At 33.6% G+C, this 54658-nt stretch overlaps 2 protein-coding genes across 2 annotated transcripts; one reads left to right on the top strand and one right to left on the bottom strand.

The window, feature by feature from the left end:
* Positions 1–3541: 3541 nt before the first annotated feature.
* On the top strand, positions 3542–33045 carry LOC143251693 (epithelial sodium channel subunit alpha-like). Its single transcript, XM_076502941.1, has 11 exons — positions 3542–3550; positions 3905–4038; positions 11584–11702; positions 15563–15723; positions 17105–17203; positions 22435–22570; positions 23331–23442; positions 27726–27780; positions 29867–29901; positions 31475–31550; positions 32292–33045. Exons 1-11 carry the CDS (start codon positions 3542–3544, stop codon positions 32442–32444), a joined length of 1089 nt encoding a protein of 362 aa, XP_076359056.1. The 3' UTR covers positions 32445–33045.
* Positions 33046–40653: 7608 nt separating this feature from the next.
* PQBP1 (poly-glutamine tract binding protein 1) lies at positions 40654–53948 on the bottom strand. Its single transcript, XM_076507145.1, has 7 exons — positions 53705–53948; positions 48756–49029; positions 46794–46894; positions 45411–45475; positions 43811–43916; positions 41549–41615; positions 40654–40933 (listed from the first exon to the last, which is right to left on the bottom strand). Exons 1-7 carry the CDS (start codon positions 53826–53828, stop codon positions 40780–40782), a joined length of 891 nt encoding a protein of 296 aa, XP_076363260.1. The 5' UTR covers positions 53829–53948; the 3' UTR covers positions 40654–40779.
* Between the last annotated feature and the right edge of the window lie 710 nt (positions 53949–54658).

Raw genomic sequence — 54658 nt, 5'->3', positions numbered from 1 at the left:
TAATGGCTTTAAACAAACATTTCAATAAAATCCTTTTTTTCACGTGAGGTATGAATACATTGTTGTAACACAGTCAGACAATTCTAGAAAAGGTCGCAAACCCTGTATCCTTCTGCAGGAACTAGCAGTTATAACTTCTCGGAGAGAAACAAACCAATTAACACAGTCATTTTTATAACCATCCAACAGTTGAAAGAGTGAATCAGATTGAGTTGTTATTTTTTACTTTTTTTAAATACCTTTCTGTTTGTTTGCTTGTAGTTTATGTCTGTTTTCTTATAGTTATCTGCTGAATCGAACCACTGATTTTAACACTGTAAATCCGAGGACTTACCGCTGTCCTACCGAGGGACTTGTTTGAAGTCAAACACAAAGCTACACCATGAGTAATCGGTGCTATTTCTGTCAAGGGTATCGAAACCCGGGTTTTGGGGGGTTACAAGCGTTCGGGCTTACCGCTGAGAGTTGTCCGGTGAGACTCTGGTAAGTTTACGAACTTACACAACTAAAATCAGTGATATGATTCTCCGTTGTAAACATAGCAGATAGCCCAATGTGACTCTTCTCTAAAGCAAAGAAACAAACAAACAAGTTTTCTCTTATAAACCAGCGGTAAGTTTACGGATTTACAACGCTAAAATCAGGGGATCGATTTTCCTCTGTGGACTCAGCAGATAGCGCGATGTGGCTTTGCTATAAGAACACATACACTCTTATAAACAAAAGTTATAGCATTTGCGAAACAAGTCAATCTAACGTAACCATTGTCAAATATAACTCGAATAGGAATGACTAAATGTCGATTATACTTATTACACTTATTCAATTTGCAAAATTATATTTTAATGTTTTTCTTTTATATCAGTCTTGATATGTGAAAACAAAACAAAATCCTATTAGATGCCCGTAGATTTTAAATTCTGATTATACTTAAATATATATATATATATATATGAATTTGAAATAAAGTAGTTTATTATGAACAGAATTAAGATAATAACTAAATATTCATAAAAACATACTTAGAGTTTAGTAAAACAAGTTTTTATACAATAAAATCTTTATTTATTTATTTTAACAATTATTTTAAAGTAATTATACAGGTGGAAACATTTTAGCGATCACAATGGTATGAATGGAATACCGCCTGTAATACTATCTCCTGTTTTCTGATTTGATATTAAAGTATAATAACTGAAATAGTGCTATATATAGTTTTATTACAATAGTGTTAAAGTATCACAGTCTAAAGAGTGCTACTTGTTGTTAGATTGTAATGATTTTAAATGTTCAAGATCTCCAGAATGTTATATATCAACATTATAAAAAGTGTCTTTTACTCAGATTATCACAGGTTTTTAAGTAAGCTTTATTTTGTCCAATGGTTTATACACGAACTCTTGGTTATCAATAATTTTTTACATGTCATATTAAACGTAAAACATCAAAAGTCCCCATAAAAAACGCTGTATAATTAAAAATTCTTCTGTAGTTAATGTTTTTTTTTTCTTTCCAGTTTTAACAAGTCCGAAGCTTGCTTGTATAGCAGCCTTGTTTGTCCACCTCTGTCTGCTGACGACCTGGTAAACCACTTCTTTTATTACAATTTCCTTGAATAAAAAGTTGAGAATGAAATCGAACGATGTCCAGTTACTTAAATCAACAGTATGTTGGTCTCCTTGGTTATCATGAATACTCAATAAATTGTTTAAAAAACTAGTACGGTCTGAGAAACTTTAAAATTTCGACTTTTGGAACAAAATGTTTAGTTTAAAAGCAGAATACTTTATTTAACTGTTCTTAAGTTTATCTACTGGATATTTACCTTTTGTAATAATTTTCTTTTAATGAAAACTGTTGTGGAATTTTCGCATCTCGAGGCCTCAGCAGTCTATATATGTAACAGTCAAACGTGTTTATTTTTTAAAGAAATTTCTCATTTCTTATAGTTTTCGTGTACAAGTGGAAAATGAGTTATTTTAATAATCTGTAAAGTGAACCGAAGTAGAAGTTTGGTTCAGAATGTTTGGTCAAAACTACACAAGGGCTAATTGCTCATAGCCGCTCCTTATTTGAACTGGGACTAGTGAAAAGAAACAACCACCAGCCCTTGGACGACTCCGATCAGTTACTGAGACTTGAATGTTACGGTTATAATGCACCCACGCCCCAAAGTGCGAAGGCGCGATTTCCCGACAATAGAGTGAGAATCATAAATCCTAGAACTTTAGAGTCTGGATACGTTAACCACTAGGCTGTTCTCAAGTGATTCTTCTTCTTCTTCATGCGTCAAATCTGCGGCAGACATCACGACCATGGCATGCCAGACTTCTCTGTTGTCAATCCTCCTTATCAACTCGATGTTGCTCATTGAGTTCTTGGTGACATAGTTATTGAAGCTGTCGATATATTTAGTTCTTTGACACCCTCTGCTTTTCCTCCCTTCAAGTGATTATCCGTGAGAAACGTAACGACGCGTATTTACTCATAGCATTACAAGAAAGGTAGAATATTATAAAGTATTTGTTGTTCTAGTGGACGTTTCTCCACCTGTTTCAAACATTTAAAGTTTTTGTGTTTGTTTTTATTATATACGGCACGGCATTGCTTGGTGGATAAGGCACTCGACTCGTAATCTGAGGGTCTCGGGTTCGGATCCCCGTCACACGAAGTATGCTCACCCTTTCAGTGAAAAACCCTTAGACGTTACGGCTGAGCTTACTTGCTGAAAGTTGTATAATAAATTGTTAAGCCTGAATGGATTTCGTTTAATTTTTAGAAGTAATCTATGAATTCTAAAAGAAACTCATGTACTTAACAAAAGTTAAACAGTTTCTCTTGTTTATTGGGGTTACAGATTTACAGGTAAAAACGATTTTATGATCACAAAACAGCGAGTATATTTATATATATTTATATTATCCTCATCCAACAAAAAAAGTGTTTATAGGTTTTAACATCGCGAAATCTCAGCATGGCTTGGTGGTTATGGCGCTCGACTCGTAATCCAAGAGTCACGAGCACGAATACCCGTCACACTATACATGCTCGCCCTTTCAACCGTGAGGGCGTTATAATCCCACTATTCGTTGATAAAAGAGTAGCCTAAGAGTTGGCGTTAGTTAGTAGTGACTAGCTGTCTTCCCTGTAGTCTTACACTGCTAAATTAGGAACGGCTAGCGTCTTTCAAAATCAAATAAATAAACAATAAACATCAAGAGAATTCGTTTAAGGTTTACGTTTAACTTACGAATATGACAGTCGTGCAGAATACTATTTCAACATGCAGTAGAAACGCTTAATAAGTGTAAATATCTCAAATAAAATAACTGCTATGCACTCAAAACCTTTTATTATTATTCTGTGAGTTAGTTAGAATAACTGATTAACATAAATTGTTTGAATTTTGCCCAAGGCTACTTGAGGGCTATCAACAGTGGTGGTCTAGAGAGAAGGCAGCTACTCAACACCACCAACCGCCAACTAGTTCTTCGGTAAAAAAAAAAAAAAGGCAAAACATTGAAATCTATAAAAGCTGCAAATGCGAAAGGTTGGTTAAAATTTAATATATTTATATATCTGGACTGTAAAAGTCGTTTGCTTTTCTAAACTTTTTATCAAAATGTATAAATCCATAAGTATTTACTGACAATAAGCAAATACCAATTCTTCGCATACCGTTTTAACAACAAATAATGGGATTGGTCGTCACCTTATAATGCCCTCACGGCTGAAGAAGCGAGCATGCTCAGTGGGACCCGTAACCATTTAGAACAAAAATAATTATATAATCAGTTTCACTCATCAATTCATACTGTTCTCTATTCTTGTAACATAAGGACATTATTAACATATTTTGTTTTTCAGAAAAAGACATCAGCTCACATTGTTTTATTATCGATAGGGAACTGTGTACAAAATTGAAGTCCTGAGACGACAAGGTACAATATTCGCTAGCCAATACGAACTAGAGAAATTTGGATTTATGTTCAAAGACATGATAAAATTTTGTAGACTGGGCGTTGAAAGCACGTGCAGGTGAGCCAGAAAACAAATAATGATATGTTCTTAATTTTCTCACCTTATAAGAAACTCAGTTGATATTGACCTAAATACAAACATGTGATAAAATAATATCTACACCTATTCAACTCACTATTAGCCACCTCAAGAATGTGAAGTACACACTTACCATACGAATTCACTGTTAGCCATCTCAAGAATGTGAATTACATACCATACGAATTCACTGTTAGCTATCTCAAGAATGTGAAGTACATACTTACCATGCGAATTCACTGTTAGCTATCTCAAGAATATGAAGTACATACCATACGAATTCACTGTCAGCCATCTCAAGAATGTGAAGTACATACTTACCATAAGAAGTTACTGTTAGCCATCTTAAGAATGTGAAGTATACATTTATCATGCGAATTCATTATTAGTCATCTCAAAAATGTGAAGTACACACATATCATACGAATTCACTGTTAGCTATCTGAAGAATGTGAAATACACACTTAACATGCAAATTCGCTCAAGATTAAATATCTCAAGATATTTAAAGTAGAGAAACACTTTTATTTTGGCATATTTTGCACTGTCCTGTGAAAATTAAATATTAGGTAAAAAATAACAACAACCGTTTAGTTGAATATTACAGTAAGAACACAGAGAGTCTCTAATAGTAATTGTTGATGAAAATGTATAATATATCCTCTTGTATATTTTCTACTTTCGATGATAATTAAGATTTATACCAAAAACAACATAACAAAATAATATAGTAATTAACAAACTGTTAATCTATATGAAAGTGCACATTTTGTTAAGCGATAAAATGTTACACTTGGTGACATTTGACTGAATTTTGATAAGACGCCTGGCTATAAGATCTTTCAATCATCCGACACACAATAACATCCTTAATCAACCCACGCATAGAAACATGCAATACCATCTTTAAAAAACCTACACACAAAAACAAGCAAACAATTTCGTCAAAGTAAATAAAAATAAAACGACCAAAACCCATATTCGGAAAATGCAATTTATATTATATTATATTATTAACTTTTTGAAGCTTTATTTACATAAAAATTTACCGAAAATTTCACATTATTATGTTATGATTAAAGTGTTAAAAATTTTACAGTAATTATATTCCGATTAAAGTGTGTTAAAATTTTACAATAATTATATTGTAATTAAAGTGTGTTAAAAGTTTACAATAATTATATTACGATTAAAGTGTATTAAAATTTTACAGTAATTATATTACGGGCTCAGCATGGCCAGGCGAGTTAAGGTGTTCGACTCGTAATCTGAGAGTCGCGGGTTCGAATTCCCGTCACTCCAAACATGCTTGCCGTTTCAGCCGTGGGGGCGTTATAATGTGACGGTCAATCCCACTATTCGTTGGTAAAAGAGTACACCAAGAGTTGGCGGTGGATGGTGATGACTAGCTGCCTTCCCTAGCCTTACACTGCTAAATTAGGAACGGTTAGCACAGATAGCTCTCGTGTAGATTTGTGTGAGATTTAAAACAAAACCAATTATATTACAATTAAACTGTGTTAAAAATTCTATAGTAATTATATTATAATTGAACATATTAAAATATTACAATAATTAAGTTACGATTAAAGTGTGTTAAAATTCTGTAGTAGTTATTTTACGATTAAAGTGTTTTAAAATTTTACAGTAATTATGTTATGATTAAAGTTTATAAAATTTTACACTAATTATATTCCGATTAAAGAGTGTTAAAAAGTTTAGAGTAATTATGTTACGATTAAAGTGTGTTAAAAATTTTACAGTAACTATATTAAGATTAAAGTGTGTTAAAATTTTACAGTAATTATACCATGATTAAAGTGTATTAAAATTTTACAGTAATTATGTTGCCATTAAAGTGTATAAAAATTTTACGATAATTATATTACGATTAAAGTGTGTTAACATTTTACAGTAATGATATTACGATTAAAGTGTATTAAAATTTTACAGTAATTATATTACGATTAAAATGTGTTAAAATTTTACAGCAATTATGTTACGATTAAAGTGTGTTAAAATGTTCCAGTAATTATATAACGATTAAAGTGTATTAAAATTTTATAGTATTTATGCTACGATTAAAGTGTGCTGAAAATTATGAAGTAATTATGTTATGATTAAAGTGTGTTAAATTTACAAAGTAATAATGTTACGATTGCCAACAATTGGTGCCTCTTCCTCCAGTGGGACAGTAGTATGTCTGAGAACTTATAACACTATAAACAAGGTTCAATACCCGTGGTAGACATAGCCCATTGTTTGGCTTTTTGTTTAATTATGATGTAAACCAACAATTATGTAGGTTGAGTATCAATTAGTCTTCTTTTAAGTTTTTTTTTTTAAGATATTCTAAATATGTTTCACCAGCTCTTTGTATGACTTATCATCAATATCTTTTTGTAAAAGTCCTTCGAGTTTATACACGATTTAGTTTATGTGTCAAGCGTAACTTGAGCTACGGATATCAAAATCCACCTTTGAACGTGCAAGCTCACTGCTGAGCTACTAGAGGGTTTTATACAATTTGCAGCTGCATGCAGTTTATTAGCATGCACAACAAAGTAGTTACTTTCAAATCACTGAAGTATTTACTGTGAAGTATAATACACTGCTGGCCAAAATCTTAAGACCAACGAACATAAAGAAAAATATGCATTTTGCGTTGTTAGACTCAACCACTTATTTGAGTAGAGTTTTGAAGGATGAAAATAAGAAAAGTAAAAATAAAAATATTTTTTAGCATTTAATAGGGAAAATGTGAACACTATGAAATTAGCCTAAATACTAGCTGGTCAAAAGTTTAAGACCATACTGAAACGAAGCGTTAATCGGTAAACACGTAACGAAATTTAGTCATTTGTGTTCAAGAATTAGCGTTGTCAACATCTCCCACTAACATCTCCTGTGTTACATTGGGTAAAAACATGGCAAAGGCTAAAAAGTTGACAGAGTTTGAACGTGGTAGAATTGTCGAGCTGCAAAAGTAAGGTCTCTCTCAACGTGCCATCGCTGGTGAGATTGGGCAAAGTAAAACTGCTGTTGCAAATTTCTTAAAAGACCCTGAAGGATCGAAACGAGAATTCCAAGTGGTCGACTCAAGAAAATTTTGCCGGCGTTGAGCAGGAGGAATCGACGGGTTGTCCATCGTCGAACCAGATTAAGGCCCTTACGGACGCAGAATGCAGCTCAAGAACAATAAGTTGGCATCTACATGAGAAAAGCTTTAAAAACCGTAAACGTCTTTAAAAGCCACGCCCACTTCCACACCACGAAACAGGTCGGTTAAACTTTGCTGAGAAGCACCAAACATGGGACGTAGAAAAGTGGAAGAAGGTTTTATTCTCTGATGAGAAACAATTTAACCTGGATGGTCCAGATGGCTTCCAACGTTACTGGCACGATAAGGATATCCCACCGGAGACATTTTCTACACAACACAGTGGAGGAATTTCCATCATGATCTGGGGTGCTTTCTCCTTCCATGGAACAATGGAGCTTCAACTTATACAGGGGCATCAAACAGCAGCTGGCTACATTGGCATGTTGGAGAGAGCATTCTTATTTACTGAAGGCCCTCGCTTGTGTGGAAATGACTGGATCTTTCACCAGGACAACGCTGCAATCCACAATGCCCGCAGGACAAAGGAATTTTTCATGGCGAATAACGTGATTCTTTTGGACCTTTCAACGTGTTCGCCCAAACTGAACCCCATTGAAAATGTTTGGGGGTGGATGGCAAGGGAAGTCTATAGAAACGTACATCAATTCCAACAGTGCATGATGTTCGTGAAGCCATTTTCACCACTTAGAATAACATTCCAGCCAGCCTTCTGCAAACGCTTATATCGACCATGCTAAAGCAAATGTTTGAAGTTATTCGCAATGACAGCCGTGCAACTCACTACTGAGACCAATTGTTGGGCATTTCCTACCTTGTTTAGGACTTCTTTTTGGCATGGTCTTAAACTTTTGACCAGCTAGTATTTAGGCTAATTTCATAGTGTTCACATTTTCCTTATTAAATGCTAAAAGTTTTTTTATTTTTATTTTTCCTTTTCTTATTTTCATCTTTTGAAGCTCTACTCAAATTAGTGGTTGAGTCAAACAACGCAAAATGCATATTTTTTCTTGCTGTTCATTGGTCTTAAGATTTTGGTCAGCAGTGTATTACTGCCCGTTGTATGTCCGTATAACTACTAATCTATATAAATACACTTGTACTTCCTGTTGTATGCCCATGTAACTACTTATCTATATAAATATACTAGTACTGTCTGTTGTATGTCCATGTAACTACTTATCTATATAAATATACTAGTACTGTCTGTTGTATATTCGTTTAAGTACTTCACAGAGTGTTTATGGATAGACCTTCACCAAATTTGGTATGGAAGTTCATTGAGTGCACGGGAAGATAGATACACCTTTTCATGTCCTAATATAACCTTTCATTAATCATGAATTTACATACCAGGGTACGGGCACTCCAGCGAGTCTTTAATAAATTGTAGAATTCTTGATCTTTTTATAAATATTGTGCCCCTTCGTAACACAGCGGTATGTCTGCTTCTTACAATACTAGAAATTGGGTTTCAGTACCCTCTGCGGGTAGAGTACAGGTATCACGTTTTGTAGCTTTTTTCTTACCTTCAAAAAAAGTAAAGTTAAATTTTGTATATTATCTGTCATAACTCAAAACTGATCAGAATAATAGGGTAAGAATAATAATATGTCTTTTATCATTTTATAAAAGTGTAAATTAGATTATTTTTACACCCCTACCGCGTTACAAATTAACTTCATCAATTATTTTCTATTTACGATACTGATCTTTCCTTATTTATTTCCAATCCAGATTAAATTTCCAAATATATTTTGTGTGCTTCATGTTGTTCTTTTATCGTGTAACCGTTTCTGTTTTACTTCTTCCATTGTTAGAATCAGTTATCCAGTCGTTTTCGGCCCGGCAGGGACAAGCGTGTTAAGGCGTGCGACTCGTAATCTGAGGGTCGCGGGTTCGAATCCCGGTCGCACCAAGCATGCTCGCCCTTTCAGCCGTGGGGGCGTTATAATGTGACGGTCAATCCCACTATTCGTTGGTAAAAGAGTAGCCCAAGAGTTGGCGGTGGGTGGTGATGACTAGCTGCCTTCCCTCTAGTCTTACACTGCTAAATTAGGGACGGCTAGCACAGATAGCCCCCCTCGAGTAGCTTTGTACGAAATTCAAAAAACAAACCAGTCGTTTTTATTTGTTAAACAAATGTTTTATGTTATTACTCAAGAGGAATAGAGCTAAAAGCTTATATATATTATTAATAAAATATTTGAATATTTCTTTTTCAAACAATTGTGTATGTCACTTAGAGCTATCTTCTGTTGGTATCAAACAACAGACAGGCAAGATATTTCTTAGTTAATTCTAGATTTTTATATATAAACTTAAGGACAACGGCTTGTAAAAAATAATTATTATGGCAATCTTTAATAAACTATCTAAATCGCCCCTACCTTTAAATTGTAATAATTGAGTAAAGACAGCTTATTAACAACACTCACTATTAACTATTGGGCAGTTATTGTCTGGCCAAATAAGACATTTGACCATAACACTTGTGACATATCTACATCAGTACGTGATATTTGCCGTGGTAAAGAAACGTGAACAATAAACCCATGAATCCATGGTCCAAGAGACTAACCACTGGGCCATGTATGGTCCAAGACTTTGTTTGTTTGTTTGTTTGATTTCGCGTAATGCTTTACAAGAGCTATCTGCGTTAGCTATCCATAATTTAGCAGTGTAAAACTAGAGGAAAGGTAACTAGTCATCACCAACAACTGCCAACTCTTGGGCTATTATTTTACCAACAAATAGTAGGATTAAGCATTACATTATAAAGCTGAAAGGGAGAGCATGATTGGTGTGATGGGCATCCGAATCGTTGACCCTCAAATTACGAGTTAAGCGCCCTAACCAAGTGGCCATGACAGGTCTGGTCCAATACTTACTAGACTGGTTTATTTACTACATTATATATCCTTTCTAAATAAGTTTATAATTCGAATATATTTGACTGATACCATACAATTTATTGTGTTGTTTTAAGAACAAACTGTTTTTATAATCTTACATATGTAATAATCTTGTTGTTGTTGTTTTGAATTAAGCACAAAGCTACACAATGGGCTATCTGTGCACTGCCCACCACGGGTATCAAAACCCGGTTTTTAGCGTTGTAAGTCCGCAGACATACCGCTGATCTACTGGGGGCCCACAATAGATCTATTGCAATTATTTGATAAAGTCCATTTATCCTTACAAGGAACTAATGGCTAAGGTTCCAACTGATAAGAATATCTTTCACTTTCAAAAAATCAAACACGTGAACACGATTAGTATGTTTGTTTATTGAATTTCGTCCAAAGTCACACGGGGGAAGGGGCGCTAGTTGCGCTTAATTTAGCAGTAATAACTAAAGGGATAGACAACTGATCAACACAACCAACCACCAACGTTTGAGCTACTCTTTCACCAACAAAAATTGAACCGACTGTTTTGTGGTTAAGCAGAAAGCTACACAAAGGTCTAACCGTACGCTGGCCACCACTGGTATCGAAATCCGATATCTGATGGTATAAGCCTGCAGACATGCCCCTCTGAGTCGTATTTATTTTCACACTGTATCGCCCCCATGGTTGAGAGGGCGAATATGTTCGGTGATGGGATTCGAACTCGTGACCCAAAAATTGCGACTCAGTGAGTGCCCTAGCCGCCAGGCTAGAACATAATAAGGAAACGTTGAATAAATGTTTTTGTTTTTAATTTCGTGTAAAGTTACACGAAGAATATCTGCGCTAGCTGTCTCTAATTTAGCAATGTAAGGCTAAATGGAAGGCATTTAGTTATCATTACCCATCGCCAACTCTAGGGTTACTCTTTTACTAATGAACAGTGGGATTGATCGTCACATTATATCGCACCCACACTGAAAAAGCGAGCACGTTTGGTATGACGTGGATTTGAACACCCGAACCTCAGATTACAAGTCGAGAGCCCTAGTCAACTAGCCAAGCCGGGCCTGTTGAAAGGAGGTCGACAAAAGTCATGGAAATTAAACTAAGTTGAAATATAAATGTTGAAAAATTAACAAAATGTTCAAAATAATAGTATGAAAAAACAGTTGTAAGAACTATTTCTGGAACGCCTAAAACATATTGTTGTTGTTTTGAATTGAGCACAAAGCTACTCAATGGGCTATCTGTGCTCTGCCCACCACGGCTATCGAAACCCGATTTTTAGCATTGTAAATCCGTAAACATACCACTGAGCCATTAAGGGGCCTAAAATATATTATAAAGATGTTTTACAAAATATTTATTTATCTCTTGTATGTTTGTCATACTTCGACATATTCATCATTGTGTGATATATGTTTAGGCCACGCGTTCTCAAACGAAATAAGAAGTAGAAGCAAAAAAAGGTAAATAAATTAAAACAATATATACTATTTTATTTTTCAGTTTTCAGAAATACTACCACCCAGTGAATGGTCTTTGTTATATCTTAAACAGTCGTTGGAATGAAAGTAATTATGTTCAAAAAATTTTACCCGTAGAAAAGGAGAATGAAACATTTATTGGTAAGATGGATAGATGTTTACATAAATATATATGTACCGAGTAAGTGAAGGATACAGTTAGTGTTGTACGTTTTGTGCTAAAGGAAATATTACGAAGACAACTGAAACCAGTTTTAATTATTATTATTCATTTCAGAGTAATAGTGATAAGTAAAAGAACTATAAAGTTAATATTTCCTCACCCTGTATTTATGTAATAGGTTTACAGAGGTTTGCAGTGTCTGTGTGTGTGTATTAGGCCTAGCATGACATGGTGGCCAGAGCAGTCGACTCGCAATCTGCGGGTTCGAATCTCTGTCACCGAGCATGTTCTCCCTCTAAGGTCTTTGTCAGGATTAGATTTCCTAGTGTAAAAACGTTTTAGCTTACACAAAATACCCGAGCGGCTGATCCCAAAATTAGGTGAGATTGAGATCCAGTAAAGAAGATATATGTACATATGCGTGTGTATGTGTGAATATTTTCCTACCAAAACAGAGTTAGTCATCTTCAGATGGAAGAAGATTAGCAGCCAAAACAGTAATAGACAATTAACCCACGTAACCAGGTGCGTCTCGGTAACAGGGATCAGATGTCAAAAATTACAGATTGTCCCGATTTTGATAAGACCTATAAAGTAAGAAACATACGATGAACTGAGTCGATAACAATTTAAAGTTTCCAAATCGTCCATAAATTGACTACGTTATGACTGACCACATCACCAGCAGAAACCCCATAGTTAATGACATATCTTCTTCACCAACGGCACCGCTACCTGTTTTTCAGATCAAAGCTCAAAAGATCTTCATTAGGTAGTTAACTCCAAATTCCACTAACCGTGACTAGTTCTTCGCTACTCTTTGGCATGTCATCATCAAAGACAATTATTCCTTCGATTGTCTGCATGTATGATACAACAATCCGAGGTGTTCGACCTTTAACCTGTGCAGCTAGCTATTGTGGATGATATTACAGTAAACTTTATTAAAAGCCCTTATTGAAGACAATCAACTATCAAGCCTAAAGATATGTGACGGCACACAAAAATGTGTCAAATGTAAGAGTAGCAATAATATTAGTTATCTTCCGCCGGAGCAGAAGAGGAAAAATGTCTTCAACCTCAAAGTGACAGAGAAGAAACGTCTCGTAATTTATTTAAGAATCAACAAAAACAAAGAAAAATATAAAATTTGTTCGTTTGTGTGATCGTTACTGGTAAAGGTGGTGTGGTCACTCTGGAATCCCGCGTCTTTGCTACTGCCTGAAATTTCCTATTGAAGCACTTTACCATCGTATTGGTTTGTCTATTTGCATACAGTAGGTTCCAGACCGCGTATATAAAACTTTCAGTAAATTATCACTGCATTTCTTATTCGCTTCCTCCGCCACCAACATCTCTACTTTACCTCTGGTTGAGGGAGTAATCCTGCTTTATAAATAATTAATAATTATTTTATTTATTTGTTTATTTCTTTTTAATTTCGTACAAAGCTACGCGAGGTCTATTTGCGCTAGTTGTCCCTAATTTAGCAATGTAAGACCCACCCACCGCCAACCCTTGGACTACGCTTTTACTAATGAAAAGTAGGATTGACCGCACATATGGCGCTCCGTGGCTGAAAAGGCAAGCATATTTGGTGTGATGGGGATTTGAACCAGTGACTCTCAGATTACGAGTATAGCGCCCTAACCACTGTCCATACCAGGCCTAATAATTATTATTTAGTTATAATAGAGGAAAAGTCAAAGATTAATAATTAGATTTAGGAATCTTATGGACAACTAAAACATGACAATATATATAAGTTTTATACATATAAATTTTTTGTGTTCGTGCGTTAATGTACGTATACACACACACATATATAGTTTGTTCTAAAACAAAGCCCAAACAAAAATAAAAAACGCTGCACCAGTTGAAATGATCCCCAGGGTACAGGCTATAACATGGGATATAAAATATACCCCAGGTTTTAGAGATGATTGCTGAGCAATTTGATTCTGGATTCTTCTGTCTCCGGTTATGCTCTTTGTAGTTAACAACCCATTTCAACTAATATTAAAGTATAGATATGTATATATTGGTTTTCTCAATTAATGAAATATCTATATGTATATATATCGTTTTCCTAGTGTTTTTAACTATTTCATTCTGTCTGAATATCTATTCAACGGTTTTACAATCTTTCTGTTACCATGCAGAAATACGAGCAGTAGTTTTTTTTTTTTTTGGAATTACTGCTTGTTAATGATTTTATTAGTCCCCCGCTAGTACAGCGGTAAGTCTACGGATTTACTACGCTAAAATCAGGAGTTCGTTTCCCTTCTGTGGGCTCAGCAGATAGCCCGATGCGGCTTTGCTATAAGAAAACATACACACGCACAATTGTTTTATTACTGTTTTTGAGGTAACATTTATGCAAAGTTGTTGGAAAGACCTGCATTCGACTGTCGTCTATTTCAAGAATAACATACCCTGAAATACTTAGAATTCCTTTTGGAGGTTTTCGTATTTCTTCTTAGACCATTGGTGTTACAATTTGTAATAGTTTAATTTATCTCGCTCAGAGTTTTCTAATCAAACTTAGTTTTGCTGCAGTGTTTTATATTCATATTCTTGATTTATAATACCTGTTATGTGGTATTTCAGCCGTGGGAGCCACGGAATGATCACACTGCTACTGATAGACATAATACTGACTAATCGTAGGGTATATTGACTTTACTCTGGTGTATTTCATTTTCACACGAAGTATTTGCACTATATGTATTAAAAGAGCACAAGACATAAGTGGCATGACAAAGCGACAACAAAATTAACATACATTATCCTAAAAAAAAACAACTTATATTAACTACACAGACAGGCTAATCACTGATAAGTAGGAGGATACCATTCCTGACTAACTGCTTTATCATTTTTGAAAAACTAAACCAATTATATACACATATCATGTATGTTAAATACGTACTAGAAAGCTAATACTTTCCAGACGGCTCATTATCATTCGCTTTAATATTCAAGTTCAATAAATAACACTACGTAACAAAATTCTCACATTTTTTTTCCCGGGCAGAAAATGTTTTTTCTTAATTGCTTATGCCTAAAAAGACCTATTTTTCTCTTCAATCTATGCTTTTGTGACCTGGGAGCGTATAACGAAAATATGATGGGAAATTATATTTGGGGTCTCATACGTGAAAGTGATTTACATTACAGTCGCAAATCTCGAAAAACTACTAACTTCTAAACATTTTTGTATAACTTTAGGATAAATACTTGTAAATCTTGATTCATATGTTGTTTTATTCAGACCTTATGTAAATGAAAATGTGCAAATTTGCTCGTTTTTACATAGAAAATAGGTTAATTTCTAAATTTCATTATCCAGGTCACAAAAGCAAAAGTTTGAAGGGAATCATGGCCATTTTCTGAACTTTTACAACATAAGCAATTAAGAAATAACACATAATATCCAGGAACAAAATTTGTGTTATATAGTGCAATTAGTGTCCTTCTTTACATGTCCAGATGACTCGTCATCACTTGTTTTTATACTCAAGTTTTGTAAATAATTAGTGTCCCTTATTACATGTCTATATGATTCATCACCATTCGTTTTTATACTCAATTTTAATAAATAATTAGAGCTCCCTCTTTACATGCCCAGATGACTCGTCATCATTCGTTTTTATACTCAAGTTCAATAAATAATTAGTGTCCCTCTTTACATGTCCAGATGACTCGTCATCATTCGTTTTTATACTCAAGCTCAATAAATAATTAGTGCCTCTCTTTACATGTCGAGCTAACTCGTCATCATTTGTTTTTATACTCAAGTTCGACAAATAATCGATGTCCCTCTTTACATGTGTAGATGATTCGTCATCATTTGTTTTCATAATCAAGTTCGATAGCAGAAATTACTTACGAGCTCCAGGAGCTATTATCACTTTTCATCATCCAGAAGAGGCAGCAGACTTTTTACCACATTATTTCATTGGTCCTGGTGAGCTTCATGAGTTTCGGTTATTTCAAGTAAGCACCACTCAAATCATGTTTTACATCATAGCAGCACTGAATCCTTGTTCATCGTAGATATAAATACTAATGTATTTCTCCTTATTAGTAAAAGTGTTAATACCCACACCAGCCGTTCTGAGATACATTTTTATTTCAAGTAGGTTTTTCGTCATCAAGATGTAACTACTGCTAAAATAATAAAAAGAACTTAAACTAAGAGCGGGATTGAATGTCACTCTGATACATCACACAAACAGCTGAAAATGTGAAGCAGCCACCACCAGTTTTTGAGTTATATAAAAAGTATAGTAGGACTAATTTGCTACTCTTATAACGCAACCACGACACTAACGTGTGGATCGCGATTTTACGTCAACGAGACGTGAGCAACGAATCCTCAGATACATGGTTCAGCATATTAACTCTTAGACCATGCCCAGTCCTTGTCGTTAGATAGTAGTATTTTTTTAAATTTGGTTATTTGGAAATAAGCACAAAGTTAGACAAAGGGTTATCTGTGCTCTGCCCACCACGGGTATCGAAACCCGGTTTTTAGCGGTGTGTGTCCGTAGACGTACCACTGTGCTACTGGGGGACTTTTAATTCAGAACCAGAAAATGTACTAAACCGTACTTCTTCAGGAATGCTTTCTCCGGTGAATATGAAGTTAAACAAGTTAAAAGGTATTTGTTTCTAAAATAATGATTTGCACAAGCGCAAATTAAAGTAGAAAGTACTTTAATCTCAAAAAACAGCTATTTTTTTGGCACGCTAACGTAAATATTCTGATTTTAATTCACACTAAAGATGTCACTCAATTCAGTAGGCATCTTTTGAATTCAACACACGTTACTTTTTATTGTGTAAATTAAATGAGAAAACAAAATGTATTGCCATGTTCAATCGTTTGTACTTTCATCATCTCTCAAACATATTATTTCGCAGAAATAAAACTCTCCATTGGTTTAGTGGGTACGTCTGCTGGCTTACAATGCCTGTTGTGGGAAGAGCACAGATAGTTCTTTGGGTAGTTTTGTGCTTAAAACAAACTAGAAATAAACAGTAAACCTCATAAAACATTGTTTCATCACAAGTTTAATGCAAAGCTTTATTTCGCGACAAAAGAGAAAAAAGACAACGACAAAGAGGCATTATTTTGTAATTTTATTTTCTAATAAATAACACTCAGTTATCCAGAATAAAGCTTCTACCTTAATATTATATATATATATATATACACAGTATAAATTAACATAGACTTGACCTAATTCTTAACCTATTGGGGAATCGTATAAAGTATAATGTAAATAAAAAGTTTCTTCATGTTTTCTCTGCTGCGATACCACCAATTATTTCATGTTTATAAAAGTAATTTTATTACATTATTCTGTTTAAGTCCATCTATCATCACCTTCCTGCGCCTTACGACACTTCCTGTACTGACTACAATAAGTTTGGAACGACAAAAGCCAGAAAATTACGGATAACGGAGAATGTGAGACTGTTTATTTACTTCTTATTGTCGTGTTCAGTCATTCTGTTCGATAATGAAAAACAAAGTCAGGTTTAGTTTTATATTGTCTAATAAAATCTAACATGCGGGGGATATGTAGTCTACGTTATCGTTAAATTAAAATAATAATAATTATTAAGGTTTTGCGTTATTAAAGTAATAATAATTATGACTTTGTATTTTTAAGATATTAATTATTATGGTTTTGTATTTTTAAAATATTTATTTTGGTTATGTATTAATAAAACCATATTTATTATGGTTTGCATTGTTAAAACAATAATTAATATTGCTTTATGTATTTTGAAATAATAATTATTATGGACTTTGTATCAATAAAATAATATTTATTATGGTTTGCATTATTAAAATAAAAATTATTATTGCTTTATATATTTTACAACAGCAATTATTATGACTCTGTAAATTGTGAGAAAAAGCTCGTCATACTTAAAAATGTTTGTTTTTTTAATTTCGCGCAAAGCTACACGAGAGCTATCTGCACTAGCCGTCCTTAATTTATCAGTGTAAGACTAGAGGGAAAGCAGCTAGTTAACATTATCCATTTTCACCAAACATGCTCGCTCTTTCAGCCGGTAGGGCGTTATAATGTTACATTCAATCCAACTATTCGTTGGTAAAAGAGTAGCCCAAGAGTTGGCGGTGGGTGGTGATGATTAGCTGCCTTCTTTCTTGTCTTACACTACTAACTTAAGAACGGCTAGCGCAGACACCCCTTCCTGTAGGTTTGGAAAAAATGAAAAAACAACAAACCAAACCTTTACGAAATATGACTGTCCATTAGGGTGCGTCAGCGGATAAAGGATAAAAATTAAAATGTCCCAATTTTTTTGCTCAGTTGTGCCACTGCATGAGAAAAGAACATATACAAAGTTTCATTTCAATCGCGAAGTATTTAGGGGTCGCGCATCCCTCGCAAAGTTCACTATTTTCCTTAAATTTACCCTACATTACATTGTTAATGGTAATTAAATTATTTAAAGAAGTTATTTAATATTTATTGATTCTACAATTAGCAAAAACATAAAAACTTTAAAGAAAAATTTATTTCATTGAAGTTTTATCTTGCCTCCCCCCTTCGCATTATGTTCGCCGATGTTCTTCTGCCACCTGAATCATATACTGAAATTGATCTTCGTTCTTGGTGCGGCCCTTTGAATTAAAGCTACTCCTCTTTCAGCTGCGTCATTTGTCACAAAAAGTTTCTTTACTCTGTCCTTTCCTTGTTTGTACTTTTCGGAGGCGCTCCACTCTTTCGGTGGTAATGATAAAAATGCGCTACTAATATCCAGATGGTAGAAAATTTTCTTCGTTGCCGAGGTAAAAAAATCTGGAAGTTTTCTGGAAACAGCATTGCTTGCAGCATCAACTGTTAAACGTGGAGTTGGCCAAGGAGATCCTCTCACGATATGCATATTTGAGACCATCTTGAGTTTGTCGCTATTCGTTACACCGTCATCAAAGAGCGCAAGCCCAACTGCAACCCCTGATAAATACCATAAATGCCGATTCATTGCCTTTGTATCAACTTCCTTAATCATATGATTTTCATGCGATGCAAGTTCCTTGAGTAGTGTAAGGTCCCTTCGAGCTGCCACGGAAGCATCCTTAGCTGTAAACCATGAGAGCAAGTAATGTTTAGTTATAAAGACACACAAATTGCCAAGTTTGCTGCAGAAATGTGCGTCAAATGAAACACGAGATGAAGCAGGCCGTGGTTGCAGTCTACCAAACTCCTCTTGGAACATCCAAATTTTCAGAGAATATATTGCTCGAGCCATCCATCGTGCACGTTGTACAGCACCAGAAGTACGGAAAGAAACTGAAGAACGTCCGTGTGAAAGAGATCCAAGAAAAATGACAGCTAATTCCAAGAGCTCTTTATAATCGTCCCGTGGTTGATGAGATTGAAGGAGATTCTGACAAAATTGAATAATATCATCCTTCCAAGGCTGTATTCGGAGTGGCATTGCTTCTACTGCTGTTATGTACTTAGTTTTATTAATTTTAGGCCAACAATCTCTAAAGTTTAAAAACAAAGTAATATCTGGACTTTTTGATGTCTCTATCACGAGAATAGAGAATACAGCGCTCAGAAGAATCTCCAAAATGTGATGTCTACAGGCAAGGTACAAGAGCTCACGTTCAAGTAACATTTCAATCCTCAGACAGACGCCAGATTTGGATCATGTATTGGTCGCCGTGGTGTCAAAGCAAAGCGATTTAATTCTGTCTTTTACATTCCATTCTACTAAAACTGATCCGATCTCAGAAGCTACTGAATTTGCATCCCCACTATCAATCTTGGGCACTGAGAGAATCTTCTCTACACCTTCACCTGAAACTAAAATTGCCAAACGTTCGATCTTCTCTCTGCCAACCAAGTCAGGCATCAGCTTACCATCCCAATGTAATGTCAAAGGAACGTTTGGAGAAAAACTTTCCTTCAATTCAGCTGCTAGAAGAGTACGGTTAGTAATTCGTTTCCTCCTTATGGAACTTGGGCTAATGGCAAGATCCTCGATATTATGTCCCATATGAGCTGCAAAAGTAAGCAAAATTTGCGCGGCTTTTCGGTCACTGATCTGGGTTCTGTCTAAAGCCGAAGCTAGCCTTTCACTAATGCCAACTTTTCGTTTGGTTCCGGAAGCACGTTGTTATTTTGTGCGCATTGCGCAACCTAAATATTAATGTATTGGATTGATTTTACGCTAGCATATTTTTTTCATTGAGTGGAATCAAATTATAAGCGAGCGACTAAGTGTCACAACTTTTTGTTTTTTGACGCACCCTACTGTCCATCTGTGTTTCTGGTAGCACAAGATGTCGTGAGGAAACTAGTGGAATAATTCAAGTGGAGTGAAAATGTTTAACCAACAGTTCGGGGTTTACAGTCATTTTCTTAATTTAATCGTCTTAATATTGAGGTTGTAGGTTCAGTTGAGCGGATAACAAGGAGGTCTCTATCACGTGAGGCTAACGCCTAAAACAAGTGCCATGTAATGGCTCGCGTAGAACGAGGACCTTTGAATCGAATGAACAATTAATGTGCTTCAGGACCTGAAGATGACCTAGGAAGGTCGAAACGATGTTATCAATAAAAGTTTTAATACCCATACCAGCCATTCTGAGATACATTTTCATTTCAAGTGGGTTTCTCTTCATAAAGAAACATGGGTTTCTTCCTTCCACTATTTAGAGATGGAGCACAGAAACAGTTCCTCAACAGAAACGTAAATGCGTTATTAAAACATATTTGCATTTAGCGCCATCTACACGTAAATTACCATTGTTTTTCTCTCTCACTGGAGCCCTGTTTTGTTCACGACATTGAAACGATAAAAACTGAAAATGGGTACTGAACTAGAAGGGTTCATTGGATTGCTTTTCGATTTGAACTAGATATGTAGGAATTTTACCAAACTGTATCGAAATTATTTTAGCCAGCTTCTCACAACAGTTTGTGACAACAGACAAGATATATGTATATCACTGATTTAGTAATACGTAGCTGGTTCTGAAATATTTCACCAGAAAATAATTACTGTGTGTTGTACAGTCTTGAGCAAAACATTTGCATATTTTGTAACAACTAGGATTACTATAATTAAGACGGAATATAAATACACTTAGCTCTGTCAAACTGAGAGATATGTCTTATATTAAACATCTACATATATAATTTGTATAATGATACAGGTTCTATGGACATCATGAACGATTTATTAAAACAACAAACAATTTTATCAGACACCTGTAGAAAGATGTGTAATTCAGCATTTCACCCATCATAACAAAATATACAAAATATTACATCAAATTATTATACATGGTGTCTAACTTTATATGTCCCCATATTAAATATTCTGCATTTGATAAGTTTTCGTCGCACTCTAATAACTTCCGCAAGGCGACATGATATGCTGTTGATGACGGTGGTGATGTAATCTACCTTGATTTCATCTCAACTTGTCACTAGGAAGCGCTGAAGTTAAACTATATAAGCTGTTTTAGGGTCGTGGTTACCAATTTTCCCGTTCAGTTCTGCCCAACAGTTCTCAACGAGATTACAGTATGTAAACTTTCCGCCATGACAATCTTGTAACGTCCCCGTAGTCAAGATAATCTTGTGGGAAAGACAGTCTTCAATTATCTGTTCTCCACGCAAATGACAAACACAAATCCTATCACCAGATTTAACAAGTCAAAAGCCCCTTATGGCACAGCACTATGCCTTCTTATTTACACAGCTAGAAACCGGTTTTCGATACCCGTGGTGGGCAGAGTATAAATAGCCTATTGTTGAGCTTTGTGCTTAATTTCAAACAGACAAAACACAAGCCAGAATCAGTACGCATCTGAAATGATAACATGTCGTCAGTGTCTTAACTCTAAGTTGGCATGCTGTCTTGCTCAAATAACAAGATAAAAACGGTGGATTCTGGTTAATATTGGTTCACAGATAGCCCATTCTGCAAAATAACGTTGTTTGGTGAGTCCCCTATTCACTATTTTTTTGGATACCCTAGAATGAACGTGTTCATGCCATTCCTGTCGTAAGATGTTACAAGTTATCTTTTGACCCTAACTCGTTAATCTGATCAAAATATACATAACCTCTGGCAACAGCTTTTGGGCATCTATCCGTAGACTTTCTTAAAACAACGTTTTCTGTAGTCCAATGCACCATACTGTTCTGGCAATGTTCTTTTGCTATATACCATTGCTGGACATTTGAACAATTTGTTGCCCTATAAGTTCTTGCACATAACGAGGCATGAGTTTAGACCAAGTAAAGAAAAATTGTATACAAAATTTTGATCTGTTGCGAAAAAAGATTTTATCGAAAGCACGCACGGATGTATGCGTGTGTTTTTTGAAGAACAAGTCCTCAACATAACTTATTCAGACCAGAATAACAACTTGTACGTACGTGTTTGTTCAAGCATACGCTACCATCTCTCTTACTATTTAGGCGTTTTTACTCAATAACTGTTTCATGCATGTAGACAATAACATCAATATAAAACAATACGAAAAAATTTTAGCCATGTTTATATATTATATGTTGTCTAAGGAATTGCCACGAACTCTAACCTGTCTCAAGATATTATGTTTTCTTTGTTTTAAGTAAAAAACAAAGATTCAAAAACATTGCTATGTGTTCCTTAAAGAGTTTATTTTAATTTCAGGGCTGCTACGCGGAATGCATCTCAAATGTATCTTTAAAAATGTGTGATTGCGTTTTTTTGTCCTTCGACTATATCCAAAGGAAACCTGATCCTTACGCAAGGTATACTGAACACCCTAATTGTCCCCAAAGCTGGAGTACGTTATGTTTTATTTCTAAATATTACAATGTCAAAAATTAATTAAATCATAAAACATTGAAGAATAAAAAGTTGCATGAACGAACTAAATTAAAATAAGTTTGGTATTCCTATAAGAACTGCTGTGTTTTCAGTCGATTTCTGATATTTGTTTGCTTTTATGTTGTTGTCGTTATATTTCAAAACGTGTATTGTATATTGGAGGGGTTTAAGTATTTTGATAAAAAAAAAAGAAGGCTAGAGAAAAACGACCTTTTCGCTCCAGATAATTATAAAATAACTTTTCATATTAAACCACGTTTCATCTTTATGACTTCATTAAGGTTAGTAAAAAAAAAAAAAGTTGCGGCCCGGCATGGCCATGTGGTTAAGGCACTTGACTCGTAAGTCGATCGTCGCGGGTTCGAATCCCTGTTACACCAAAGATGGTCGCCCTTTCAGCCGTGGGGGTGTTTTAATGTTACGGTCAATCCCAGTATTTATTGATAAAAGAGAAGCCCAAGAGTTGGCGGTCAGTAGTAATGACTAACGTAAAGGTCGTTTTTTATTCTAACTATTCCTGTAAATAGTATATTGTTTGTTTGTTTTTAATAAGGTAAACCACCATTTTACTGGAAATCTAACACTAAATCTACCTTTTCTTAATTTGTTTTGAGTGCTTTAATTATTTCTGTGATATTCGATTTCAGATAACATTAAAAATGTGACATTTCTTTTGTATATTACAATTTTAAAACCAAAATAAATATTCTGTTTAGCATTCGAAGATCCATTTCCACTATCTTGTGTGGCAGGTAGTGCAAGAGGAATTAAAAGGAAATTCAGTTTGGATTTAATAGACTGCTTTTCTAACTGTACCGTCCCTTGCAGGTTAGTGTAAAGCAGAATTATTATTTAATAATTATAGTATATATTGTTTATTTTTTACCTCAACATTGATGTATATAGATTTACTTATTTGAAAACGTAAGGGTTTCGTGATATTCAAGCGTAACGATATATGGGTTATTTGCACATACCGTTCCTAGTAGGCTAGAAGTAAGTTTGTTTGTTTGTTTTGTTTTTGGAATTTCGCACAAAGCTACTCGAGGGCTATCTGTGCTAGCCGTCCCTAATTTAGCAGTGTAAGACTAGAGGGAAGGCAGCTAGTCATCACCACCCACCGCCAACTCTTGGGCTTCTCTTTTACCAACGAATAGTGGGATTGACCGTTAACATTATAACGCCCCCACGGCTGGGAGGGCGAGCATGTTTAGCGCGACGCGAGCGCGAACCCGCGACCCTCGGATTACGAGTCGCACGCCTTACGCGCTCGGCCATGCCAGGCCCACTAGAAGTAAGACAGCTGGTTAACAACACTCAATGTCTAGTCTTGGGATACTCGAACCGAATGCTAGGAAGAGTTACCCATTATACTTATAATATACTTATGGCTCTAAAATACGAGACACAATTTTGAAACAATAGGACGCGAATCATAGACCTTCGACGCGCTAACTGTAAGGTCAACCTTGGTCCTTATAAAAAAAAACAAAAAAAACAGCAAAAAACATGCCTTTCGTAGAAAGGAATGAAAATGGTGAATTATTTCTAGAAAAATATATTTGTACAATAGTAAAGAAAACCCAAACTCTTTGACCAAATGGACACTACGTAAGTTAAATATTGTTTTAAATTTCATATTGTAATTTTTTGTAAACGTTTAAAGTTACAATCCTTTTTTTTTTTCAAATGGTTTGGTGCAAAAGTTAACATTCTAAGCGTGATTGTTTTTCTTCAATCACTTTCTTACGACAAAAAATACTGTAAATAATTTTAAATTCCGGTTCACCTACCCTCATTAGGGTCCCCTCAGTGGACTCGGCAAATAGCCCGATATGTATTTACTATAAGAAAATACACACACACACATTTGAGTCCCCTGGTGGGTCAGTGGTAAGTCTTCGGATTTATGATGCTAAAAACAGGGATTCGATTCAACTCGGTAGACACACCAGATAGTCTTGGGAACCAGAAAATATGCTATACTTTTAAACCTTATGGTGATGCTAAACTAGAAATATCTTAAATATTATCTGAGTCAGCTGTATAGAACACCAAACCACCCTTTCATAGTGTTCGTAGTCTTTCTTTGGTTAAATCCAGCAAACTCAAACAGGTCCGCGCTTATCACTGTTTCTATTTTACTAGCCGACTTCTAATTTCCAACTTTATTCCTTCGTCTTTAATTTTTTAAATTCAGTTTATTCTCCTTATTTTGTTTGTATGTTTTAATTAAATTAATTTTTTTATATATGTACTTAGTTGAGTTTGTGTCTCTTCTTGTATATCTTGTCTTATATTTTCATTTCTTTACTAGCCCGTCCTTGAAGACATAATCCTTCGGTCCTAATGATATCTAACTGCATGATTACTAATGATTCTTGATTAGATTAGGTCTAAATGGTCCAGGAAATGCCTTTACATCTTCGTTAAAAATGTTCATCTGGGTACACTTCATTAACTGTTTAACACAAAAAGTAAAATGTTTCCCCTAGTTACTTTTTGTGGAACTTGCCATGTAAAATTAATATTTAATCATTTATCCACATAAATGTAGGCCCGGCATGGGCAGGTGGTTACGGTACTCGACTCGTAACCTCAGGGTCGCGGATTCAAATCCCCGTTACACAAAACATGCTCGCCCTTTCAGCCGTAGGAGCGTTATAATGTGACGTCAATCCCACTATTCGTTGCTAGATTAGGGACGGCTAAGGCAGATAGCTCTCGTTTAGCTTTGCGCGAAAAACAAAACAAACCAAACCATATAAAGGTGCCATAAAATACGGAACATTTTACACTTTTAGAGAATTTGAGGTCTCGGGAATTTTTCAGTTAAAAGTTGGTTGAAAAATCATAAAAGTGTGTTACAAACATGGTTGGAGTGGACACGTGTTCTTCTCCTGATATGTTTTGTAGGGTATGAAACAAAAAGAGTTCAACACCGGGAAAGAAGCACCAATCAAACACAAGAGTCTATACATAAGTTGAATGTAATTACCAATGAATAACAAACATGATGGTGTGTTCAAATTGGTTCTAGTCGCCAACAAATAATAATAAAAATCTTTATGGAAAGTGGATGCAATCATCAATGAATAAAAAGAATGATTGTATATGAAAACTGAATTTAATTACCAATGGATAATAAGCGAAATGTAGTCATCAGAGAATAACGATGATTACCGTATATGTTAACATGAATTAAAGTTAAGTGAATCGGGTTATATTTCTTATTTTAAAGTTTTACTTTACATCTTAGAGTAAGTTGACGTATAATTCTCTAAGTAAGGTTAGGAAACAAAGAGTAAAAACCGCAATCTATTGCTTGTATGATACAATGTTAATTACTCTCACTACAACTTAAACACTTTATGAATAGTTTCTGATTAAGCTAGCTATACAAATCACAACACAATTATTAACTAAATTGCCGATATAACTACTTCTGTATACCGGTCTGCCAAGGAATATTTAGTGTGTCAAAAATAGCAAAAACTAATAACGATTAGCGATATATTGCTTTGTTGTTAACGGCATTTTCGACCGTAATCCTATTAGCATTTCACAAGTTTTGGTCGGCCAGCTTCGAAGACTTAGGTTAGTACTATTAAATCTATATACTAAGCTAACAATTCGGAATAACCTTCATGGGTTTAATAAATATATATTCATAGATATTAAATATTATATTCAATACTGCTAACGAATAAAAATTAAACAAAGTTACGAGTAAATTCAGAAATTACATCAAAATATTCTTAGGAGGCTCTACAATCTAACTACATCGTTGTACATGTTTCCTTCTTTGGCTACTTGTCTTCTTTCTATACTTACCTATGTTTTGTTATTACAAGATAAGTGAGATGACCTTTGGGATTTTAAAACAAGCTAAAAAAAAAAGGAAAACTAGCAGACCCAAAGTTTCATATAAATTAACACACAATTATATAAAACTAACATTGACGTACGAGGGCGTTGACTTAAGTTGTTGCTGCAGTTCAAAACAACATGTTTTCAGCTGTTTAATTCATAGATGATATAAACTGTTTAAAAATATGTGACTAAATAAGGTTAAAAGTGTGATTTAGCATGCATTTGCTGATGACAAAAAGAGTTCAATGTATTTGATCTCCGTACTTTTGATTTGTGGTTCATAATCCGTTGCAACAAAATTGTGGTGTGCTCTTTGGCACTGTATGTACGATATAAGAGTTAGTGTCAAACTTATTATTCGGTCAGACAAGAGAGAGTATTCCAGAAATTTCAGGAAGCGCTGTTGACTAGCTGTCCTCCCTCTGGTCTATCAGTTTAAAATTAGAGACAGTTATATGCAGCTAACCTTCGAGTAACTTTAGATGAAAGTCTGAAAAAAAAAACAATCAAAGTAATTGAAAGATAATAAAGGGGTAAGAAAATTATATATTACAATATCGACCCTTTAAGTTATCATAATTAGAGTAATATTTTGTTAACGTCGTCAACCTTCAACGTTTTAAAATAACATGGAAACTTTTAGCCTTGTTCCCATAGAATGAAGAAAAAAAAGTTCTTTTGCTTGAAGACACACACATATGTATATATTATAAATTGTTTTTATGTCTTTGATAACTATTTTCAAAACATCTTTTTTGGAGGTTTTGAAACACATTCGTAGAGAAAAAAAATATTACATAAAGAAAAACTGGAATATAATTACAGTCATTCCGTATTTCATTTAACAATTTCTAAAATAAATAGGCCCGGCATGGCCAGGTGGGTTAAGGCGTTCGACTCGTAATCTGAGGCTCGCGGGTTCGAATCCCGGTCGCACCAAGCATGCTCGCCCTTTCAGCCGTGGGGGCGTTATAATGTTATGGTCAATCCCACTATTCGTAGGTAAAAGAGTAGCCCAAGAGTTGGCGGTGGGTGGTGATGACTAGATGCCCTCCCTCTAGTCTTACACTGCTAAATTAGAAACGGCTAGCACAGATAGCCCTCGAGTAGCTTTGTGCGAAATTCAAAAACGAACAAATAAAATAAATAACGATATAACCGATATTTGTATATACATGCAACTATCATATTTATCGTAAGAGATCAGTTACAGTGAGTCTGTATTTTTGTTCTTTAAGGAAGATACTCTACTCTGTGAAACTGAGAAAAAATTCTCTTTCGGCTAGACATCAGGTAAGTTATTTTGTACAGAAGTATCTCTAGATTAATTATTCTAATGAACAAGCGCCACGTTTTTAAAATGTTTGTCGCTAACTAGATCCTAAACTAACTAACAATCCTAAAAAATAAACATTTTTTGTCGGGTAGCAAACAAAAACATTGATAAAAAATTACTAAAACGTGTTTAATTAATATGTTGTTTTTTATTTATTTGCTATAAAGCACAAAGCTACACAATGAGTTGTTACTGTGCCCAACAGGGGTATCGAAACCTGTTGTAAAACACAGACCAACTATCACCTGACTACCACATCTTCTCGTTTAACAAATATGACATATTCTAACGTTTTTTCTCTTTAACAAGCATGTCATCTCCTACTGGTCAGTTCTCCCAAGACACTCTCTTTTCCCCTTAACAAGCATGCCATCAGTTGGTCAATCCTCCTAATACATTCTTTCTTCTCTTTAAAAGCATGTCATCTCCTTATTGGTTAGCCCTTCCTAATTATCTTATATTCTCTTTAACAAGCATACCATGTCGTATTGGTAAATCTCCCTAGACGCTGTTTCTTCCCTTTAACAAACATGTCAGCTCTCGTTGTTCATCCATCATAAGACTGCTTTCCTTTCTATTTTAACAATAATGTTATCATGACATTACAGTCTCCTCTGTTTTAACAAGTATATAATTTGTTAGTAGTCATCCATTACTAGCCTACAGTGTCTTCTGTTTTAACAAGTATATAATTTATTATCAGTCATCTATTACTAGACTACAGTCTCCTCTGTTTTAACTTTTTTTTTCTTTTACTGGTGATCCATCACCACAATAAGGTATCTTTATTCTAAAAAGTATTCCATATCTTATTGGTTATCCGTCATCAGGTTACAGTCTCTTCTCGTTTGGGAAACATGTTATTTCTTAATGGTAAATCTCCCCAGACGCTGTCTCCTCTCTCCTGCCGATCATTTTATCTATTATTAGTTAACTATCTCTAGATTACTGTTTCTTTTCTTTTAACAAACATGTCATACTTTGTTGGCCAATCATCAACCAGATGAAATCCTTCTTCCTTTACAAGTCCTATTACATTGATTTTCAATGTTTTACAAAAAAAAACTATAATTGCAATTCTTCTAAATACTCGAGACAAGTTCATCCTCCACATTACATCATTGTTTTAATTTCAACCTTTAAATATTGTTAAAATAATTTCTAGCTGTAAACCTAATGGCTTATACACTGTCACTGTTCATCATCTCCGAGAAATCCTTTTTTCAATCTAAATACTTAAATACCATTTAATATTATTTGCTCATATAAATTATAGACTACAGTGTCGCTTTGAGGGATCCAGATTTTGATCCTTCTTTTTACAAAAACAATAACACAGTGATTGATGTTAAATATAATATATTATAAACTGATTTGTGTCTCGTTTAAAGGTAACAATAATATTCAGTTAGTATGAGGCACAAATAAATTAGCGGGACCTTGGAAACATTTTCACTTCTGAGATAGAGAATTATTTTCAAACACATATAAAAGTTATACGAAACGCGACCGATACCTTCAAGTCTTTTAGTTCGTGTAACAGAAATTAATAACGGTCCACTAAGAATGTCCCTCACTTACGGTGGATAAGGGGGTAAGTACCGTAACCAAGCTGTGTTACTGTTTAAAATTCATACATGTTTTCACACACGTTGCTGTTTAAAATTCATACTTGTTTTCACACACACAATAAAAAAATAGAATCAGCTTTAGAACAGTGTACCCCTAGTAAGTCCAACGGTATACCTGAGGGGTTATAACACTAAAGTTACTGATTTGACCTTTGTGGTAAGCTCTGCACACATAATCTATTCTGCAACTTTGTGCTTGAAAACAAAATAAATTATTATTTAAGGAAGTGAAACTAGTAGAGACGGAGCCTTCTTCATGTTTTAACTCCTTAACTTGTTAGTATATTGTTCGTGTTGAACCTTCTAATGAAATTATTCACTTACAAAAACCATAATTTGGACTGTATTTAATGGTTTTGTTGCTGTGATCTAGCTAACGAAATTCTATATACATTCACGTAATTTCTTACAGAGACAGTTTCCAGAGGACCTGAAAAGTGAAAATCGGTATGTTAGAGCTACTGGAGAGCCATCTATGATGTCATTTTTTTACAGTTTGTTTTGGTTATAGCGAAGTATTTAACTCCCACTTTACTTAAACAATAACAGCAAAGAACCTATATTGAAGAAATCACTTTAGTTGAACATCAACAAGTTTTCCTTTATTATAAAAAAATGTCTGTTAAAATTTGTTAAAATGTACCAACCCTATAATCCTTTTTTTTTTATTAATGTAAATCATTAAAAATAGCACATTTTTAATAACAAGAAGACTAACCTGACTGCAAAAATCGAGGTGAGATCATATCTTCAGAATGTAAGCTGTACTGAGTGAAAGGTGTAATATTATCAAACTGGAATAGTGATACTAGTTATACATTAGCTTTGGAGCAAAGTAACTCACGATATAAATTAAAATTGAGCAATGAGAACAGATTATGACGTTTAAGGACGAGAAAGTATTGAACCCGTATGAAGATTATAAGAACGAATCGCTCCGAATAATGCTTTATAACTTAGATTCATAAACAACATTTGCAGTTTACTTTCCCAACACCAACAGATAAAAATTTTGAAGTGATTCCATCCTTAAAATCCTGCATCTCATTGACCACAAGAAAAGCATGGTTGATTGAGTAACAGTCTAACAACTTTCATACTTTGAACTTAAATCCATTTACAATAAGGCTCAGTATGGCCAGGTGGTTAAGGCACTCGACTCGTAATCCGAGGGTCACAAGTTCGAATACCCGCCACACAAAATATGTTCACCCTTTCAGCCGTGGCGGCGTTATAATGTCGCGATCAGTCCCAATATTATTTGGTAAAAGAAGTAGCCCAAGAGATGGCGGTGTTTGGTAATGTCTAGCTGCCTACCCTCTAGTGTTACACTGCTAAATTAGGGACGGCTAGCGCAGATAGCCCTCGTGTAACTATGCGCGAAATTCGAAACAAACCAAAGTAAGCACATCGAATTTAATTCCATGCACTCAACAAGATCTGTTCAAATATGATCTCAAATCCTAACTTTAACACTGGCTTTCTTATATACCTGAAGTTCTCATTATTTTAGTTACATTTATTCTAAAAAAAAAATGTTGTGCACCAGCTGTAGTTTCTAAGATCGTCTTATTCCAACTAGCCCACAAAATGATCAAACAAGTATATATACATATATACGTAAAATATATAAATTGTTATTTTAGCTCAAAAACAAATTAAACAAAAAACGCTGCATCAACTGAAAATATCCTGGGGTACAAGCTACAATGTGGAATTATAAAATGTACCCTAGGTTTATAATTCCACATTGTAGCTTTCATTCTGGGATCTTGTTTTTTAGTTAAAACAACAAATATAATAAGTCAGAGGTTTAGACTTGCTGTTTTTAATGCAGTTCTTCCTTATTATTTTATTATTTTCACTAAAAACTATAGAATATATATATATTTACGCTTCACTACTCATTAAGTAGCACAAAACGTTTTTTTCTGAAATAAAACGAACCCTATAAATGCTTTGCGAAGATTAACCTATACAGTCATTTGTAAGCTACATACTGTTTTTCGTTTCACAATAGGTCATCACTAGCGGTCGTCAGAGTCAAGATGGAAAACCGAAACCAGAAGGTTCACATTACTCACCCAAAACACCAAGTAAGTCTCTTTCTACATTGTTCAATTAACACTTGACGAAGAACAATTGCTCAAAATATCATTCTTAAATATAATAAGTTGTTCCATCACGAAGTGTGTTTAAAACAATATTTCTATGTAGTAAGACCCAGAACATTTGCCTTTTTTTCTTTCTTTTTGAGGATGAGGATAAAACTTGAAGCTCTGAAGATATCACGTGGCTAAAAACAATAAAGCTCAATTTTATAGTAGTGGAAAGTATTCATTATTCTATCTTACTAATACCTATTGTATTCTATTTATTTTCGTTTCCTGCCATCAAACGGCCCGGCATGGCCAGGTCGGTAAAGGCGAGGGTCGCGAGTTTGAATCCTCGTCACACCAAACATGCCCGCCCTTCCCACTATTCGTTGGTATAAAGTAACCCAAGAGTTCAGTGATGACGAGAAACCCACTTATTGAGAATTTATATGCAAAACGGCTCGTTTGGGCTGAAAACACTTTACATAGAAGAGCGAATAACGTTCGCTCTTCTATGTAAAGTGTTTTCTCAGCCCAAACGAGCCGTTTTGCAAACCCAAGAGTTGACGGTGGGTGGTGATGACCAGCTGCCTTCCCTCTAGTTTTACGCTGCTAACTTAGGGACGGCTAGTGCAGATAGCTCTCGTGTAACTTTGGGCAAAACTTAAAAAAGGAAAAATTATAACGAATAAACTTTACTTTTTTAAAATTATAATTAGTATTTGCTTGTTTTGATTTCAGTGGTTTCACAGTGTAAACCAGGTTGAAAACATCGTTTTAATTTGGGCAGTTCTAACAGTTTTACTGAATGTGCTTGAAAGGAAAGTTATACAGCTACAGAACAAGACACCAAAGTCCGTTGTAGAACCAATGGTTGAACCTGAAGATTTTTAGTGTTACGAGTAGACACATAAAACTGGTTTTGTCACTTAGTGTGTTTATTCAGTACATCTACGCACGTTTGTTTTGGGGGTGAAATAACGAACACAAATAGGAAACTACATCGAGTGTATGAAGAGTAATAACCAAGTTATTTCATAGCAATATTTAGTTGCTACAGTAGCAGTCGTGTTGGCGGTAACCCTGACAACACTATTATCTCAGTGCTAATTAGAATATTGTCTTATTATCACAGTTGGTGCTGATTTTAAACATATAATCGGTTGTTTTAAGATTGCTATTTTCTTTAAAACAATTTTTATTTCAACTATCTCCTTTATCACATTTATATAAGGAAACTTAAAGTGTTTCAAGTTTTTATTTCTATACATTTAGGTATATCTTATTTCTTCTTCTCAGAAAAAGAAAAGACATATATACACAATTCTGTGTCTCACACGATTATGTTTGCATCTGTACCACAAATTTTTGTTTGAATAATAAACTTGGTCATTTCTTCTTCAACAATTTAATTGACTTATGAAACCATTCCGACTTTTCAGTAAAACCAATAGATAAATCATCTTTAAACGCGCACGTTCAAAAATATGCTTAAGTGTGGTTGAGTGTTATTGTATTTTGTGTTGATAGTTGTATCTATATACCTGTTAAGAAAACTGTAACATTTCAATAAAGAGTTTCCTTGCTGATATGAATTTCTTCATTACACAGCTCATCAATAATAATAATAACAGTAAAAACCTCAATGATTACATTTGCAGTAAAACACTGGTGTTACTACTTTTACACGTAAAGATCGGAGTTTAAGCTCAAGAAATTATAGAGCTACCCTAGGAGTCTTTAAATGGAAGTAATCACAGATCAAGGTGAATTACTTAAAAATGTACCTTTCGCACTTATAATTATCACATATCAGTTACATTGTTCATAAAATTTGTTTACTGTATTTAAAGATGGTAACACTATATAAAAGCACATATCACAAAACTATATAATTCATGTAACAGCTACAGTCAACTATGGTGTACGTCACTCTTGAATGTATATTATTTCGTCCCTCTGTTGATACTTTAATTTTGTGCTATTAACACTCCTACGAAAAGACGTTTCTGGTCCTGATTTCTCCAAGCCCGTTCCCCTGGCTGTGGTTTCGCTAGATAGTAGATAGGGACAGTGGGAATCTCGTTAATCCATTCATTAATGGATTAAAATGGCAATTTCATTTAAATACAAAATTAGTGTCACAGTAAAATACTGAAACACATAAATCTAATTGTAAATATTCGACAAATATTCATTATCTAATTAAATAACACTGTTTTCAAATAGTAAGTTTATAATATATTCTACTAATTATTTATCATCACCTGAAGTGGAGGGCCCAGCGTGACCAGATGGTTAAGGAACTCGACTCGTAATCTGAGGGTCACGGGTTCGTAAATCCAATATTTTTGCAGCAGTTGCAAAATATACCTCAATATCTGTACAACAGGCCCTGGCATGGCCAAGTGGTTCAGGCACTCGACTCGTAATCCGAGGGTTCGAATCCCTGTCACACCAAACATGCTCGCCCTTTCATCCGTGGGAGCGTTATATTGAAACGGTCAATCCCACTATTCGTTGATAAAGGAGTAGCCCAATAGTTGGCGTGGGTGGTGGTAATTAGCTGCCTTCCCCCTAGTCTTACGCTGCTAAATTAGGGACGGCTAGCGCAGATAGTCCTCGTGTAGCTTTGCGCGAAATTCAGAAACAAACACTGTTCGTACTCTTCACAAGGCTTAGCTGAACGTTTATGTGCAGCAGCTAAACTATCAATGAACAAGGAAAATCAAAAACTAATTTGTCACTGATTGATTCATACGATTGTGTAAAGTTAACAAAGTTTCAAATTTTTCATTCGTAAGCACAATGAATATAAGTAAGGACTTTATTCTTCGTTTAACCGGTGAATATTCAAGTACTGTTAAAATCAAAATTATGTCAAGAGAGAAATACAATGCGTTATCGCCAAATGAAGAGATTTGTTTTACTTTACAACCCTTACTTCAGAGCATAGCAGAAGCTAAAAGTTTCTGCTAAACACAAAAGTTTTTCTGGATACTTTTCAGAATGTTAACTAAAAACGTTTTTGAAAATTTTCTTTTATGATACATTAATTCAAATAATGACTCGTTATTAGTCAGTAATTATTACAGTATTTCAACATGCTTCAATAACCTTAATTACCAGTTTTAATCAGAAGTTTTGAATTTCGCGCAAACCTACACGAGGGCTATTTGCGCTAGCTGTCCCTAATTTAGCAGTGTAAGACTGGGGGGAAGGCAACTAGTTACCACCACCCACCGCCAACTCTTGGGCTACTCCTTTACCAACGAATAGTGGGATTTAACGTCACATCATAACACCCCCACGGTTGAAAGGGCGAGCATATTTGATGTGGCGGGGATTCGAACCCGCGACCCTCAGTTTACGATTCGAGTACCTTAACCACCTGGTCATGCCGGACCTTTACTCATAAGTTATGAACCTCCACAAACATCAAAGTTATACAATGTTAATCAGTTATAAGATTACAGTTTGCTTGTCAACATCATTACTCAACGTGCATATTTTTCTAACATAATCACGTGTTCAATAGAATTAACATGTAAAATACGTCATTAAGCCTAAAGTATATTTTAATCTATTCTGTCCACGCGTATAAAATGAGAAATGCGGATAGAAAGAACAGTGAAAAATTAAAAAAACGTCTTCTACAGAGCATTACTTCTTTACTTTATTCACAAGTTTCATATACAACACGTGTTAAATAGTTTCTTGACATTGGCAATGGAAACAGAAATCGGATTTTGTATAAAGTCGGATGAAATATCCTCTGTGACGGCGGATGTCACTGTCTTTACTCCGCTAAACAGTCATAATTAGGGACAACTCTGTCTAAATCCTAAGTACCTTTGACCGACTATCTGGCAGTATGACTAATGTTTGCAGAAAAAAAGTTGAAAATCCAATAAGAGCTCTTCCAAATGCGTCAAAACAGTTAGATGGTTATTTATACTGCATCTTAAGTAACGCTGTATGTTTGTGAATTTATCTATTTGTCTGCGAATCCCTCCAATAGTTTTGGAGCTAGCAGGATTAAAGTTTGTAAAAGCAGACTCGGAGTGACTCTAAGATGTCTTTATCTGTATGGTATAGCTCCTCCCCTACACCAAGGAAACCTGAAACACACCTAGAAGATCACCCAGGGATGATAATGACCTATAACTACGTCTTCAGTGCTCACGAACAGGAATCTGTTATTATATCTCACGTTCCTGTTCCTTTCGGGATCTCTGGAGCACATTGTTTTCAACTGTATTCATACTCCGACAGATAAGTTATAGATATCAAAACCGGCACAGGTGCTCAGAACCGCAGCGGGGGTTTTTGGGTAATGTCCCTCTCTAGTGTGTTCGTTGTCCACCTCATAGAATATTGCAAGGCAGAAAGAGGCAATTTCCTGTATGTATGAGTACTGAAACCAGTAGCTTTTCCTTGATCCACAACATATGTCACAAAAGATTGTAAACAAAATCATGTTTAAGAACTAAATCAATTCCATGTACACCTAATGACTTTCAACTTTGTATCTTATCTTTATTGCTGAATTAAATAAGGTCAAATGTCAATATCAGAGTTCTAACACCTCCAGAACACTTGACCCTAGCACCACAATGTTCAACATTTCCATCTTATCTCAGTTTTGATCTAAAGACTGAAGAAAAGAACATCTTATCAGTTATTATTATTGTAACAAAAATGTTCTTCCAAGTGAATAAGCTGACATTAACAGACATTGTTGTATTAACAATACAAATTTTCAATAATATTTATCCCAACTTTGAATCTGTGGAAGATACTAAAAGCAGACAAACTCCAACACAGGAAGCTTAGAACACTGTTCTTATCATAGGTCATAGATAAATAAATAATTCTTAAAAAAAAAAACCTCTTCAAAATGTGCTCTGCTTGAGTTGATTGTGGTTCTTGACGTTCATGATTCAAAAGTTACAAAGTGAAAGATGGCAACTATTTGCTGTTAGTACAGTAATTCACAAAAAAGTTTCTTAAGTTTAACATTTTCAAATGAATTACCAAGTGCTACAAGATTAAAGATAATCTTAAAATGACTTAAGTATCTTAAATATTTCAATCTACAATATATTTCATTCACAAGTACCTATACATGTGGTATTGTAAATGAATATTTTATGTTACATAAAACCAAGTTCATTACAGTTATTAAATTATATCACCAAAGCTATACAAATCAAGATTTCTCTACAACTTAAGTTTGTACTTATGCCTGTTTGTTGCTGAGTGCATAGCTAAAGAATGGACTATTTATGATGTTTCTGTTATGGATTTCAAAACCACATTTGACATTGTAAGCTCTCAGAGTTTCTGCTGAGCCACCTGGGATTAGGTAAAGACCTAATTTAGTTACACTATGTAATAAATTTGTTCCTGGATAGTATATGTTATTTCTTAATTGCTTATGTTGTAAAAGTTCAGAAAATGGCCATGGTTCCCTTCAAACTTTTGCTCTTGTGACCTGGATAATGAAATTTAGAAATTAACCTATTTTTTATGTAAAAACAAGCAAATTTGCACATTTACATTTACAATAAAACAACACATGAATCAAGATTTCCATGTATTTATACTAAAGTTATACAAAAATGTTTAGAAGTGAGTAGTTTTTCGAGATTTGTGACCGTAATGTAAATCCCTTTCACGTATGAGACCCCAAATATTGTCTCCCATCCTGTGTTCATTATACACTCCTTGGTAGCAGCATTTAAAGTCCAGTATATCTTTGTGGAAGTGCTCACCTTGCTCCCATGAGTATGCTCCCATGCTCTTCCTGAATTTCTCAAGATGAGCACCATGGATAAGGACTTTCAGGGGCATCCTGCCTCCCATTTTACCACAGTTCTTCACCAGAGCTTCAACCAATTTCATAAAATTTTCAGCCTTGTGATTGCCCAAGAAGCCCCAAACTACTGCAACAAAGCTGCCACAAGCTTTTTTTTTTTCTTTCCTACTGAGCTTTTTGAGGAATTCTGTGCACTCAAGGATCTTCTTTATTTGTGGTTCAACGAAGACACCAGCTTTGACCTTTACCTCAGACAGCTTAGGGAAGAAGTCTCGAAGATACTTGAAGGCTGCAAACTCATCAAGAGCTGTGACAAACTGTTTCATAAGACCCAATTTATGTGCAATGGTGGGAATAACACCTTCTGGAGGTCCACTAGCAGCTCACACTTGACATTGTGTCTTCCCACAAAGAACTAGATTCATCGTGGCCAGTATTTCCTGTTGTATTGCGCTGCAGTGTCTCTGCTGTCCCAAAGGCAAAGATAACAGGGATACTTGGTAAAGCCTCCTTGGAGACCCACCATTTTGAAGTCTCTGATAACCTCATCATACTTCAAGGATTCTAGCAAGGTCTTGATGCTGTTGTATTCTTTTTTGAGGTGCACCAAAAGATATTTAAATTTTAAGAGGTCTAAAATTTGTGTAATATAAACTCTTACTATTAAAGCAAGCAAAAATTGTCTGTCTTACCTTCTAGAGTTTTTCTGCAGTGCTTGCAAGTAAAATGAGGTGCCCAGGGTTTGTCTTGATCTCCGACAGGCATGCCGAAATATGCCTTGTAGGCTTCACACACTTTAACAGATGTTGTCACAAAGTATTTTTTTGCTCTTGTCTTGATAAATTGGCCACATACATAGCAGAATGCATCTGAAGAATGCTTGCAGCTTCTTGATGCCATCTCTGATAAAATTAGATTGGTCTATGTGTTCACTTAGGCAGCTAGAACTAAATTGAAATGGTAAGTGGTGAGCCCCTATATATATTACTATGGAAAGTTCCAGAAAATTCTAAAAGGTTCTTGAAAATTCTCGTAAGCACTATAATATTCTAGAAAGTTCTTGTAAGTTTAAGAAAATTCTCTATCAGCTATTCAGCACTGAATCTACCTGGAATGTTCTGGAAAAAGGGTAAATTTGAAAATTTCATTACCCAGGTCACAAAAGCAAAGTTTGAAAAGGAAAATAGGTCTTTTTCATTTACTTTAGGCATAAACAATTGAGAAATAACACTTTCTGCCCAGGAACATGAAAAAGTAAAGATTTTGTTACATAGTGTTATCATTAGAGAACCTAAAATAATTCTTTGTACACAGTAACTTCTTAGTAAAATAAACCACAATATTAAGTTAGCCAATAATAATTTATGAACTAGAGGAGCACTCAATAGAGTGCATACCTCTGCTATATATTGTTGATCATATTCAGCTCTAAAAAAAATACTAAAACGTGTCTTTCATTACAAACGGACATGACCATTTTAGGCACAAAAATGAGGAATATTCTATACATTTCTACCAAGTTTTATCAAAATCCAATAATGTTTGACTGAGTTATAGAGCTTGTTTGTTTTTTTGTTTTTGAATTTTGTGCAAAGCTACTTGAGGGATATCTGTACTAGCCATCCCTAATTTAGCAGTGTGAGACTAGAGGGAAAGCAGCTAGTCATCATAACCCACCACTGACTCTTGGGCTACTTTTTTACCAACAAATAGTGGGATTGACTATCACATTGTAATGCCTCCACAGCTAAAAGGGCATGTTTGGTGTAATGGGGATTCAAACTCGTGACCCTCAGATTATAAGTTGAACGCCTTAACCACCTGGCCATGCCGGGCCTAGTTATAGAGCAAAAACAGTATGAAAAACTGTTAACAGATAAGGATCTGTTTTATTCTTGTGACTTTGATCCTTCAAAACCAATTACTTCTATATTGGATCATAATCCAAAGTAAGCCAACTTTCATCCAAATTCAGCCATTTTTGAGGAATCTTGAACCTTGCTGACAAACACACACAGGGGTGAAAATATAATATATTTTACATTCTTTCAACTTGGTCTAGATTGTGAATATGTGAACTGATTTAGCCAGAAAAGTTATAAATTATTCCATGCACAATGCAAGCAAATACATTTCAATTTGTGAATATATATATTCTGCAAGTTTGGTTTGATTTGAACTTCGCACAAAGCTACATGAGGGCTATCTACACTAGCCACCAGTAATTTAGCAGTAAAATACTAGAGGGAATGCAGCTAGTCATTACCACCCCCCAACAACTGATGAACATTCATTTTACCAATGAATAGCAAGAATGACCATCACACTATAACATCCCTTGGATGAGAATGTTTGGTGGAACACGGATTTGAACGTGTAACCCACAGATTGCAAACACAGTGTATATTTAATGAATTTAAACTTTCAAATAAAGTACATCTTAATTGCACTGTTGTATACACACTTAGTTCAGCAATGTGTATAACACTGTCATACAACATACCAGCTTGGAGCATTATAAGAGTTGCAGTCATACAAACAACAGTCAATAACACATTAATTAATATAAAAATATTAAACATTGACAGAAATAGTTTATCTAACTAAAGCTTTCACTGAATGTAAAAAAAGTTTGTTTTTTCCTCTTTAATTTCATTAAAGTAAAGCTACCAAGTTCGAAACTCAAAATAAATACAAAAAAAATGATCTGTTTTGGTATAGAAAAACACTGGTTTATCTTGGACACAAACTATTGTTGTATAAGAAGTAAATATGATTCCTATCTAATTATTTATTAAATGTATGTTTGTAACTTAATTTGTTCCTAAGATCATTTACATGATTCCAAAGTATGTGGATCAACAGATACAAATCAAAACATCCAGATTCAGTCATAAAAAAAGTAAGATGAATACACCCGTTCAGTATTGTTGGTTACATGGTGAAGGATGGAAAAATACAAAAAGTGGATTAAAATATTATGTTAAGTGGAAAACATTTTACAAAACAAGTATAACATAACACCTACTATCATTTCTCAGCAACAAGATCTACAGAGATGGATGTACTTTTGGGAAACAGAAGAGATGTAGATGAGTTGTAATTAAGACTCTGTGCAAGTCCTATAACTTTACTTAAGTACTACTATTAATTTGTCTTCAGTAACACACATTTTTGAAATATTTATTCATTACACATACATTAACTGCGACCAAGTTTTTTCTAATGATCACAATTTGATTGTAACTCATGTTATGATTGACTGGAAATAAAAGTTGCAGCTAATTTATTCTATCATTTATTTAAATGTTTATTACAGTACCATTACATATGAGTATGGATGTGTACAAGTGCCTTAATTACTGTTTGCTGGTAAGATAATGTTCTACAGTAATACGAGTTGGTCAACTATTTCTTTGCTTTAGGTTTCATGTCTGCATTCATTCTCAATATAGCACCAGGAGCAGGGTAGGGTCGCATCTGATATAGAGGCCCAGAGGCTGTTGTGTCAGCCCCAGTCTTTGCTTCACCTTTCCTTTCTAAGCCAGTGGACCAAGTTCCCCTGTGACAATTAAATAATATTTCACTACTTGTTCAACAGTTTTTTGTTTTTTTTTATACTTGTTGTGAGGAGAGGAAATCCATTATACTTTAAATAATAGACCAAATACACAGCTTTTGAATGGATGGTTTACTTTTTTCACTTTTTTATGATGTTCCAACCACTTATGTGACTATCATCAGGTGACTGTCTCTATTTCATGAAATAAGAAACAAACATCATGAACAAAGAACATAACAATCATCCATCATATAGTTACAAACACAGCATAGCAAATCAACATCAACAACCTTATATTAGACAATGAGAACAACATTAATAAAAGAAAAATTAAAGAAGCATTAATTATTAGTGAACTAAAATCTAATTTAGAATCAAAATACAGGTGTCTCCCCCTTTGTTTTCTAAGTTGGAACAACATACAAAGTATTTCACAAAAACAGCTATTTACCAAGTTATGGCCACACAAGAAAGTGAAACATCATAATAGTTAAATAAACAATCCACTCAAAAGCAGTATCCTTGGACTTTTGTTAAAATGGTTGATTTAGTTTTAATTCATAAATTTGAAAGAAAGGCATATAAAAAAAAGGACAATGAAATATAAAAATTTACCTAGGAGTATCTGAATATGCTGCTGGATCCATTGGATCCAAATCTTTATCTTCGGGCCTTCGTCTTCCTGGAAATATAAAGAGAAAATCTAACTTTTCTACATGTACAGATGCTAAAAATAACTTTAGATGTTGTTTCTGAATCACAATCAAAGTATTTGAAAAGTACTTCTACAAATTTCTTCAAAGTTTAATTTCATCTAAAACCTTAATTTATGTAACACAAGACATGTATATGTACAAGTAACGGAGTATATAGCCCTGGAAATAAACACCTTGAAGAATTAAAGGTGCAAGCTACCTTACTGTTCCTCCAATTAAATGAATAATTCTAAAACAAAAGTACATTTAAGAGGCACCAATGATTCAGGAATTACACATAATGGATCAGTCTCATCTATAGTGTATAAGTAGTTGTAGCCTTGGAACATGAAACATCCTTAAATACAAAGCTGGAATACCGAGAGTCCAAGTGAATAAACTTGTTTGAAGAGCCACATTTAGAAAAATGATAGACTTACTTGGCACTCACATTCCCTGCATCAGTATGGCATAATCTTAATTACCTTTAAAACAGGCCAAAGGCTGGAGGGGTCAACTGTTTCAACTATTTTCACCACAATACAATAGTATGTCAGTCAATCAGAATACACTAAAATGAAGTCACCCTTAACAGATGCTTAACACTGCAATTTGTATTGTTATGATATCAGTAAAACAAAAATGAAAGCATGAAATGAAATATGAACCTCAAAACTAGAAAAATAAAAATATTTGTTTCTCTTAAGTTATAAAATCTTTTCCAATCATCAGTCATTGCAACACTACTCTCTGAAGTTAGATAACAAGTTTGAACTTTTATATGCATATCATGTAAGGAAGACCCATAGATTTCTAAGGAGTTCAGACCAAGATTTCTTGCTCACCATAACCTTTACTTCAAAGTAGTTTGATCTGACTGATCCTAATAAAAATTGTAATATTGGTCTAATATCATGTCAAAGTATTATCAAGTAGTAACTCCAATACTCTGAAGCTGAATAATATGTGCAAAAATACATCATTTTACAAGTGTAAATGTTTGTAAATAAAAAAATTAGGAAGTAGGAATGGGAGCACTAAAAAGTAAGGAAACAAGGTAAGAATGGGCAGGATGGCATTACAACACTTGGTGATTTTTCAAACAATGCAACCTCAAAGTAAGTGTGGCTATCATTAAGGCTGTACTGTATACAGTAATCTTGGAATGAAGTTGGTGGAAGAGGTATGGCCCAATCATATATTCAATATTTGTTAAATATAAAAGCTTGGACCTTTTTCTAAAACATCTGAAATTTTTGGGTGATCCCTGTCATAAAATTAAAAGTATAATTTGTATAACAAAAACTTCCTCTGTATAAAATAAATGGAAAATAAAATTACTGTATTTTACTCATTGAATCAATTTCACCTAAAAGAACTGTTGGATATCCATGGTATAACTGAAAATTATTTGAATCTAAATTTAAAAAAATGTACAACTACAACTGCTAAAGCGGTTATTTTTTTAAATTTTGACACAAAGCTACACAAGTTATATGCACTAGTTGTCCCTAATTTAGCACTGTAACACTGGAGGAAAGGCAGCTAGTTATCACCACTCACCACCAACTCTTGGGCTACTCTTTTACCAATGAATAGTGGGATCGATTGTCATATTATAATGTTCCCATGGCTGAAAAGGCAAGCATGTTTGGTGTGACAAGGATTTGAACTCACAACGTTCAGATAACAAGGCAAGTGCCCTTACCACTTGGCCATGCCAGGTGAACTACCAAATAATGGTGGTGGATATAAAATGCATACATACACATTAAAATACCCATGATGTGGTGTATTTGAATGCTGCTTTGTTGTAATAATCTTTTGTTCTTTACTCTGAATCTAATTTCAGTTTTTAATTTACCATCTTGGACAAGTGCTAGCAAGAGTTTTGTCTCACTCAACACTGGTTAGATATATGAGCTTTCCAAGTACAGTTTTACTGTTCATTATGGCCATTATATCAACATATTTATCAGATGTCATTGAATAACCCAACACATCACTCCTTCACCTACAGCATTTGTATTTAATGTCACACAGTAAGCATTACTTATAAACAACATTATATATTCAAAACAATCTGCTTTACATGAAACTGACAAAAAACAACAACAATGAATCAATAAATAGTGTATATTCTCAATTACAGTATATCTCAAATTAATATAAGTATGATTACCTCGTCCACTTCTGTCTCGGCCAGAATGCCTGTCCCTTTCCTGATGTCCACGCCGAATGTCCTCTTCTAGATCTTCCTTTTCCTCTCCTTCATCTGATTCAGAGTCCTTCAAATAAACAACATGATGATGTTAGATTTAAAACATCATCTGTGAAGAAGCTAAACACACCCTATCATAGAAGCATCCATCTGATAAAGTTCTGATAATAAAATAACAGCACAGAAGAGAAAAAGCAAAAATATGTAAAAGAGAACATATAAGGTAAAAACACTCACCAAATTAAAGTACATTTATTAATGAATTTGGAAAAAAAATAAGTTTTGGACAATTGATTTTCATCAAGTTTTGTTCACAAACTTGTAGATTTATTGCCAGAAACATTGTTTTCAATGTCATCATTAACCTCAATTTAATATTACAGATGTTTCCCCTTGTTTGTTTTTTCTATTATAGAGGTTATTTAGAGACCACTAGCTGCAGCACTGGTGAAGTTGGTAGAAACAGTACAAGAAACTTTCTTACACTTATAGCTGATACACATGTACTGAAACTTACATGCTTTATTAGTTCTGGTTAAGCATGACCTCAATAGACAGCAGTGTTACTGAAGTGTTAACTTTGATGAAGTTCTGTACTTCAGTAGTTGACTTTTTCTATTACCAAAGTAGTCACAGTTTTAATTCTCACACAGTTTCCAATCTCTTGATAAGACATAAATACTTACTACACTATTAAAATAACTCTGTCAATATTCCATAAGTATCAAAGTATTATGTATGACCATTGTTATAGAATGAACCATTCATCATGTTTTTACTTTATAAAATCATCACCACAGCCTCACAACAATACTCTGGTGATCATAAAAACAATTGATAAATGTTTACAGATAATAGCTTAACACTAACTTTTAGACTTTTACTTTTTGACTGCTTTGTAACATTAATATTAATTCAAGTATGCAAGCCTGAAGTGTATGTTCAGCACATAATTTGTAAGTTACTTCAAATTATTAATCAGAATGTCTGAGCAAGAATCAAGAAGAGTGAATATGTTAGCCAGACTGTATTGGCTGTATCCAGCACTGAAGAGGTCTTTTATATTCAGTAGTTCCAATTTATAAAACCAATAAAAAATAGAATTAGGTTGCATATGACCATCGACCTTGACAAATAAGATTGTTATTATCAAACTAAGAACAAAACAAACGTGTAACATTCAGCAACAACTGTTACATCCCATTAACATGCTAAAATGTGTATCAAAATCAGTACCATTTTATATCATCAATTTTTACATAAACAAATACGTTACTTAGAACCTATAAAAGAAACATTAATAGCTATCAATTTAAATTTTGGTTTGGTTGAGAAATTAAAAAACTCATCCCGAATTTCATAATGCAGAGAATACAGCTCAAACTAATTTCACTAAACAACACTTATTCATGAACATTAAATTTTAAAATTTGTGCCTTACTAGCTAAGCCTTAATAATTAGTTAAAAAGCAGTTTACAGTGTAAGTACATTAAAGTAGTACTGAAATAAATAACAGTTCAAACAATCAACTTGCATCAATCATAAAAATGAACAACTCACACTGCCACTCATGTCCTCGTCCCCTTGATCATCCATGTCTTCATCCTCTGCTTCTTTCATTATGGCTATTAATATTTAACATCCAGTTAGCATAAATGTACACAGGTACGTAATTTTAGACACAAATCATGCTGTATTCTTTACACACATTACATATAGTGTATTGTATAAAGGTTGTTTTTTTGTTACAAAAAGTTAAAGAAACTAAAAAAGCCAATTAGGTTTTTGTAAAATAAATCATATTATTTCATAAAATAAAAGTATTTCCATATGGTTATGCACAGATCTGCCTACTCATAAAGTTTGCTCTCAGTAACATCTGTCTACCAACTGGTCAGTTTTCAATGATAAAAGGAGATTTGTTGGTAGTACAGAAACCATCCGTCCTGGGAAGGATGGGTGAATGTATTCTCTATCACAACACATTATAAAACTCAAAAGAGTAAACTGCAAATCAATGCACACTATTAGCTGACCTCACCACCTTCTTTGTAATATGGCTGCTTCTTTCACCAGAGAAAAATCATTTGAAGGCAGCCATTGAAAACTTGTGCTCAACTCACAACAGCCAGTGGCTTGCTTCCTGCAGAACATACAAGCACACAGGACTTCAAGCAAACTGAAAACTTTGAATGAACCGGCTACACTGAGTTCCCATTGTCACTGTAACCACTTCAAAATAACTATAGCCAGAGAGCATTTTCTGTAGCAGCTAGGGCAAAATCTTAGCAGTAAATAGGTCTGCAAGTACATGTAAGTTTATATTTAAGTTATATCATTGTATGCATGTTAAAAAACTTTGGTTTTTAACCGTTATCACTACATATCATATAATTCTGAGTTAATTTATCACTCTTATCTTTAATATTTGCAAATACAGATATTTTGAAATATCCAACATTTAAAATTGATAATATTACAACTTCAGTTTTCAGCATTTATTCTTATATTAATAGTAAACATAATTTTAGGTTTTCTTGTTCACTTTGTCTCTCAATAATCAGTTTATTAAAGGCCTAGAAACAAGTATTTACGACTTTGGTAGGTGTCTTAAACAGAACTGTTTATATCGAGTAATAGAATGATTTGTTTATTTACATAATAGCATAGTTAGAAAAATGAACATTTTCATATATTTACTAGCCTTCATGCCAAGTATTCATCCCTTCCCTAATTACCTCAAAGAAAGTCTGAACACAAAAAAGCAGAAAGAAAAATGCAAGCACACAAAAAACAATTATTTAACTAAATTCAACAAGATTTACTTTTCACACACACTATATTTAATGATTAAACTATACAACATACAATCTATCAAAACTGCTTAGGTCTGTTAAAGACAAAATTGTGCCTGAACACAGATTCTTATATTTTGATTTTTACCTCGCAACTTGGCTGCCGGTAGCGAAACTTTTGCTTTTGGATGACTTGGTGACAACCACGAAACCTCATCTGTAATGGTATTCCAGTAATAGTGTCTACCCCTGCAAAACATACAAAGAAAACAATTACTCAAAGTATATTCAGATGAAAAACAACAGATCTTTATTTTAATGTGGAAAGATAACATAATGTCATTTAATTACAATGTATCTTTAAAATCAAGAGTTATTGCTTCCAAATCTTTTGACTGATGTACAATACATAATACAGAATAAATACATGGTCCATACTAAATTGCATAGATCAATTTCAAGCACTTTAAGGGCTTTCTAAGCACTCTAAAAATGTTTTTCAAACACTTTTCTTTGGAAGGTAAAATTTAATATCAAATTAAATTGTATTCCACAGAACTTTTATAAAATTCATATTTATTTGTTCAACATATGAATATAGACTTAAAAGAAAAACCTATTTATTGGGCTCAACTCTGCAACACACATTAAAGTTAGATGTATTGATATATTCTGCTACTATAACATTTTCAAGTACTTTTCTAAATAATAGACCCCTTTTCACACACTTTCAAGGATGCATATGCACTGTTTCTAATTCCAACATAAAATACACTAACATATCAGAAAGATGTGTTGTTCAACCCCTCTAATTACTCAGCATGCAACCAACTCACTAGTATATAACTGAAATACTCCATGAAATTAAGCCCAAATGTCTTCATTTTAGTCCTTGTTTGAAATACATTTTATTACAGCTTAATAAAACATAGCACAAAAAATGAAGGTAAAGTATCAAATACCAGAACTTTCCAGTGGTTTATCATTAATTACATTGATTTTAGTTAGTAATCTGACAATAAGTAACAATAAATCCCTTTTAAACTACCTACATCACTTTTAAGATGCAATCTGTGAAAACATTTCAGTAGCTTCAAAGGCACATGCAATTTTTGCAAGCTATTTGCTGCAGGGTTTGCAGTGGTACTGCCAGTACTGGTACTCAAGGATCTTTTAATCATGTGACTTGAACAATTAGAAATTCAACTATTCTTTACAGTGTGTTATTGTGGGAATTTTTTTTTCATGCCAAACTGTCAATTATTTATAAGCTCATGTGGTATATGACGGCTCTGACAATGAAAAGCAGAAATGTAAAATAACAAAATGGGGTAACCTAATTTTTTTGTATAAATCTAAATTACTGTAAATTATGTCCAATCAAATTATCTAACATGTATAAAAATTATAACAATTATGAGTACCGAGCTAACTCAATTTATAACATTAAAATAATATAAATGTCAACAAGTTTAAAGTTAAAGCTTTTAACTACAAAATATGAAAGGATAGTAAAAACAGACTGTTCAGTACAGTGCAACAGAAAAACAGTGTCTATAATCACCACATACTTTAGATGTGATGTATAGTTTAAATTTGTAAGTAACTTTTTATGCTTTTGATGCAAATTGAAGAGAGAATGAAGTGATTCTTTTGTATGATAACAGTCAACCAATAATATCACTAATCTGTTAAGTTTCAAAATTGTTTTTCTACCCAATGACAGTTGGTTTTTAAACAAATAAGATCTTCAAAGCCAACTGACTTTACTCAGTCTGCTCAGTCTGATAAACATGACCACTTTGATTGTATGTTAAAAGGTGATTTTAATAATTTTAAACTCTACATCACTTTTTAGACAACTTTGAAATTTATAATCCATGAAATGTTAATCCATATAAAGATTTAGCATGAAAAATACTTAATAATGCTATAAAAAAATGTCAAATCAAAATTAGTAACTTTTACAAACATAATAATTTAATTCCACACACATCTTTTATTATTTTCAAATATCTGTTCCATTAACCAATTGACCACTGTACAAATTAATAAAGATAGATTTTTTGGTAATAGTAAGTGGAAGTTAAAGAAATGTACTAATAATTACACTCCAGGGTCATATACTTCCTCCCACCCCTTGGGTAAGGGGTACTTTTTCAGCATCCTTAGACGTTTTCTATCTGTTGTGGGAGATGCCTGTTTCTTCCCTAAGCCCCAGTGCTCATGACAAAATGTGGTACACTCATGGTAAATATTGTACTTATTAGGACAACCAATAGCAAAATTTTCTTCCCCTTCTTCAGTGGGATCTGCTTCTATACTGGGCTGAGAGACTTTGTATGGATCATCGTAATCTTCTGCAATAACTTCTTCTTCAGGCTCTGAAAGAAGATTTTTATTTTTGTGAACTGTCAACTGAATAGACTGTGACTAAGAGTTGGTTAATAACACACCTTCTTCTACACAGATTTCATAACTTAATATCTATGTAATATATCAGTTGGCTGCAAATCAAACTAGCCAAATGTCCTTTAAGAGAATTTTTCTGAAATTTAATTTTAATTAATAAATATCAGAATACATATAAATCATACCAGCTCAGCAAGTTACTAGACATGAGGGATAAACAGAGAACAATTTGACAATTATATTTTAGCGTAATCAGCCACAACTGGTTATAGTTACAGTAACAAAATATTAGAACATCACTTATATGTATGTTTAATTGCAATATTGTACACCACCTAGTGTTAAAATCATTAACTTTAAATGTGATGCATTTTAAATTAGTCAATACAGGATGTGCCTTTCACCAAACAAAGGCTGGACTTTCTACCCAAACTTTAAAAAAAGCCTTATCTTTTAACTCCCCTTACAAACCAAGGAAAAGAAATTAGTTATATGAGCTATATATATTCAATACAACTGTGTTTGTCATAATGTATAAAATAATAATGTTACTATACTTGTAAAAAATAATTGAGGCATTTATTCAACACAACTTTTACAAAATATCAAACACTAACAAAAAAAGCTCTAGCTAGGTTTTTGTAGCAAAACAACTCAATCTCTAAATATAAATGTCAAATGTTAAAATATAAAAAAAGTAAATGTTAATATCAAAGTTACGACATAACACCAATACAACTTGGGGTTAAAAAAACACAATAAAGAGAAAATTTTAAGATTATTAACAATAACAACATTCCACTCTTCTCACAGAAAAAAAGTTAATGAATTTAGGCTTAAATGAGTACTTACAATAATATATTTGAATTGAACAAATATCTAATGTATAAAAGTTTCACTAATCTCTAATCTAACCACCTCTCTTTTCTCTTGTCAGTCTAACCTTTTATTGTCTTGAAGATTACAGGATTCCATATTACGTGACCAGCTACATAACATTTGTCTCATATAATCATAAACTTAATTTCCCCATTCACCACTAGGGAAACCTAGTGTTTGTGCTTAATTGGCACTGGATGTGAAAAATGTAGTGTGGTTGATACACTGAAATATATTCTTCTCTCCTTTCACTCACAATTCTTATGCTGATACCAACTTACCCTTAAGTCAATAATAAATCATCAATACAAACCATGCCACATGTTAATTTCCAACACAGAATTTATTTTGTGAAAACATGAAGTCTAGACAGATGCTTCCAAAATGTATACCTAATTTTAATATTTTATGTTATTCTTTGTATTCCACTATTCAATCTGTTCAAGAAATAATCAATCCATAAGAGCATACCAAATTTAAAACTAATTACAGTAAATTATTGTCATAAATTATTTCTTTCAAGAAAATTAATTACTAATGTTATGAACTGAAATTGTACTACAGCTATCTGCTGCCATTTTAACACTGAATTATTTGACAGAAAGATGGCAATCAGACAGCAGCAGAAATGTACAGAACTGACTGTCATTCTTATAATGCATTCATAACTTAACAAGAAGGGAATATTCTATGCTATTGCACAAATGTAAAGATGGCTACCCAGCTTCAAAACCTAGAACTCTACCACAGGGCTAACCCACCTGGAGCTTTACCATAGTTCTAACCCATACTATATAACCTTAAAATACATTTTGAAATGTTGCTGTGCAAAAACTATGAACTACTGATATTATTGCAATTTTTTAACTCATCCCTTCTCTAAATACACATATGGCATGTCATAAAACTGCATACAAAACACAGGCTCAGGCTCTGTATAATATACACAAGTTTGTTTACACACTTGCCCACTAAGTATTTGTAATATAACTTTTGACACAACATGTGTATCTAAACAAATTTTGGTAGACCTTTAGCAAAGGTTAAGTATTTTGTGTACAAAAATTAAGAATTTTTTAATAAAATATTTTTTACTAAAGATTTGTTTGTGAAAATAAATTCTGTTTTGTTACTAAACTGAGCACAAAGTGATTTCACGTTATGATTAAAAAAAATTATTCTTTGTCCCAAATATCTCAAACATTATTTGTGCAATCTCTAAAACCTCCTAAATACTTCTTAAATGTTTGTTTTTGTTAAGACTATATTTTATGCTATTTTCTTTACTCTAACTGTGTGAGGTCTGTTATTTTACCAACCTTGTAACTATCATAAAAAATTAGGAAATAAATATAAATTATGCTTTTTGTGTGTTTGAATGACTACATATTATAATGTGAAGATACAAATGTTTAGTCTAAGTAGCTTAAGTCTCATAGGGCTATATATATGAACATAAATAGTTTTTTTTTTATCATACTGACCTTCCATTCATGCCTACCTAACACTACATATTTTGCATTGACTGGTGCAAGTGCACTCGAGTCACTTCTCCAGCAATATAAAACTGACCTTTGCTCTTTCCTGTGTTTCAGTAGACTAGTATTTTGTAATACAGCCAAATTTCAATAATTATACGTTATATATATATGTATATAGATTGCTACTGTTTAGAAATAAATTAAAACTTATTTTTCTTAAAATAGAGACAATAAATCAAGAAGGCAAACTATTTCTTCTCACTATGACCTTTGTACTCGATTGCTAAGACTTTTAAAATTCTTAAAATAGTAGTTTAATAATATTTTGAATGCAAGTCAATAAATGTGATGACATGAACCCTGACCTGTTGTGAAATGGTTAATGAAAAAATATTAATATTTTATTCCACATTATATTCTCCAATCAAAAGTTTTTATTCTTCTTTGGCAGCTCTTAATAAATGAATATAATTGAAGTTACTAAATATAAATATGTTTGAATCAATTATATAAGTACACTGACAGTATAATAAACATATGAAAAATATACAGTTCAAACAGCTTTCCATGTAAAATTAAAGTTTCTTAATGTTAATGCAATATAGTAAACTTAGACTGGAACAGTGACACTGACAAAAACTAATCAGATACAGAACACAAATTTTATATTATACATGCGACTGGTTGGGTGTGTATGTCTGTCTGTCTATACACTGTCTTATACAAAGCTTCCATCTAAATTATTTTTGCTTATGCAATGTAAATAAAGTTACAAGTTGCCAGTAATCATTGGCCCTACTGTTTTGCTAGGTAGTTAATTTATAACCATTAGTGGTTAATCACTAATTGATTAAATGATCCAAAAGCTTTCATTTTGTAATTAATTTCTGTTAATTTTATTTCAAAGTTTCATCAGAAATATATTAACTTTTATTATGTTTAGACTAATTTATCACATAGTAGTATTGGTACATATATTTCTATGATATATTTATTTAATTGAAAGGTTTGTCAAATTCCATAACAAAGAGTAGTCATTAATAATCAGTCACTTAAACACATGCACACTTTCACTATAGCTTCACCCTAGAGTAAAAGTAAACTGCTTTTAGTTTTTTGTCATTCAAATTAAAAACAGCTGGTTTAGAGTATTAAAATTATAAAGAGAAAGGATACATAAGTATCAGTTAGGCCAAGCAAACTGAATTAGCAGTTTCTAGCTCAAGTTTTTGAAAGAATCATTGAAGGGGATGGTTATTAATTGCTAACTTTTCAGCACAAATTTACTAAATTTTATGAAATTATCCTAATTAAAGAACATTTAAAATCACGTGACATGAGCTTAATTAGCAAGAATAATTATGCGTCATACAGCTTCACCATTGCACGAGGGTGGTGACAATATGTTATTCAAATTTCATGACATTGTTATAAAGGAAACTATTAACATTGTTTTATGAAGGAAAAACTGCAACCATATATTTTAAAATGTCTGGTTGGTTCTGTATTGATTGGTTTCAAATAACAGGGTTGTGATCCTAAAGCTAATGTTGGTTACTATAGTTTATCACTTTCTTACTTGCTGTGGTTTTTTTTAGTGTATAAAAAAAAAGTCATGATACCTAATCAAAAACGCCTAAGGTTTAAAAAAAAATGTCCAGCCAAATATGAATTAAGTGTGCAACTTAAGGGAGTGAAATCAAAACTGGTAGCTACAATTATAGCATCGATAAGAATATTACAGTTATTACAACTGAATAAAAAAACGCGGTTCAGCTAATGAGTTAATGAACTCTGTTCACGCACTAATAAAGTCTGAGGAAAGTACGACAGACGTACTGTAAAATAAATTCCAGCGTATTACTTGAGAACTGTGATGAATATCCGGGATATTCCTTTTAAGCACCACTTGCACTATTTTTTAGCAGCACCTTTTTAATTTTATGCACCTAAAGGGCTTTTGATTACGCAGTAATAAACAAATACCAATATTCAGTGATGTCGAGAAACCCACTTGTTGAGAAATTTATATGCAAAAACGGCTCGTTTGGGTTGAGAAAATATTTTACATAGAAGAGCGAACAACATTTCGACCTTCTTCGGTCATCGTCAGGTTCACAAAAAAAAACCTGAACGAATCTGACGATGACCGAAGAAGGTCGAAATGTTGTTCGCTCTTCTATGTAAAATATTTTCTCAACCCAAACGAGCCGTTTTTGCATATAAAAATACCAATATTCCTGACATTATAATACTACTCTAGTTAATGCAAGTTAGGATAAACTACCTGAATTTAGCTTATTTTGACTTTTCTCGTTTTCCGACTTTTTGTCCGGTTCTAAAATATCAGATTCAATTTGAACAATTCCTCGTTTTTGAAGCCTTGCAAGTAATGCTGGTGGAAGTGGCATCGTCTATAATAAGGTAGCAAAAAGTATCTATATTTGCAACGCAAAAAATAAACTTATAATTACTTTTAGCTTGGCTTAACGAAAACGTGGTTCAGTGTGTAAGAACAGGTGATACAGCTCCTCTAATAAAATAATTATATATTTTTTAAATCGCTAAGAATGAACCATTTAATGTCTAACAAGTGAAGGATCTTATATATTTGCACACACCATTCATGAAATTCTGAATTACTCTTTAATTCTATGTAAGAATTAATACAATATAATATATTATGAGATACCTAAAAATAAACAACTTACAAACGAATAATGTAACGTAATAAGAAAAGCAAACTTCATCCATGAAAAGTAAAAAAACACAAAAACTATGAAATATAATTTTAATGTAATAAATTACAAAATAAGACAACAACTTTTAGTTTGGACTCAGCAAAAAGTCTAATATGATTTCACTACAAATACAAACACACACTTTTAGTTATTCTTTTAAAATACAATATAATAAATATACTATATTTGTAAGGTTTTCTATCATTAGGTAGGTTCTTTTGGTTCATTTGTTTCATTTGTTTATAATTCGAATCCAGTTCAAGTACCGATAACGAAATAATTCATTTCTTCAAGAACATCTGCTACAGGTTACATTCACTGGCAGACATAACTTCACAAACAAACTTAATCAAAACGTATTTGGATTTTTTTCTTGTTAATTAATCGACAGTAAATATGTAAACTGACTAACTAACACAGTCAATTACAAACAGACTCACTAAGTGACAATGAACTGATCAATAAACTCTATCTTACCTAGTCTGGATATAAAACGATGA

The sequence above is a fragment of the Tachypleus tridentatus genome, chromosome 6 (genome assembly GCF_004210375.1).
Source record: "Tachypleus tridentatus isolate NWPU-2018 chromosome 6, ASM421037v1, whole genome shotgun sequence".
NCBI lineage: Eukaryota > Metazoa > Arthropoda > Merostomata > Xiphosura > Limulidae > Tachypleus > Tachypleus tridentatus.
This window is presented reverse-complemented; position numbering and strand designations above follow the sequence as displayed.

Bases quoted from the DNA above. Each gene is read 5' to 3' on its own strand.
- LOC143251693 (XM_076502941.1), top strand. The intron at 15,724-17,104 runs GTAAGCACCACT...ATTCTGTTTAAG, and splicing joins ATGAGTTTCGGTTATTTCAA to TCCATCTATCATCACCTTCC. The intron at 29,902-31,474 runs GTATGTTAGAGC...GTTTCACAATAG, and splicing joins GACCTGAAAAGTGAAAATCG to GTCATCACTAGCGGTCGTCA.
- PQBP1 (XM_076507145.1), bottom strand. From the start codon at position 53,828: ATGCCACTTCCACCAGCATTACTTGCAAGGCTTCAAAAACGAGGAATT. The intron at 49,030-53,704 runs GTAGTTTATCCT...ATCTTCTTTCAG, and splicing joins TCAAAATAAGCTAAATTCAG to AGCCTGAAGAAGAAGTTATT. The intron at 43,917-45,410 runs GTGAGTTGTTCA...GTTTATTTGAAG, and splicing joins ACGAGGACATGAGTGGCAGT to GACTCTGAATCAGATGAAGG.